Source organism: Melitaea cinxia, chromosome 16 (genome assembly GCF_905220565.1).
Source record: "Melitaea cinxia chromosome 16, ilMelCinx1.1, whole genome shotgun sequence".
Lineage (NCBI taxonomy): Eukaryota > Metazoa > Arthropoda > Insecta > Lepidoptera > Nymphalidae > Melitaea > Melitaea cinxia.
The window spans coordinates 4,031,552-4,097,672 of NC_059409.1; the positions used below are offsets into that span (position 1 = coordinate 4,031,552).

At 32.9% G+C, this 66,121-nt stretch overlaps 3 protein-coding genes and 2 long non-coding RNA genes across 7 annotated transcripts in view; 1 reads left to right on the top strand and 4 right to left on the bottom strand.

Annotated features, from left to right (window-relative positions):
- The window catches only part of LOC123661080 (4-coumarate--CoA ligase 2-like), a 16,345-nt gene extending 10,099 nt beyond the window's left edge, over nucleotides 1-6,246 (bottom strand). The window contains exon 1 of the mRNA XM_045596088.1: nucleotides 6,018-6,246. Coding sequence (XP_045452044.1) covers nucleotides 6,018-6,206 — 189 coding nt within the window. The 5' untranslated portion in view covers nucleotides 6,207-6,246. The remainder of the gene's footprint in view (nucleotides 1-6,017) is intronic.
- A 7,427-nt stretch (nucleotides 6,247-13,673) lies between these two features.
- Nucleotides 13,674-17,090, bottom strand: LOC123661081. 3 transcript variants are annotated; one of them, XR_006744285.1, is made up of 3 exons: nucleotides 16,908-17,090; nucleotides 16,652-16,836; nucleotides 13,674-13,688 (listed from the first exon to the last, which is right to left on the bottom strand). It is a non-coding gene; the product is annotated as an uncharacterized LOC123661081 (long non-coding RNA). The 3 variants fall into 3 exon arrangements; XR_006744283.1 differs by lacking the exon at nucleotides 13,674-13,688 and adding an exon at nucleotides 16,121-16,204; XR_006744284.1 differs by lacking the exon at nucleotides 13,674-13,688 and adding an exon at nucleotides 16,511-16,573.
- Nucleotides 17,091-20,841: 3,751 nt separating this feature from the next.
- LOC123661079 (4-coumarate--CoA ligase 3-like) lies at nucleotides 20,842-44,609 on the bottom strand. The gene is made up of 9 exons (XM_045596087.1): nucleotides 44,303-44,609; nucleotides 43,845-44,063; nucleotides 34,081-34,291; nucleotides 32,976-33,329; nucleotides 31,937-32,122; nucleotides 31,196-31,314; nucleotides 29,884-30,051; nucleotides 21,651-21,821; nucleotides 20,842-21,129 (listed from the first exon to the last, which is right to left on the bottom strand). Exons 2-9 carry the CDS (start codon nucleotides 44,037-44,039, stop codon nucleotides 20,842-20,844), a joined length of 1,692 nt encoding a protein of 563 aa, XP_045452043.1. The 5' UTR covers nucleotides 44,040-44,063; nucleotides 44,303-44,609.
- On the top strand, nucleotides 34,601-42,385 carry LOC123661083. The gene is made up of 2 exons (XR_006744287.1): nucleotides 34,601-34,646; nucleotides 42,233-42,385. It is a non-coding gene; the product is annotated as an uncharacterized LOC123661083 (long non-coding RNA).
- A 2,410-nt stretch (nucleotides 44,610-47,019) lies between the features above and the next one.
- On the bottom strand, nucleotides 47,020-51,549 carry LOC123661021. Its single transcript, XM_045596037.1, has 6 exons — nucleotides 51,432-51,549; nucleotides 51,155-51,268; nucleotides 50,527-50,585; nucleotides 49,274-49,348; nucleotides 48,560-48,643; nucleotides 47,020-47,428 (listed from the first exon to the last, which is right to left on the bottom strand). The coding sequence occupies exons 2-6, from the start codon at nucleotides 51,232-51,234 to the stop codon at nucleotides 47,307-47,309; spliced, it is 420 nt and encodes a 139-aa protein (XP_045451993.1). The 5' UTR covers nucleotides 51,235-51,268; nucleotides 51,432-51,549; the 3' UTR covers nucleotides 47,020-47,306.
- Between the last annotated feature and the right edge of the window lie 14,572 nt (nucleotides 51,550-66,121).

Sequence of the window (66,121 nt, forward strand, 5' to 3'; positions counted from 1 at the left end):
GACTCTCGACACAGGAAAAAAAAGAGTGTGCATGACTGAAGTAAAACTTTTGCACAATAGGCCTGCACTGTGTCTTAGATATACAAAACGTAACTGACTCTGAGAGAAAGAGAGAAAGAAAATGTGTGCTCGCACCTCTCTCTCTTGTTCCGTTCGCCTCGCTCGATAACACTTTTCGTAACGCTCTCGTCACGCATTCACCAGCTTACTCCCCAAGTCAAGCGTCCGTAAAGAACACGGTCAGTCGGAGACGCGGGTTCGAATCCCGCTGGAGCGGTCAATTTTTGATATGATATTCAAAAGTGTTTAGAAGTCCGTAAAGAAGTTTTACTTCAAAAAAATCTACTTTAGGCAGTTTAGTGCGAGACGCTTATATTACTATATTTTATTTATTTATTTTTGTACATAACAGTTCGCAAGATAGAACAACGTCTTCCGGATCAGCTTGTTCAATAATAATAAAACAATACAACACTTACCTAAATGTTTTCTGCTAAAAGTAGGACAGCAAACTAAAGTGTAGGTACTTGTACGAGTAATTCACACATTGTTGAAACGTAATATTGTAATGAGCTACAGGTTCAATTCACTCATGAACTGTGTAACAACAGTTTATTTAATTGCTACTTTTTAATCGTACGCGCGGAATTTATTTTATTTTGTTAAGAATTCACTACAATTTTTATAGAGTAATATCTCAATTTATCTATGGTGTATTAAGATGAAACTTACGCTAGATTTTAAGAAAGACCTCGTGAATCACAACAAATCGCGCCTATTTTCGTGGAGCAGATTTCGCGCGATGGCCGGAATTAACACACAGACAGATAATATTTTGAAAAACCTTTAGTATTCGTTTTTCCTAAATATCTCTTACACATAGCATCGGCTATATACAATTTTATAACATCGATAAAAGGTATGCTTAACTTTTTTTAATTGTATGAAATTATTCAAGGGTCTTTATTATCGAATGTTGAATTCAATGAAATATTATTCTTTATACGATACATAAAGTTATGTTATAGTTTGCTTTGGTAAAGAGCAAGCTGTCCTTTCACTAAAATTCTAGAACAGTCAGTATAGCTAACTTTGTAGTAGACGTGTGGTTAGTTGTGACCAAGTTAATAAATATATCCAACTAATTAAATCGCAACTGTATTGAAATAAGTAATAAGTTAAGTAAAAATTTTGGTAAATTCTCACCCATATAAAATTAAAATGAATTTATATAATTGTTTTTGCTGGCAAACAAAAAAAACCGACTTCAATTACATCGACAAGTAATACAATATAGGTAGACGAAAAATAGTCAAGTAAATACGCATTATCAAAGATTACTCCAAAAGGTGTGATCAGATCTCGATGAAATTTAAATGTGACAACATGATAAACATCGGCTTTCGATTAAATTAAAAATTATCAAAATCGGTACATCCTGTAAAAAGTTATGCGGATTTTCAAGGCATTACTCTCGATTTCTCTTGGATCCCATTATCAGATCCTGAACAAATTTTTTTTATCAAAATCGGTTCATAAATGACGAAATTATCACCGAACATACATTAAAATATATATATACGGTCGAATTGAGTAAACTCCTCCTTTTTTGAAGTCGGTTAAAAATGGAATTAATGAATAATATTATAAAAAAAACTGTACTCACATCAAGTGTTATTTACTAACTTACAATTACTAAACTTACAAATCCATCACGAGCGGGAGTCGAACGTGCATACCGTCGGTGCTTTAGGCGCTTACACGCACCACTACACCAGAGCGGTTGTTACTCTAATAATAATACTATTAAATATTTTTTTTTTTTTGTTGATTTAGTTTCAACGAGTCATGATTATTTTTCTAGGCTAAGCATATATAATTTATTTTCTATTATATTTATTTTATATTTTAATCAGGATATTTACAAAGTATGGTACCATAAATATAATTTCTAATAGAGACGTAATAACGAACGAGTAAAATGACCAAGAAACATGATTAATATCCCGTTTTACTTAATCATATGTTAGTGATAATCTAGACATTACCTACTACTGTCAGAGAAAGTGGTATCGCGCGGTTTATCTATTAAAGAAATATTACAAGATTATAAAACATTAACAGATATGACATCAATACCAAAGTTCTATTTTAATGATTCGTCAATGCCAAATGAATTGAATGTGAACTACGTAGGACAACAATTTGACGTGACATTTTTTAACAAACAATCCATTCAGTAAAAATACTTCACAAGGGTGTCGAATTTAATTGGTACATAAATTAAAAAAAAACTTTTAATTTTTTTATTCTAAGAATTTTTGCGGTACTCTTTATATGTAAAAATGATCTAGAAAAGCAGGATCTAAGGAGGAGACGAAAATTTAGTATAACATAAAGTATATACGTACTTTATTTCTACTATCCTTAATAGAATACATTAAGTCACTATTTCTATAATTAATTATATAAATATTCGTAAATGTAAGGAATGAAACTATTAATTTACTACTGTGTCAAAAATGTGTTTTTTTTTTTTTTAAATATATAACTAGGTCGGTAAGCGATTACCGTACCTTATAGATGTCTTCAATACCATGCAGAAGAATCGCACGCGCATTGTTGACCTTATCCTTAAATCCCTCCAGGAGCTCTGGACACCTTACTCACCAACAGGAACAGAACACTGCTTGAAAACAGTATTATTCAGCTGTAAGCTTCTGTAAGGTCGAGGTACTACCGCAGTAATGCTGTTCCATATTTTGAGCAAGAAATTTGCTGTGCCCTACCTCATTTAGATATGTTCACAAAATTCAGTTTAAATACATCATGATCAAATTGAACATAATCATAGAAAATTCTGGAAAAACGTCTCTCACGATAGAAAACATTAAGTTCAATTCAGATTTCGAAGAGTTCTAAATCGACGAAAAATCCAGATTTCGATTCAATACATAACTTTTATATTTCTATCATTTTAAATAATAAAAACTCTAGCACAATCTGAAGTTTTTATGTAGATTTACTCTTTTTCTTCTTCTTCAGGTTAAATCAGGCATTTAATTCGATTTATTCGTCACCTTCAGAACAGACTTTAGAGTAAATATTCAATTAAAACATATTAAAATGGGTAATTTGTTTGATAATGTTGTTATTTTCTACAAAGATATTCAATATTCTACAAAGTAGAATATCTACATCATATTGGTAAAGTAACAAATATTATATGAATGTGGAGTTAATACTTATCATTTAAAAGTTGTAAACAAAACTGTTGATTAAGTTTTGATGAATATAAGTGGAAACCTTAAAAATCCTTGTAAGGATTTAAGAGGCTCTTGAATTACACTTAAAACTATTATTTTCACAAAAAGATTTGAACGATTACGTGAATGCAATAATTTTATACCTTTAAATGAAATTATAATTCTAGAAACTACTCTTCTTTTCTGCTAATGTTAACTAGGTATCCGAGAGGAGTGTGTATAACAAATAACATGTGCCATATTTGCACATCAGAAATGTTTGTTTACAAAGACAAATGATGATATGTCATAAATCTCAATCATAACCAATATTTTCCAATATTGTTAACATAGTATCATCAACGTTTCTTGCCTTAACCTTGAATTTTGTTAATGTGTATCAAAATTATGCAGTGTTATATGAAACCTGCTAATGTATGCTAATCACGAATCACGATAACGAACATCATGGTCGCGAATACGTTTATTATTATAACATTCACGGTTACTTTTTCGAGTGGACAACCAACTCCGAAAGTATAAGGAACAAGCTACTCGTGGCGGTTTCACCCGTAGCCTATATGTTATTTTGGATCTGCAGCTATTTACGTATTCAGTTTAATACCAATAAGTTAATTCTCGCAAATTTTCGCAAGTATCAAATTAGTAGAATGGGATAGCAAAACGTCAAAGAAGTTTCAGGACAATTTTGTTTTGAAATCTTTATAATTATCACTTATTAAAATCATTAAAGATTTTTTTAAATCATTTAAGATTCTTATAAGCACTAAAACTGCATTTTTCTTTTTGTCAATTCATTGTACTTATCTCGTTTTGAAAGAATAAACATAGACCATTTAATATATGTTGATCAAGCATTGATAATAACAATTTGTAATTACACAAAGGTCACTCAGATTTGTCGTGGCCTAGTGTTTTTGTGCTTGTATTGTGAATATTTCCTGAGCTTCAATACAAGATCTTATTTTATTAAGAGGCATTAAAATCAATCAAAGAATCATTTATTTATTTCTATTATAGCAGTTCCGATTTACACCTGCTTGATCTAAACAATGCAAGTCTACTTATTTCGGTAAAAATAGAACAATAGAACATCTTCTTCCATTCCTCTCTATTATTCATCAAAGCGATTACTCCTTTCTTTTACGAGTCCTTACTCACACAATCCATCCATCGCTTTTTTGGCCTGCCGATCACTCTTTGTCCTTCGACATTCATCCCTAACATTCTTTTACCGATATAGCGTTTATCCTTCCTCATTACATACCACGCTAACCTACTACTCCTCATTTTCTCCGTCACAGGTGCTACTTTCAAACTTCCCCCTATATACTCATTTCTAATCCGATCTTTCCTCGTCACTCCATACATCCATCTCAGTATTCTCATCTCAATGCGTGAATGCGTGCACTCTTCTCTCATCAGTCACTTTCGTTGCCCAAAATTCTGATCTATCCATCCATTATTACAGGTCTTATGATCGTTTTGTGGATTTTCCCCTTTAGTTTAAGAGGCATTCGTGAATTACAAGCTAATCCCGAGACCTGTCTTGTCGCCGGTGACCGCTATTTTTTTTCAGTACAAATAGAAGAGATTAAATATATCCAAATGTATTTTTTTAACATACGTTATAAATAATTAAAATTTGTTGTTTGCTTTTTTGAGTAATCTAAGAAAATGTGAGAAATGATCTTCATCATAACGTGGGATATTAACAATTTCTTCACTTTAATATCGTTACTAAATTGTTTGATACTGTTTTTATCTATGCCATCCTACGGCTAATATAATTGTCGAGTCCAAAGTGCGTGCACTGGACGAAAAAGTAACAGCGATGTCGTATTTATTTCTGACGCTACGTACTTCAGTACAATAGTACTGAACAATGCAAATGGCATTTCTTCTTTTATTTGTGTATCGTATGTCAACGTAACTTCTATCCTAAATACATTAATTGGTTTTGATTAGTGTTCTTTTGAGAGTCCTAAATACCAAACTAATTTAACATAACAAGTATCAAAGCAATCTTTTTTTTTACTTAATTTTTAATGCGCGCAACGGTGCAAAGCTCTGTAAACTTGTACGTATGGATTAATTAATAAATAAATATAGTTTTAAGTCATTTTTTTTAAATAGATACAAAATTTGAAGCTATAACCATTTTTGTATTATTTACGAGTCATGACTAGTAACAACAAAGATATTAATAGATAATTAATATGATAATAAGGTCGTTATGATAAGGAATACTTACTGGAGTTATTTGTAGTGGAGTTAGTTTGTAATCACTACTCGCAGATATTATGACGTATATCATATTAATTGATCTCTGTACCCATAATAATCTATATTTTTATGACTTATATTTATTTCCAGTAAACACATTACGTATATGTTTTATAATGATTATGCATAACTATGTTTTGAGTTTTTACCACAGGTGTATAGACAAGTTTGTATTGTGTGTTTGTGTAAAAATTTATACTTTATAATATTTTTAAATATAGATTTATTCATATTTTAGTTCATATTAGTCATATTAGTTCATAGTAGTTAGTTCATATTTTATTTATCATACTTTTCTTACTTTTTATGTCATTTTCGAAGATGAATATAATTTTTTTATTTAGCTATCGTTTTAATATTATCTTTCCGACACTGATCAAAAACAAACAGAACAGATAGAAAATATAGATACAATAGTTATGTTAAATTCATTTCGAATCAGAATAAAAAAAAATATAAACTTACTATAGCAACATGATCCTGAAATGCCGGGAAATTGATCCAGAGTCGGTCTAAAAATCTCATTTTCGGTATTACAATATCGGTTAAAGGCGATTTAATTATATAATCTTTATTTTTCAAAAAAACACTCGTTGAAAATTTTCTTAATGATTTCAATTCTCTTATTTGACGTAATATAATTTTTCGTGCCATCTTTGTATATTCGCGCGTGTCCTATGCCACTACAGAATTGTGACTGATCGGCGATCGCTAACAGCAGTCGATACTGCAAAAACGGTTCGCGTACTGATTAAACTTTATCTTCAAAAAAGATTTTCAATTTCTAATTTTAATCATTTACTTATTTACTTAGGGTATATTTTAATTTACATAAATTTGTAATAGTGCAAACAAAATTAGGTAAGCGTTTGGTACATTTAGGTCATCTTGTAGGTACTCGTGACGTTAAGTCCGAGATTATCCTGTTTATTACGAGCATTAAGCATACAAGAAGATACGCAAACGATAGTAGATACGCAATAATTTTAACGCAATTTTAATTGATACTTGTTTAGACCCGTTTAGAGAGAGAGAGAGAGAAACATGAGAGTGAAATTAGAAGCTGAAGAAAGTTTTCCTCCTATAATATCGGAATTAGAAACATCTATCTATACATATAATAAAATGGTAGGAAAGTCAAAACTGTACATTGAATATTTTTTTAAAAGAATACTTGGGGTGTGATCTACAATCGATACCGAAGCCAAAAAAGTTTTTAGAATTTTTGTCTGTTTGTCTGTATGTATGTCCGGGATAAACTCAAAAAGTACTGCATGAATTTACTTCAAATTTGGCACGAATATTATTAAGAAGTCGGGTCAACATATAAGCTACAAATTATCACGCTATCACCTACGGGGAACGAGCAGTTAACCTTTATTTCTTCAACGCATTCTGTAACAACGTGTAATCTAACGACGCATATTTGAATGTTGTTATCATGCTAATAACCATGCTATAAGCTAGCTTCATACTATAAATAAAGACACTCTGTAGTATATTTAGTATCAACATTGCACCCGTGCGAAGCCGGGGCGGGTCGCTAGTTAGGATTAAATATTGAAGACTGTCGGGGACAGTCATACAATAATGTGTCCAAGCAACTTTTGCTATTATGGTGCCTTACTCCGTTAGTGAATTTAGTGGCAATTGCAAATGTATAGAAGCTTGTCGATTTGTCATGGTGTTACAGGAAATTTTTGTTTTTTTTTTTGTGAACTCAACGCAACGCTGACAAAAATTAATGAGAATGAATTCGTGAAATGAAAAACATTGAAGACAGTGAATCTGACACGTTTATCAGCTAAAGAGAACGCGTGTAAGAGTTTGAGAAATTCTTGATTCGAAGTCCATAAGGCCGTTCCAAAGAACCGATCAAGACTGATTTGACTGATAAGCTACGAGAAGCGTCTAGGGAATACGTCTGACATGACGACACAATTAAAATCTATTTATTAAAATAAATGTTACCTTTTTTTACGTGGGGAAAATCTATCGTGTATAGCCTCAGGCGTGGGGTGCCAGAGGATTATGTCAAACTCCTACTGACTAAAAAACCACCACGTGTGAGCAGTCGTCCGCCTGGGTGGGGCGAGATGGAGTCGCGCTAGCATTCGACACCTAAAAAAAATGTTACCTTAAGTCAGCCCTGCGGTCACCAGCGCGGTGCCCAGCGTGGTGACTATGGGCAAACCACATGAGGTCATGCCATTTTTGGCACGAACTTGTGGAGGCCTATGTCCAGCAGTGGACTGTATTGGGCTTAAGTGATGATGATGATGATGATGATGATGATTAAACTTTTGATATATATTCATTTTAATGAAAATATATCAAAAGATACGAGAAATGACAGGATTTATTTGCTATAACTTTTGATAAGCCGCCTATACCGTATAATTTTCAAACAAATCGATTATTTTTTCACATCCCCATCATGGCTCTTTTGACCCTAGGATAAATACGGTTTTGTGTACCCTCAGAAAACATTTATTGGTATATATGTAACAACTTAATACTCATTTCAAAATGATATCGTGAAATGATACCCTTTGTATACCAGTTAATTATTTTAAATATACATATGGATTATAGAACATACGGCCAGCTTCGTACAAAAACTAGCTGTACCCGCGACGTCGTCCGCGTGGAATTTAACAAAATGATTATTGTTCAGTTCGTAGTTATAAAAAAAAAATCTAAAATGAAAGTAGCCTAAATTACTCAATACAACAGCTATCTGCCAGTGAAAGTCTCGTCAAAATCGGTCCAATCGTTTTAGAGCCGAATTAGCCGAAACAAACAGACATACAGACAAAAATGTTATATAATGTTATTTTGGTATATGACTATTATTATTTTATATGTAATATGTAACAAGATAAAACACATATGCAAAAAATTGGCCAATGTTTTCCAGAGTTCGTTAACACTTGAAAGTAAAATTAGATAAAATCATTTTAGATCAAGAGCCCGCGAGAGTCAGACTCGTCATTTCATAAAAGCTGAAAAATTCTCAGTGCACGCTCCCAACTCCCAATGGTCAAATATGAAGTTAGTTAGTAGTTAGCCATTAAATCAAATGAAAATAACTTTATTCGAAGAGGCTTCAAAGGCACTTTCAAATCATTATTTTACAAATCAAAATTTTAAAGTGATTATATTGTTTTTAAAATTGATGCTACCACCAATTCGGAATGTAGATTCTTTCGTAGACTCTTTTAAAAATAATGAATTAAACTTTATATTTGGCCATCGCTTTTACCGGTGTTGGAAGCATGCGCTGAAAACTTTCAACTTTTATAAAATGACGAAGCTCTCACGCTCGCGGGCTCTGAGGCTATATTTATAAATAGCGCCGGTCCTCAGTTACCAATTGTTTAAATATCACGCCTCGTTGCCTAGCGTTAATACGGACTTCAGACATAGGTACAATATAATACTAATATTTTTTTCTATATTTATTAAATTTTACAATTATTTAACTGTACAGCCATTATTTTTATCACGTCATATGAATAATAGTATTTAAAAAAAAGCGAAAAAAGAAGTGGAAAAGTAAGATTCTTTAGCCAGCTGAAGAAAATTCTCAATAGCTTTCTATAAGGCAATAAAATGGTACTACTTAGTCTTAGAGAGTTGGGTTTGTCTGTACTTTCGGTATTTTGAGATGGATTCCAACTGAATTAAACTAGCTCCCTTGATCGCCAAGTACGTAAACTATTTACGGCATCATCTGCGGACATCTCTGATGTAATTAAAAATCCCACGAAAGTTTGGAGGTTGTAACTTTTTAAACGCAAAGAACCTCCACAATCCTATGCCGTAAGATCTTTCCGAGTATCGTAAGTTATATGCATAAGAATGCGGTATCAGTTGATAAGGGCTTAACTCAGACGCGTGGCCTTAGGTGAGCAGAGCTACTTGGTCGTTTTTAAGCTTTATCAGATACCGGTAAATTAGTACTGCTCCGAATCCTGGTTAAAATGCGGGAATCTCTATGGGGAAACCGAAAATTTTATCTATACATTTATCGACGTAGATAGTAAAACGGATAACTATCGGAAACATATCTTGGAAGTCGGACCTTCAGATATATTATGCCGAGTGTGTCGTCTGTCAGGAAGGTCCATCAGATATTTTTTTGATTGCAGTCGTCTTGCTAAACGATTATCCATCAACTTGCTCTTCGATTTAGATGTGGACTCGTTAAAATGAGTTCCCTTACTACAGCTACAACCAGGTATAGGGGTAGGAGAACTAACAGACAGTAGGCCGATAAGAGCACATGTAATAACTGTTAAAACTCTAATGTACTTCATATGATGACAACCTCGTAAAGGCAGAAAAAGAAATATTAGGTAGATATTTACCCACGATACCTTACCTACGAGACCTTACCTACGAGATTATCACTATATGGAATGTGGACTTGACAATTTATAGTATATTTTTAAATATTTCTATTTTTTTTCTATTTCATTAACTATTTAAAAATATATCAGATAGGTAAGTATAGAAATAAAAGAATACATAATATCTAACAATTTATTTTTGTGTCAGTACAAAATGGGAAAACGATACAGTAAATTTTCTGAAGACATTCAAATTTAAGGGAATCTTCATTAATTATTCGTTTAAATGTAATTGTTAAAAAATTTAAAAGGACTTATTATTATTTAATAAGCATTCAAAAGCCTTAAAGAAAGTTTCTGGCGGACAAAATTTTAAGATGTATTAGGCGTAATAAAAAGCTCATCCACCTATAATAATAACAAGCTAGACCTACTTGTAATGCAGCAAGATAAGTATATACTTGAGCTTGTTATCAAACAAAAAAAAAACTACTTTTTCACAATTCACATCTACGAATAAATTGAGAAAAAAAAAAATAGTCAAATACGCATTGTTAGGCTTAACTCAATAACTACTTGTTAGATCTCAGTTTAAATAGGACTGCGTGACTTCAAATATAAAAAAAAAGAATCTTCAAAATAGAGCAATAAAGTAACATACATTAAAAAACATAGTCGAATTGAGAACCTCCCCCTTCCTTTGAAGTCGGTAAAAAAAATAAATGTTTTCGATCATATAAAGCTAAAAGAGACGAATATCAAGTTATAGTACTATCGTCTGATATCACGTTTTTAATGCTTTCGATAAATTCATAAAAATACAGTCGATAAGCATTTAATTGTTTTACAGATAGTGATTAGGACAGGATTACTTGATATATAATTATGATATTTTAATATGCTTTTTTACTGACTTCAAAAATGAGATATTTTTTGGATGTTGTTATGTCACTAGGTTTGCAAACAGGTGTACGGTCCGCCTAATTGTAAGAGGTTATTGTCTTTGAAGTAACTTACATTAATTACCATCAGGTGATATCAGATTTTGAGCATGGTATTTCATGGAATTAATTTAATTTAAAATAATTATAATATTTGATAAATTGAACAATATGGTCGTTTAGTAATCGATTACATTCTAATTTTATTATTATTCGATATAAATTAAGGCAGACAAGCGGTTATTAACAGATAAGCGGCTATTTTTTTACGCTACAGTATGGATGAAGTTTATATTTATAAAACACCTGTAGTTCGATCAAAATTCATTGAATCATAATTTAATCCACTAATCAACTCATAGAGATTAGATTAATTGCATTGCGTTTTCCTTTACCGCCACTATCAGTGAATGCAAATTATATGACAAAACGCTGATATACTGCTGAGTTTAAAATTTGCACATTCTATTAGCTTCATCTTGAGGTTTAATTTTAAATATACTATATTTATTTATTAAAAATAATTAATATATTATTTTTATTATAATATTACAATGCAATTAACAAATTTATGTAAAAAAAGTGTGTGTGTACTTATTTACGCACGTAAGAAGTTATACTTCATTGGCTAGCTAACTTCACGTTGCTAACTTCTTCCTAGTAGCTAACTTCAGGGTGTCGGTTTTTTGTTATCACAACATCAATATATATAGCAACTAGCTGTGCCCGCGGCTTCGCCCACGTTGAAATTAGTGTGTCACAAAGTTTTCCCGGCAAACTTCCAGTGAAACTCTCATCAAATTTGGCTTAGCCGTACCGTAAACCTTCCTCTTGCCAATGGTGGAGCCCTCTCTCCAATGGTGAAACCGCATGAAAATTCGTTCAGTAGATTTTGAGCGAATCGATCACATACACTTGGGGACTTTGTTTTATAATACACTAACTGTTGGCCGCGACTATGTTCGCATGGTTATGAAGATATGCATTACTATTAAGATGTTTAACGCAAATTATTTTTTTATTTCAGTCACTTGAAATGCTTATCAAACTGAGTAACTTTTTAAAAGGCACAGTTTAGTATAATTCATTAGTTATTTTTATAAAATCTCTCTATACACCAATTTTTAGTTTTATTTTCAGGCTGTATATGTTTCATACAAACTATCAACCCCAATTATACCCCCTTAACGGTGGAATATCGTAAAATCCGTTCTTAACGGACGTTTGCTAACTATAATCTACCACGCTGCCAAATTTTATCTTTGTCCAACCTGGATGGATAGACCATCCAGCGGTTTTTGAGTTCTCGTGATGAGTGAGTTAGAGACCTTTCTCTTTTATATATATAGATTACGATGCATTATTTGCACACTACCTCACCATCTATAGAGCATATATTTTTAATTTCAAGTCTCTTACTTCAAAAACAAGACTTTCATACAACCTGTCGACTCCCGTTTTATCCTTTTAGTGATTGATTTTCGTAAAATCAGCTCGTAGCGGATGTTTACGCCCTATAAGGAACCTACCTGCCAAATTTCAAGTTTGTAGCTGTTATAGTTTCGGAGGTTTCGTGATGAGTGAGTCAACCTTGACATTTGAGACGTCAAACGGTACAGTTCACATCTGTGATTTCTCGCAATTTAAAATAAAAATACGTACTTTTACCCTCTTTGAAACGCGTGGTTGTGAGTGTTGTGTGCCTGTGACGCTGTGGCATTGTGGGTGACACTCTGGGTGAGTTCTTTCCCAAAGAAAACTCGCGATATAATAACTCGAATAATATTATATAGAGGGTACTCTGTGAATTGAGTGTCTGCGCATTTATTGCTATAAATAGTGGAACTAATTAGTACCAGTGCAAATATGGTTAATTGTGGGGGATGCGGTAAATTTCTCTCGCCGACAGGTGCCGTCACCTGCTCCCTGTGCCCGAACAAATTCCACAGGGCGTGTGTCGGTATTTCGGACAGGGGTCAGGCTTGCAGAGACTGGTCCTGCCCCGCTTGCAAGCGGAACTTTCGGAAAGGCGACAATAGCCAGACGCCAGTGAAGGGGATCGAGGAGGCGAGCAGGAGCCCCTCTAGCTCTCCCGGCGCGACGTCCGAGGACGTCGTCGTGGAGACTGCGGCCGTCGTCGTCGACCTTCGACGCGAGGTCGCAGAAAGCATCGCCGCTATGAGGGAGTTTCGGGAGGAGCTGGTACAGCTGCGGATGTCTCTCTCGAATCTCAACGAGCGCATGAGTAGCGTCGAAGAGAGGCTGGACGCTCTCGAGAAGCGCCAGGACGCCGGCAGCGCGGAGGAAGTCGTCGCACTCGAGCGCAAGGTCGAAGAGCTCAAACTCGAGCTCAACGAGCGGGACCAGGAGGCGCTGCTGTCCGACCTCGACATCGGGCACCTGCCCGAGGACAAGGGCGTGAGCGCGACGCGCGAGGTGACCGTGCTGGCGGCGCAGCTGGGCGTGGCGCTGGAGGCGCGCGACGTGGTGTTCGCGGAGCGCGTGGGCGCTGCGCCGGCGCCGGGCCAGGCGCCGGGCCGCCCGCGCCGCCTCGTGGTGCGCCTGGCGCGCCGCGGCCTGCGGGACGAGCTGCTGCAGGCGGCGCGCGTGCGGCGCGGCCTGGCGGCGGACGGGGGCGCGCGCGTCTTCGTCAACGAGCGCCTGACGCGCCGCAACCGCGTGCTCTTTCACAGAGTGCGCGAGGAGTGCGGCCGGCTCAAGTGGCGCTACTGCTGGACGAAGCGAGGACGAATCTTCGCACGTCGGATGGATGGAGGCCCCGTTCATCAGTTTCGCTCGGAAGATGACCTGTCACGGGTGTTTGGCGACAACTGTTCGACCTAAAATTGAAAGATTAGTTAGAATAGGAAATGAAACACAGTATCTACTTATAAACATTGTATTTAAGTTCATTTACAGAATTTTTCAAACTGATTCAGCTGATGCTCACTCATATAATGTCTCTATTACACTATATACTCATAGCAGTTCCCACTATTATACTCACTACCTAACATTTGCTTGCACACAAACAGTATTTAACTCATACATTCACTACTTTAACTATACATACATGCTACATACAATATTCAAGTCCACACCTACGGTATCTAATAACAACTGGTTTATAATTCTCATTGTTACCTATATATCTATGTTCATTGCAGTAAACTATCTTTTATTGTTTAATGTCTCTAATTATTATAAACAATGACTAACAAAAAAAACCTAGCTGTTGGATTTCTGAATGCGGGGTCGCTATCGACCAATCAGGATGAATTTATAGCTGCCATAACAGATTTTAGACCGGATATAGTGGCTATTAACGAGACCTGGCTCAGGTCTGGTGAAGAGAGTAGGGCTCCAAGGTTGGTGGGCTACACTCTGAGACACATCCCTAGATCAATCAATATTAAGGGAGGACGAGGTGGGGGTGTCGGGTTCTACATACGCAAAGGAATCTATGCCCGTTGTTGTAAATATCCTACGTCTGACAAGGTGGAACAAATGTGGATCACGACCCGTATACAAAACCAAACCATCACTATAGGTACAGCGTACAGACCTCCCTGGCAGGATCCTGGCATCTTTTTAGATGCCTTATCAGATTCCGTAGCGGCTCTGCATCGAAATGACGGAATAATTCTAATGGGTGACTTCAACATTAACCTTCTCGAGACAAATACCAGTAGGTTCAGATTATTTCGTGATTTTTTGAATTGTTTCTCACTACAACAGATAATCACTCAGCCAACTCATTTTACCTCCCGTAGCAGTAGTCTGATAGATTTGATATGCTCTGACATGCCTGTGGGCTTGGTTGATGTAGAACATATTCCAGAGCTGGGTGCGCATGCCCTTCTAATAGCAGAATTCAAAATTAAAAAGCCAAAGTATCAGCCAACTTACAGAACATTAAGACCACTAAAAGATATCATTCTTGATCGGTTTTGTTGTGACCTAAGCTCAACTGATTGGGAATCGCTTGAGCAGTGTGGTAGTGTCAGCGAGATGGTAGAGTCTTTTACCAACTGTTTAATCAAGATATTTGACATGCATGTCCCCATTATAAACTTGAAATTAAAATATCCCCCCCATCCATGGATTACCGAAACTATTAGGTCAATGATGCGCATTAGGAACAAATATCATAAAAAGTATAAAATAAAAAAGACAGAGAACACTAAGGAATCCTATAAACTAATGAAGAGCATAGTAACCAAGGCAATAGAAGAGGAGAAAAAGAGTTACTTTAATAAATTTATCAATAACAACATAGGTAACTCCAAAAAGCTGTGGAAAAACCTCAAGCATACAGTTTTACCTAATAAAAACAAAACTGCTGACTTACCTTCACACCTTGCTGATCCTGATGCAATAAATAACCATTTTCTCACAGTACCGGGTGATAATCAAACTAACTTTTCTGATCTTACTTATTTTGTGCATCATCGTCACTCCTCATCCACTTTCTCTCTTAGTCCGGTAAGTGAGGAGGTGGTTCTGAAGGCTATAATGAGGATCAATTCCAATGCTCAGGGCCATGATGGTATATCATTAGACATGCTCCAGCTGACACTGCCACAAACATTGCGCACCATAGTTGCGATCGTTAATCGCTCAATAACAGAAGGAGAATTCCCAAGTGGTTGGAAAACTGCTATGGTCAAACCCATACCGAAAGTTAATGACCCTACTTCTGTGCAGGATTTGCGGCCCATCAGTCTAGTACCTTGCTTGTCAAAAGTATTAGAGCGTATTGTCTGTGACCAATTAACCAACTATATTGAGAGCAATAGTCTACTTCCATCGTTACAATCCGGTTTTCGTAAGGGACACAGCACGGCAACTGCCTTGTCGGACATCGTCGATAATTTGCTTACCGCCCAGGATCAGGGGATGGTCAGCCTTCTCATATTGCTTGATTTTTCACGTGCATTCGACTCAATAAACACTGCGCTGCTGCTGTCTAAGCTAACATACTATGGTATTGATCTCCACGCTGTAAGATGGTTTCACAGTTATCTGCAGAACAGGCAGCAGTATGTAGAATTGGTTAGAGCTGATGGGTCGCGGTATCGGTCGGGAGTTCAGTCTGTAGGTCGTGGGGTCCCTCAGGGTTCTATACTGGGGCCGATCCTATATGCGTTGTACAGTGCCGACATAGTAGAATGCATCACCTTTTGCAAATACCATCTCTATGCTGACGACCTGCAGCTGTGCTATTCGTTTTTGCCAGTTGATTATGACTCTGCTATTGATAAGGTAAATATTGACCTAAAGACAATCTCAAGGTGGTGCAAAACAAACTGTCTTGTCCTGAACCCCAAGAAATCCAAGCTCCTCGTAACTGGTTCTAGAAAAAAGATTGCTCTGTATGATAACATACCCATAAACATAATGATAGGTGGGGAAAGGGTGGAGTGTGTGGTCAACGTTAAGAGCCTGGGCCTGGTGCTCGATGGCGACCTCCGCTTTGAGAAACATATTATGGAGTGCGCCCGTAACTGCTTTTATAGATTGAAGCTTCTATATAACATTAGACCCTATATCAGCGAGAGACTAAGACTAACCTTGTGTGAGTCACTCATACTATCTAAGTTAAACTATTGTGATACCGTCTATGGTCCATGCTTGCTTGTTAGAACTTCAAAACTCATACAGCGAGTGCAAAATGCTTGTGCACGGTATTGCTTTGGTTTGTCCTCGCGAGCTCACGTCACACCTGTATTAAATAATAGGAACATACTGAACATGGAGTCTCGCCGGAGGATGCACTTGTCTACAATGATGTTCGACTTACTGAGCACTGGCACACCGCAATATCTATTTGGCAAATTGGCGTGGACTAAGGTGCATGGAGGGTACCCCAGGCGTGCTTGTACTAATGTTTTCGAGACGCCGGCGCACAGAACTGCTGCCTTTCGTGGATCGTTCAGGTTTGCGGCCTCCCGGTGCTGGAACGATTTACCGCCCCCAATGCGCGATCTAAAATCCAGAGTCACATTTAAACGTCTTATAAAGATACAGTTATTAACTTGGCAAAAAACCTAACTTACCTACGGGTCTACGCGACTTGCCGGGGCGGACTTTGTCTCGGTTTCCGGGGGGTTTGCACTCCTTGACTGGTCCCTACTACGCTCTATAACCACTGCCACGTCATGACATATAATTCTATTGTCCACGTCACGACCACGTTGCAAAAATACAACAATTTTTTGTACAAAATATGTCGTCGTAACTCTTATTTGATGACAGTGACGTGACATTTTCTCGCGTTAGCGGGTTGTCGCTCTGGACGTGTGCGTTTTTGGTGACAGCCTTGACAGAAGCTTGCACTCCGTATACGTTTTCTTATTTATGTATTTATTTATTTATTTATTTTATTGATTTAATGTTATTATTTATTTTATGTATTACATATATATCTCTTTAATTATTTACTATAAGTATATTATTGACATTGACTTTGACTGTTAAATATGAGTGAGCATCTTTTGTGTGAGTCTAGTCAGGCTGTATGACTGTTATATTATTATATATTTCTTTTCTTTTTTTCTGGAATATTTTTATTGTTACTTCTGTTATTTTTTTTCTCATTATTAAGTTTTTTTTTTTTTTTTTTTACGTGTCTATCTTTCGTTGATTTTTATTTTATATTCTCTTTTTATTAAGCACATTATGTTCTTGTGGCGTTTGGCGTCTGAAGTCGCCGATGCAGGCTCTGACGGAAGAGCAGCGCCTTAGCAGTAACAATTTGCTGCTAAGCAATGCTGAGGCAGAGACCTGGTTGGCCTTCTAACTTAATTGTAATATTAATATTTTAAATGATAATGGCCAATAAAGAACTTTTCTTTCTTTCTTTCTTTCTTTCTAACCTACCATCCCCCGTTTTAACCCCAAAAGGGAGTTGATTTCTAAAGATACATTATTTGGACACCTTTTCATCGTCTAAAGAGCATACGTTTTAAATTTCAAGTCTCTTACTTCAAAAATATAGGATTTTCATACAAACTTCCAACCCCCGTTTTATCCCCTTAGGGCTCGAATTTCCTAAAATTCGTTCTTAGCCGATGTTTACGACCTATAAGGAGCCTATCTGCCTAATTTCAAGTTTTAATTGTTATATTTTCGGAAATTTCGTGATGAGCGAGTCAACCTACCATCCCCCGTTGTAACTCCAAAAGGAGTTGATTTCTAAAGATACATTATTTGGACATCTTTTCATCGTCTATAGAGCATACATTTTAAATTTCAAGTTTCTTACGTCAAAAACATGGGACTCTCATACAAACTTCCAACCCCCATTTTACCCCCTTAGGGGTTGAGTTTCGTAAAATCCGTTCTTAGCGGATGTCTACTTCCTATAAGGAGCCTACCTGCCAAATTTCAAGTTTGTAGGTGTTATAGTTTCGGAGATTTCGTGATGAATGACCTTTCGCGTTTATATATATTATAGATTATAGATATATAGATTATAGATATTATAGATATCACACTATCGTGTGCGCGCGCATCGTAAAACTTTACTGTCATCATTTTTCCCTAACGCGCCAAAGAAATATAACTTCAAAAATAGTTTACAAATCGCACATTGCACTTACCTATAACAAAGTTAATATTAATTATTAGAGTTATTGCATTACATTAATTAAACAATAAAGTAATTCACTTAAGTTAAAGAATAAATTTTAACAAATGGTTCTCATAAACAACAAGGTTTCAATAGATCCTATATAATTTCCTTACAAAATAAAATAAAAAATGTTTTGTTAAAAAAATCTATATATGACAATGTAAGATACATAAATGTGCTAAAAAATAACAACATTTCCATCAATACCATTAAATATTTTAATTTTATGGAATGAATACTAATCAAATTTGTTCATTGTTATACTTCAGTCTACTTTTTATTAAATATATATTTATAAAAATCAAATACCGAAATATTTGAGTTTTGTTTTAAATAACAATAGTATAAAAAGTGTTTTTTTTTTTTATTCCGTTCAGAAATATTTATAACTTTACTTCACCAGCACTGGCTATATTCAAAAGATGAAATATTTGACGAAAATAGTCCTGTAAATACTGATAATTTCATTTTTTAACAAACCAAAAACACCAATCTACAAATCTAAGAAATACTATGTCAACTCGATTTATCATTAGTAGGTTATACAAAAAAATCTTAATAATAAATGTCGATAATTGAAAAATATATAAAATGACGAGATTAGTAAGACCAAAGTTTTCCCTTTAAAGACAAAAAATTCCTAATAACCACATAACCTAAATACGTATTGAGATTTTAATATGTTTATTCATATGTCAATAATATGTTGCATATATTCATACTTGTCATGTCAACAGATGTCGCTAATTGACGATTAACAATACATTACGATTTGACATTGATTCAAAATTATATTTTTTACTGCATGTTTTTATATTTCACATCATTTATTTTAGTATGTAATTTTTTTTAATGCTTCGAATAAAAAAAATATAGCACTTTTTCTTTAAATTTTTTTTACTCACGATATCATTATAGGTTTTCATTAACGATTGAAAAACTAAAATATCATGTAATGATGTACGTGTGATACCTACCAAGTGCGTTTTTCTTGTGTATTTGTTATTTATTAATATACACAAAAAGAAATATTCAATGTCTAAGAAACTAATTTCTAATATTTTTTAGTTAATTTTAATACAAAATAATACAGAGATTTTAGTAAAAGCGTAAAAAAATTATAAACAATTTACAATTTTTATGCAACATTATTGTTCCTTCAATCTTCACTAAGTACTTAAAAATACATTTTTATATATACTTTGGAAATATTAAAATTTAACGCTATAATAATGAATTATTACATAGAAATCATACATAACATATTTTATTACAAATATTTAATTTTATAATTATAATTAATTTTGATTAATACGAATATAAGGTAACGTTTAAGGCACTTTTAAGGCAGTCTTTAACTTGTATAAAATATGGTAAATATTTTTCCCATGATCAACACCTACATTATGTAATATCTTTTTTTTATATCTTCATTGGAAATCAAGCGTTTATTTTCTTGCATATTTATTGCACTTTTTCCTTTTTTAAGTATTGTTGTGTCAAACTATGATTCTAGGATTCATTATCATACATTTTGGTACATTTATATAAAAATTTAAATAATTTAAATTACAAAATAGTAATGATTATTTTTTTTAAATGTTGTATATAAAATACTTAATATAAAAAATACAGATCTTAAAATACAAATATAAAATATTTTATAAACTTTTCAGATACCAACTTATAGATAAAAAGAAAAAAATCCTCAACAAAATGGCTAAAAATATTTTGACAATATCGACTTATTGGATACGTATTTTATGGTATTTAATGTATTTGTATTCTACAGCATCATCTTATGCTTTGTTTCTTATAGTTCTAGTACAATCATAAATTTTTGTAAATGACAAGTTACTGATTTACTACAATTTGTGCTCCACGTTTTTGACTTTTTGAATACAGAACTCGTGTAAATTTAGTATGTAACTACCCACATACTGAATTTCATCTCAAATAATTCAACATTAAATTGGTTCAAATTAACGGGAATGAATCACACACATACTAATCCTTTATCATTCAACTTTATCCTTCAACCTCCATAACTCTTTTTCATAATGTTCCCAATATTTACGTATATAAAATAATACGACGTTACAAAAGTCACATACACTTAACTTAGTTTATATTTAAAGTAAATAGTATACGGAGTAAGTAATATTACGTATGTAAAAATATACAGAAGCAGTAATTTAAAAACAAGATAAATTTACAACTGAGCTTAAACTACCGCTTCTATTCAACTGATCATAGTATATTACTCAGAAATAGTATATATACTATATGTGATATAATTTAATGTCTCTTGCCTGTATCCACTCAGTATAAATGTATATAAAAATATTTACAATCATCTAGCAATACATAGCTTTTAACTCCTTCCTCAAGATCTTACCCGAAGTGGTTTTTGGTATAGAATCAACAAACTGTACATCTTTTACCTTCTTAAATGCCACAACTTTACTATTTATGAAGTTCAAAACCTCTTCCTTCTTCAGATCTTGACCAGCTTGAACTACGAGAGCCTTCGGAACTTCTCCAGATATTGGATCAGGTATACCTATCACAGCGCAATCTTGGATTTTGGGATGTGATCGAAGCAACGCTTCTAATTCAGCTGGTGGTACTTGGAATCCTTTTACCTATGGATAAAAATAAATATTACTTTATAAAATACAGGCATAAAAGCAAAAATTTGGTGCATTTAACACTTGTTCGTATTGAGTTAGTAGTATTTATCGACTCAATTCGACGGCTTTTTTAAGTGTCTTACCTCGACATTTCGTTCTAGGTATACCGATTTTGATGATCATTATTTTATTCGAAACTGACAAGTGGTTTTTAAGCCATCCCTAATAATGCGTATTTAATTGTTTTTTTTTTTTTTTTTTTCGTTATTTTACGTTGTACCTATTTATTTATTTTATTTTATTTTATTTTATACTTTATTGTACACCACAAATATATTACAAACAAAGCATAAAGATAGTTACAGACAGTGAAGTACAATGGGCGGACTTATGGCTAATTAGCCATTTCTTCCAGACAACCCATTTTCATGTTGGTGTACAATGAAATCGTTTTTTTTTTTTTCCGAGCCATAAAAAGTGTATGATACTAAAACTATGAGTCTCATTTACATAATAATTAATTATAAGCTTACTTTAATCAATTCCTTTAGTCTATCAGTGGGATATAGGAATTTCTCCTCGTCGTACTTCCCAATGTCTCCAGTTTTGAGCCAGCCGTCTTCGGTTATCGTTTCTTTAGTCGCTTTCTCGTTTTTATAATATCCCTTCATGACGTTTTTACCGCGGAACCATATTTCACCTTCCTAGAAAGAAATAATGAAAGAAAATAAAAATACTTAGAAATTAAATAATATAAAAATACTTTAGAATATATTGCTTTTTTACTTAAAATATAAGTATTTAAGTAAAATGTCTCCAATATATCTAAAGCATAGATATTTTTAAAGGGTTATTTAGATGGTTCATAAAATTATTATACTGAAAAAATATAACAGATTCTATCGTGTACTGGCTGGTGTCATAGAGATGGTAAGTCCAATTTCCAAAAATTACAAATATTTGAAACGTGTTTACAGATGTTTGACTTGTCTGAGTGTATGTGCCTGTGTGGTTTGTGTTTCCAGACCCACAATGGATGATTCAACCCTAAAACTGGCCGTCGAGTAAGAGGCGTCTATATATTTCATTTAAAAATAGTATTATATAAAATAATTTTATTTAAAAACATTGTACTTATTGTTACAAATTTTATTTTCTAACAATATATTTCTTAAATTTAAATGCATTTTTAACTAATTGTACTGTCAAATTATTATTTCAAATTGCTTTTATAACTTAATCAAAGTATTATTTTCATCACATATTAAGGAACTCTAAGACTATATTAACCAAGGCAAACTATGTTTTCGAATTCCGGTAGTAGGACTTTGGTCTTGTTTGTACCATATCATACCAACGTATTTCAATACGTATATCAAATGTTTGCAGCATAAATTATCCTGTTTTCATGTCCAATGGGCCGCAAAAAAAGGGTCGGTTAGAAAATATTCAATATATTCAAAAGTATATGTATAATAAAATATATAACATTTTTATTAATTTTTAATAATTGTATAAAAAACTGAAAATGTAAAATAATGACTTTTTTTTAATTTAGTAACAAAAAATTCAAATCAAATGTTTCGCGTTTGTTTTAGTTTTGGAATAAAAATTTATAAATATGGTATTTCGGCATTATAAATTTTATTATTCTGAAGTCATCATGTCCTTTACCCCTGAAGTATGTACCAGGGTCCTGGTAATGCCTGAAGATGGGCACAATCAGCGAAATACAGCGAGGACTGGTGTGACTCTTTTTACGATTCAGCGAGTTTTCAAGCGTTTCCATGAAACTGGATCCAATCTCCGAATACCAGAAACAGGCCGAACAAGGTACACGATGGCGCGGGAGGGTCGCTCTATATGGTATCAATAATTTTGAGAAATCGCTTTCTCACGGCCGTTGAAATAAATCATCATTTACTAGCTGAAAGAAGCCATCTGAGTACGGAGAGAGTAAGGGCCGGTTTTTTGATCCGTAGTAAAAGTAGAGTTAACTATTTGTCAAATTGACTATAGTTAAGATACTAACTAATGGTTAAGCCGAAGTTTCGTTTTTTGATCGCTATTTTAACTTTAGTTACTATTAACGAATAGTTAAAGTATTGCCATTGCAATGAACCTAGGGTAAGGTCATTTTTCGTAGGGAGTCGTTATTTTCATATGGTAACATTTGTAGATCCGAATGCATTTTGACATTAGTCGTGACGTGACATGTCAAATTCATGTAAATTCATTGAATTTTCAAAAGATTGTGATAGTTGTATTTTTAACCGAATTCCAAAAAAGGAGGAGGTTCTCAATTCGATTGTATTTCTTTTTTTTATGTATATTACTTCAGAACTTTTGACTGGGTGGAGCGATTTCGACAAATTTTCTTTTGATCGAAAGGTGATGTGTGTCATTTGGTCCCATTTAAAATTATTTGAGATCTAACAACTACTTTTCGAGTTATATCTAATAATGCGTTTTTACTTGACGCTTTTTTCGTCGACCTACGTTGTATTATACCGCATAACTTTCTACTGGATGTACCGATTTTAATAATTATTTTTTTTTGTTGGAAAGGGGATATCCCTAGTTTGGTACCATGATAAGGAAACCAGGATCTGATGATGGGATCCCAGAGAAATCGAGGGAAACTCTCAAAAATCCGCAATAACTTTTTACTGGGTGTACCGATTTTAATAATTTTTAGTTTAATCGAAAGCTGATATTTATCATATGGTTACATTTAAATTTTATCGAGATCCGATTACAACTTTTGGAGTATCTTTGATAATTCGTAGTTACTTGACTATTTTTTCGTCGATCTACGTTGTATTACTCATCGATGTAATTGAAGTTGGTTCTTTTTTTGTTTGCGAGCAAACACAATTATTAATTAAAGATTAAAGACCAGCTTAAAAAAAACTTAAATAATGACGTCAAGCAAGTAAGTGCAAGAGTTGTTTTTAACCTTTTATCATAATGTAAAGCGGTTCTTGAAGATCATAATATGTTTAATATTCTCCATTTTTTTATCTAAATTAACGTTGCTTCTTAAGGATTACCCCATATTGACCAGTAAAAAAACTGATCATGCCAGTAATCAGCAAAAAGATGCAGCCTGGCGATCACTAGCCGAAAAGTTTAACTCTGACGCAGACCGCTTCCGCACTATGAAACAAATTGCAAAATTCGACATCATCCCAATGCTCCAGCGGCGAATTACGTAGTCTTAACACCTTAGGTCTTCTCATTATAACGTACTCCGTAACTATTTCACCATCAGATGAACTCTCCGATATGTCAAAGCATCTGGTTATATTTAAATTCATTAGGTACCCACAAAATCGGCGTAAATACTGAACACGATACTCAATATCAACGAGTTGATATTGAGTATCGTAACGAAATGATATAGGAACCCAATACCTTGCTTTGAAGACAGAATTATCAATGGACACGGTATACAACAAAAGAACAGATGTTGATTTTGTGAGAACAAAAGATAACTATTAGTCATATGGCTAAACCCTCGACGTTGCTGTGGTTAAATATTTTAACTATTTGTTACTTTTTCAACCATTAGTTAAGCTAACTATGGGTCAAAAAACGTATTTTATAGAAATTTAACTATTTGTTGCAATTTTTAACTAATGGTCGCCTTAACTAGGGATCAAAAAACCGGCCCTTAGACGGCATCTGGCTGAAGCAAATTTGTTAAAAAGGTGAGGTTGAGGATCTTATCAGAGTGCTTGTATTTCAATAGATTCTAAGTGGCCTTTCTTTATGAGGCGATACACGCGGTTATATGTCTGTAAGCAGTGTGTGTGTCTCAAATTTTAATTTCATTTCATAATGAGACTCGATTAAAACGACCACTTCCGCGCTTCGTCCCTTGCTGTCACTAGTAATGCAAGGCCGCCTACTCTAAGTTACCCATTTACCTTTTTTTTTTTTTGTTTTTTTTTTTTCATATCACTAAGTCGACAAACAAGCGTACGGCTCACCTGATGGTAAGATATTACCGTATACCGCTTATAGACGCCTGCAACACCAGAAGCATCGCAAGCGCGTTGCCGACCCAATCCCCAATAGCTCTGGTCACCTTACTCACCAACAGGAACATAATACTACTTGAAAACAGTATTATTTAGCTGTGATCTTCTGTAAGGTCGAGACTACCCCAGTCGGGCTGCTCCATATTTTGAGCAGGAAATTCCTGCTGTGTCCTACCTCAGTTAAAACTTATATCAAAATACAGGACTTATACATTTTTGTTTTCATTTGTTACAGTGATGATTTGTATTTTTGTGTACAAGTGAAAGATATTATCTATCAATCAAATGCAGGGCTTGGCTATAAATGAAAGTACCTAAAGTGGGAACTCCAGATGTCTAAACATTTAGATTTTTTTTTTTTTTTTGAATGGCAAATGAGGATCCAATTACTTGCTGTGGGAATGCGATGGTCATAGATCCGATTCCTCGTGTGGAGATTATTTTTTATTTCTATTTCTTTCTCAATTTTACAATTTTCATGTTGCAATTAAACGAAGTAAAACGAGTTTATTTAATAAAATAGTCATTATAAGAATAATGAGTTCTTTTTTGAGATTTTTAATTATTATTTTACAACATCGTTAACTTACTTTTAATAGCGATATTAATATGTATTAAACATTAACATTGTTTAAATTATAGAGGAAAAAAACGTGAACAAAATATCGTTTCAAAATACCGCCTACTTTGTTGCTACTTCGTACCTATTATACGATATTGCTTGTCATTGTTTGCAAAACATGGGAGTACTAGTTATACAACAATATAAAATAATATAATAATATATGCACTTCTAGCACGTTATTACAAAATAGCATTATATTCAATACTAGCTGTTTTCGACTTCGCGTGGAATATAGTGAATTTACATATTCAACGTGATTCTTTAAATTGGCATAACTTTTTTATTTATGAACCGATCGACATGAAACAAACACTAAATGTTAAGCTAAGCTTGCCACAATATATTAGTAAAAACCACATCTAAATAGGATGTCGTTTTTGAGATTAGCGTGCACAAGCACACAGCCAAACAGACAAAAATTCTGAATATCTACATTTTGGGTGCTATTTCCGTTGATAAAGGTCTCAATAAGGCTTTTTCTTATATATCTCAAATGTACAGACAGCTACCCGTTACATTTTTATTATATTATTCAATATAGATTATTACTTGACGTGAATAAAACGTCAATGCTAATTTTGATACTAAATTATAATAATTCCATCACTATGCGCGTCTATTGACTCTAAAAACAAAAAATCTATCAAGGTCAGAATTATAATTGTGTTTGCTCGCAAACGAAGAAAAAACCGACTTCAATTACATCGACGAGTAATACAACGTAGATCGACGAAAAAATAGTCAAGTAACTACGCGTTATCAAAGATTACTCAAAAAGTAGTTATCAGATCTCAATAAAATTTATATGTGACCACATGACAAACATCAGCTTTCGATTAAATTAAAAATTATTAAAATCGGTACACCCAGTAAAAAGTTATTGCGGATTTTCGAGAGTTTCCCTCGATTTCTCTGGGATCCCATCATCAGATCCTGGTTTCCTTATCATGGTAGTAAACTAGGGATATCTTCTTTCCAACAAAAAAATAATTATCAAAATCGGTACACCCAGTAAAAAGTTATTGCAGATTTTCAAGAGTTTCCCTCGATTTCTCTGGGATTACATCATCAGATCCTGGTTTCCTTATTATGATACTAAGCTTGGGATATCTCCTTTCCAACAAAAAAAGAATTATCAAAATCGGTACATCCAGTAGAAAGTTATGCGGTATAATACAACGTAGGTCGACGAAAAAAGCGTCAAGTAAAAACGCATTATTAGATATAACTCGAAAAGTAGTTGTTAGATCTCAAATAAATTTAAATGGAACCAATTGACACACACCACTTTCGATTAAAAAAAAATTGTCGAAATCGGTCCACACGTTCAAAAGTTCTGATGTAACATACATAAAATAAAATAAAAAAACAAAAAAAAAATACAGTCGAATTGAGAACGTCCTCCTTTTTTGGAAGTCGGTTAAAAATAACTTAATTCGAACTCCGTAACCTTTAAACCGTACTTGGTATATTAAAGGCCTATTTCACCGGTAGTTGAGAAGGTTTATCCTGCACATAATTAATAGGCTTTAACTGCAGGAGGTAAAAGATGCCTGTTTTACCTCAATTCTTAAACTACAATTAACCGCCTACACATTCTAAATTTAATATATGGCCCTCTGCAAAATTGAGGTTGACACTCCGGCTGTAATCATTAACTATCCTTTAGATTTATTTCATTTTTATTACTTTGTTTACACGTATCGATGAAGTTATTATTAAATGTTGTGTACGAGATATAATCAAGCCAATACGAGTAGCGGTCAATAACTTGTTGTATCAAAGGCGCGTACTTAGTGATGTGAACCAGTTTCGTAAAAAACCTAAAATAATCGGTTTTTGTAAGAACCGATAATCACTGGCTATTTTTCTGGCAGGAAAATCCTTGAATATCCTGTTTTAATACTTAACTAACTTCGCGATACAAAAATGTTTCAGTTAGGCTTATTAATTATTTAGAACTGTTCAGATTAATTACCTTTTTTGCGTAAAAATGCCAAAATTAAAAGGTAAATCAATTACTACGAACTTTGAAACCGTTTTTTAAATAATCGGTATTTTTCGGTGTTCTAAATCGTAATCGGTTTACATCACTAGCGCGTACATAGTGAGAGTGAAACTACTTTGTTATTGTATATTTTACCTTGAACCAATACTAATAAAGGTTGTTTTTTTTTTTTTTTTTTTTTTTTTTATTTAAACTCATTTTACATTAAATAAAATTACAGTAATACACTCCAAAAATCGCAGAGATTTGTCCGGAGTGTTAAGTTTGAATACAGTTCATTTAGGCAATTAAAAATAAGGTGGGTAGTTCTGCAAATTAAAGTAGGTATCTTTTAATTAGGTGTAAATGCGTACGCGGGGAAGGCGATCGAGACGCAATACCGGTTTGTTACAAACAGTTACAGGATGTTCAGATAATACGACTTCAATTCATTTCTTAAATTTTTTGTAGTGATTCTTTTCTTAAATGCCATATCTAATCCATTCAACAAGCGAGGAGTCAAATATTCAGTGGTCCTTTCACCATATACGTTATTTGTTGCAGTTGTTGTTATAAGTTTTTGTTTTGTTATTTGTCGTGTATTAATTTTATGGTGAATTTTGTGCTGTATGTCCATATTAAAAAAGTTTTCTTTTAATACGTTGTATTGAAATTTATATTCAACCGGTAATACGTTGCAGTGCTTAAAAAGTTTATCGTCATCATTTTTATATTGTTCTTTTATTTTAGGAGTTACGATTTGTTTTAGGATTCTTGCTTGTAAACTTTGTATAGTATTAAGATAAGATTTGATATTAGACTTTAAAAAGTGTCAGTTTGACAAGTTTAATACAGTTTGCAAATCTGTGAATTAACATGTTACAGCGAACAGACAGCGTTTTACTCTCTCTTTCAATATCCACTGTGTCTGACAAGCTCTTAGTGACCCAGTGAACCCGATATTTGAATCGGTTGAAATTTAGAATCGTTTGGCACGAATTTAAAGGCGAAAAGGGGGTGAGGGTAGAGGGTGAGTTCCCCTCAACCCATTGCGTTCGTTGCAAGCGTGAGTGTCTCGCTTCAGTCTGTAATATCCCACTACTAGGCATATGCCTCTTTCCCATGTAGGAGAAAGATCAGAGCTTAATCCACCACGCTGCTCCAGTGTGGTTGGCGGATATATTCCCTACTATGAGTAACGATCGCTATCAGGTGTACATGATAACAACCGCGCGAGTGTCTACGTTTGTCTTTTAACGCAAGATCGAAGTGCTTCCGCAGCGCCGGAGATGTCCCAGAAAGAAATTGGCTTGAAATGGTCTAATTTTGAGCTTAGGTGTATGAGATTTTTTTTTCAAGAATGGTTGATTACCTTGTTTTGCGAGTGGTATGGGGAAGTAAAGGAGACCCCCCTCCCCCTACCAGACCCTCTCGTCGAAATTCGTGCCAAACGATTCTAAATCCAACCCTTTTAATTGGTAAACTCTTTTCAACTGAGAACCCCCTACAGCAACACAAGTAACTCTCTAGTTGTCTTCTTTCTTCTAAACATTAAATACGCTGGATGGATTAAAAATTATCTCATTCATAGTAACAGAGATAGCAAAAAAATTACAAACACGAAAAAACATCTTTATACAAAAATACATAAAACAATGGATGTGCATAATCATAGGAATCACATAATTTGATTTAAATTCAATTCTAATAATTTAATTTATGCTCACATTATTAAGACGAGGAAGAGCCAAAATATACAAATGTGTGTGTGAAAGTCCAAAGATCATACAATATCTATTTTACAGAACTATTATCAAATGTACACCGTTGTTTATACACACATTAGCTAACAACAAAGAAAAGAAGCCAGAGAAAAGAGAGAAAGTAAGATAAAAAATATATCCCATCTGGACTTTTAACCCCCTTGTCATATCAGTTTCAGCTCCACATTAGTCTTCTATGCACTACATACTATTTGTATGTACTATGTACTATTTGTATGTACTATGTATAGTACTTATCTATGGATTTAATCCGATGAAGTTAGCCGAATCTGATCTGTAACTGTTAATTGTTATGTGGTGTGGCTTGTGTGAACTTTAACTTACTTTTCCAGGTCCCAAAGCCTCCTGAGTCTCCAGATCAGCTATCTTGACCTCCCCTCCCGCAAATATATGACCTACTGAGTCGTGATGATCTCTATCTGTGTTGTTCGCTACTGATATACCGCCACTTGTTTCTGTCAGTCCATAACCTTGTCTGAAAATTATGTTTTTCTAAAAAAAAAAAGATTTAATTATTCACTATATTATATTGCCTTCAACTATCGTATTTTATAGTAATAATTTTATAGGTACAATTTAGTGCATTATTTTTTTTTTTATTGCTCTTTTGGATAGTGAAATGAATGTTTCCGTATTTTAACTATAAATCACGAAATACTGAAAGGTTTTGAATAAAACTTTACTGGATATGAATCCATACTACGAGTCGTGTTTGTTAGATGTGTTTATAAATGTGAAACAAATTTATATTATTTTACAACAAAAATTTCTTTATCGATAAATAGCAATATAATTTGGATGATAAAGAACACATTTAGATAAACGATCTCCAAATGAGATCCTATTATCAAATCTTGGTATCAATAACATGATTAGATAGTATTGATTGAATAACAATAATAAAAATTTTGTTTTTTTTTTTAATACCCATTAAGACGATAGAACAGCATTCATGGTCTGATCAACTAATGTTAAAACTAAAAAAATCACATAGTGGTCTAAAATCGATAGTAATCGAGTACATATGCAAGATAACACATGTATCATTACATACCTGCTAGGATGGTCAAATGAAATCTGGTCCAAACAACGTTAATTAATAAAATGATCATTGGAATAAATTCAGTTTATTTCATCCATTTGCTCAACATAAAAATATAGCTGAGAGAGTACCTATACGCTAATGAAGTAAAAAAATTAGGGTTACCTATTTTCCCCCCATTGCAACTATGAGGTTGCCAGGTGCAAACAGGTATATTCACATAGATAACATACCCTTGCCTATTATTTAGTTAATCTACATGTTAAATGAAAAGTTATTTTATTTCCAATTTAATTGTATAGGGTTGCCTCATTAAAAACGTAATTTAATATATGATTGCCTACATTTAAGGTTTAGTACAAGAGCACGGTGGAAGAAATGTTACACCCTCATGTGTTAATTAATAATAATCCTTAATATACCTACGCTACATAAAGAGGGTAAGTTAATATTAGTATCATCTTATCAGTTATATACATTTATTTACTATCAATAAATATGTACTATCAATAAATAGTACACAATTACAAAATACTAAGTATTTTATTGCAGTGTTAGTTAATAGTTTTGAATTAAAAATATATATATACTTACGTTTTTAGTGAGTAGAATCTCAGCATCCGTACCGGATACGGGAGCCGCACCGCAGATAATACTTCGAACGGATTCCAGATGTTCTGGCGTCACTGAAGGATGTTTACCCAAAAACGTCACTGTAATTATAAAAATGATATTTTAAATGTTCATAAACCAGACTATAATTTTTATACGAGTATAATTATGTTCAGTTCTTTTTAGCAAAAGTATAGTTTCACTTCTTAACACTTAATATTGGCTAGCCTGTTGAATAGTGACCCTGCTATCTGCTCCGAGGGGTTATGGGTTCGATTCCCGGCTCAAGCCTTGGTGTTATATATGTATTTATTTATATATAAATACGTTTATGTATATTTATCGGAAATAAGTGTAGCTGTATCAATCGGTAACAGCCGGTTCCAGATGATTTCCTTAGGAACAGATGACCATGTGCGTATGTTTTAGATATAAAAAAATTAAAAAAAAAACAATTGCTTTGAAAACCAAGTTAGTATAAAATAACATACTTAGAAGACACTTATTAGGGATAACAAAACTACTAACAGCTAATAAACAGCTATTAAACCAGCAAACAAAAAAAAAGACTATATGAATTATACATTCATATAGTCAGATATAAAATATTTGAGGTCACACCCATTAAAAAAAAAATTAAAGAATTGCGACACTTCTTTTGTGAAGTTGGTTAATTTTAGTATAATATATAATTATATACTTCTTGATATTATGAAATCTTACCCATTGGCGGAACCACATACATATGATTAGCTTTGTGTTTTGCAATGATTTCAACAAAAATGTCTGGCTTAAATGTGGCCAGGGTCACCAGCTTCGCACCTCTGCCCATGAGATTTATCAATATTACGTTAAAACCGAAAATATGGAAAAATGGTAATACTGCTGGTATTACTGCTTGGGATGAATCTGCAAAAAAAAAAAATTAGCTTGCAGATTTTTTACATTTTTTTTTCATGACCTGAAGAAGTGTGCCCTAAATAAAGTTAATTTTATTCAATTTTAACTTGCAAGTATTAACCTTTTTGATATATGTATATATACTCAAAATTCATTTAAAAGATATCATTTTGTATGACAAATGTCAATTGTATTAAGTCTGAAATTAATTACTACTGACTTTGACCTGTATTGTTTAAAAAGATAAATGTCAGCATATGTGTTATTTAACTATCTACTTTCTAATCATATTATAGAAACTATTTAAATAGTATTAACCACATTTTTTTTCTTTAGATAAGAGGTGTATTAGTATTCAAGTTTTAAAGAAATCATTAGTTTTGAGTTTGTTAATCTGTGATATATATGTTGTTAATCTGTGATATCATTAATAAAGATTCATCAGGTACTAATCCCGAAGATTAGACTATTAGTAAATTAGATATTAACATTGATATTAATAACTGCTCTGGTCTCACTACATCGTACCGTAGTACGCCGTGCGTGTAGTCGCCTGAAACATCGACAGTTTGCGGGTTCCATTCCCACTCGGGTTGGATATTTCTTTCCGGTTTGGTTGACTGCCTTTTTTGGTCTCCCCACCGTGCCTCAGAGAGCATATTAAGCCATCGGTCCCAGCTGTCATCATAAATACCTGATAGAGATTGTTACTCTTAGTAGGGAACACATCTGCCAACCTGCAGTGGAGCAGCATAGTGGAATAAGCCCCGACACTTCTCCTACACGGAGAAAGCGGTCTTTGTCTGGCAGTGGGATGTTACAAACTGAATCGTCGTTGTCGTAAATTCGATTTTAAACTTACCAGTGGCCTCCTCAACACCAATAACTTTTGGAACAAATATCATTTCATTCATAGTAACCAAATTTTCATGAGTCAGTTCCACTGCCTTAGGGAAACCAGTTGTACCACTTGAAAACGGTAGAATGGCTGTATCTTTTGCACTTCTCTTTACTCTTTTTAAGCAATCAGTGTCTATATTCATGTCTTCAGCAAACTCTGCAAACTTTATTGTATTCTCTGGTACATCATTATCTAATAATATGATCGGTACATTTAATTTAATTTCTTTGAGAGCTTGCACAATGTTCGGATAGAACAACTTGGAAGTAACAACTGCTTTACATTCAATTAATCCCAATTGATGTTTTAATTCATCTAAAATAGAGAGAGAAATAGAGGAGATGATTACAATATTGTGAAGAATTTACTGAATATACGCTTTTTATTTTAACTTAACCAATACATATAATAATAATTGTGTTTGCTAGTATGTAAACGAAAAAAAAAAAACGACTTCTATTACATAGACAAGTAGTAACAACGTAAGTAGACGAAAAAAATTAACAAACGCACTAGTCGTCACTACGATTTTCGAGGGTTCCCCTCGATTTCTCTGGGATTCCATCATCAGATCCTGGTTTGCTTATCATGGTACCACCCTTGGGATATCTCTTTTCCAACAAAGAATGAATTATTGAAATTGGTTCATAAACGACGAAGTCATCCCTGAACTTGCATAAAAAAAAATATTGTCGAATTAAGTAACCTCCTCCTTTTTTGAAGTCGGTTAAAAATGTAACAGATTGCTGTCTGGACATAGATGATATATGAGAAAAATATTATTGGGACCTTTATCAACGCAAATAGCACCCAAAACAATGATTGTTAAAGAAATTTGTCTGTCTGTCCATTTGTCACTGTTTCACGCGAACGAAGTCGCGGGCACAACCATTTAAGAAATATACAACATTTTGACTAACAAAGATGAGAATTTTACAATTTTATTACACTAATTATTATACAAAATAAACATTCAAATTATTTTAATCATAATAAGAAAAAATGAGCATAAAGTTTTTGCTCGAAATTTAAAAGTTAATATTTTTAAACTAAGAGTAGTACTTACTAGGTGTGTATGCAGGATTCATTAAACTTGCAATACATCCAGCCTCAAGAATACCTAATACTACACATGGATATTCAGGAACATTAGGCAATACAACGGCCACTTTATCATCAGTCTGCAACTTTAATTTAGACCTAAGTGATGCACCAAAGGAAATAGACATCCTGTATGTTTGAGCATAGGTATAGCCATGGCCAGTTACAGCACATACCTACGCAAAAAAAAGAAAACATTTTATTTTAATTTAAATCACTATGACAGCCAGTTTACTTATTGACACTAAAAATTTACATATCTAGTTAGTGGACTACCAAGTTTATTAACTTAACAAAAGAATTTGTCGTTTGTAGGCTATAAGCTACCTGCACAAACAAAATATAAACATAAAATTATGTTTAGTTTATAACCAATACATAGATATACGCGTTGGTTGGCTCTGCGCTGGTAAGTGTCAGTTACAAGCGTTTTCGAGTGTTTAGTGATTTTGTTTTTTGTTTTTTGGCAATTTCCACCTGAATTGAATTATTTATATATTTGTTTGTGTTGTTTACTGTTAAGTGTACGTTGTAAGTAGTTTTTTTTGTTTTTTGTTTTTAAAAAATGGATACCGACCCGCCGGACCCCGGTGGAGGTAACAAAACCAACAGAAAAAGACCTTTAAACGATCCTTCTGACTCTGACCAGACTAAAAAGTTAGTTGTTAACCCATCTTCATCGACTCCTTCAATTCAATTAACATACACCAGCCCCGAATTTCAAAACGACAAGAGGTTATACTCTTCGGATGATGCTGCTCCATTTGTCGTTCATGTCACCAAACCTGAGTCTGAATCCAATAGCGGTACGGTTCTTCGCCCTATTCAATTTGGACATTTCTTATTCAAAAACAACATCAAAAACATTGTAATGGATGGTATCAAGAGAATTGGTAGGAACCGAATTTCTATTGAATTTAGATCAGCCGAACATGCTAATCAATTCCTAGACCATCCCGCCCTTGGAGCTGCTGGATTTACCGCAATAATTCCATCTTATAGTGTATCTCGCATGGGAATTGTTCGAGATGTCCCAGTAGATTGGTCTATGGAGGAATTTGTAGCTAATTTAGAGGTTCCCCTTGGATACGGTAAGGTTATGAAAGCTAGGAGATTGAGTCGGAAAGCTGTTAATGATGGTTCCCCTACCTGGATCCCCACCCAGTCAGTTGTCCTTACTTTTAATTCTCAAAAGCTCCCACCTCGTGTTTATTGTTTTTTCTCCTCTCTACCAGTTGAGACATATCTTTTACCAACAATACAGTGTAACAAGTGCTGTAGATTTGGACATATTAAAGCACAATGTAGGTCCAAACCCAGATGCTATAAATGCTCCCAGATGCATGAAGGGGAAACATGTAATGTATCATCTCCTACATGTCTTTACTGCTCTGGTCCACACTCAGCAAATGATACTTCTTGCCCAGAATGCTCTAGGCAGAAGTCCATTAAATTGATCATGTCTCAAGAAAGCATATCTTACCTCGAAGCTTCTGCCAGATTCCCTCATGTAAGACGTTCATTTGCTGACTCTACAAGAATCTCTTCCTCTTCTCCTGTTTCCTCTATAAATAGAAAGAATACTCCTCCAACGACAATCTCCTATAAAAAAACAGTATTTACTCCTCAACGCCCTCCTCCCCCTATCACACCCGGCTATGACAGTCATGCTCATAGGGAGATTGTAGAGACACCTGTTTCTGAATCTCCAAATGGATGTGCAGTCCCAAATGATTCTCTCTCTCCTAACGATAACGTTATTGAACTTCTTACTTCTCTCCTGATCAACTTGCTTTCCCGGTTCAGTGATTCCGAGCTACCGAACAATATTCACAAAAACTTAACTCAGCTTGCAAACCTCATTCCCAACAATGGAGCACATCATCCTACAGTGGAACTGTCGTAGCGTTAAAAACAAAATCCATGAATTATTATATTTAATTAAAAAGCACAATCCATTAATTCTTGCCATTCAGGAGACGTGGTTAAGACCTGGTTCTCATTTCAGAGTCCCGGGCTATACATGCCTCCGGGACGACAGGACTGATGGCAAAGCTGGAGTAGCCATACTGGTCTCCAGGAACTGTATATATTCTTCCGTTTCCATCCCCTCGCACAGTGACTTAATCAATATTGTGGCTGTCCGCATTTTAAACATTACTTTCTTCTCTGTGTATATACCTGAACCCAATATTAACGTCCTGTGTGAATTCTCATCTGTCCTCTCGTCTATTTCTCCCCCTATAGTAGTGTTAGGTGATTTTAACATTCATCACACATCTTGGGGTTCCCATTATTGTGATTATTTGTCCCCATATTTTTTAGATATCTTAGATGATTATAACCTTGTTATGTTAAATGACGGGTCCCCCACTCGCAGAGTCTCCCCTCTACAAAACCCAAATAGTGCTGTAGACTTATCATTCTGCTCTGCATCCATTTCTTCCCTATCCTCGTGGACCATTCTCCTTCATTCTTTTGGCAGCGATCATTTTCCAATTGTTATATCACTATCATTCTCTTCTAGACCTACTGTTATCCCTATTCCCCCTAGATTGAAATTTAATGTGGCCAAAGCAGATTGGTCACAGTTTGCAGTAGTTATGGATAATGAAGTCAGTCATATCCCTCCTGTCCAATCAAATAACGTCCACCTAGTGTATAATTATTTTAAAAATGCACTCTTGCAAAGTGCTGAAAAGGTAATTCCTTTAAAAGGCTCTGGCACTTTTAAAAGGACATCCCCTCCTTGGTGGGATGCTGATTGCTCAAATGCATGTAAGCGTCGCAAAGATGCAGAGCGACAATACTCTCTTTCTATGAGTCTAGATAATTATTTAAATTATAAAAGAGTGGCAGCTGAAGTGAATAGACTGCTCTCTGAAAAGAAAAAGAGGGGCTGGTACCACTTTTGCGAAAGTTTATCCCCTGCCTCTCACCCTTCTATTGTTTGGAAAAACATTAGGAGATATAGAGGAACACTTTCTGCTAGTGATAACCATCAGTCCAATGACACATCTACTTGGATCAATGCCTTCTCGCAAAAGTTGGCACCTCTATCGGTCCCTTCATTGGAAGAGTGTACAACATACATAACCTCAAATCATATGCCATCAAATCAATTCGATGCCCCCTATTCTATGGAGGAATTTCAACTGGTTTTGCAGTCCTTAACAGACTCCTCTCCTGGTGAGGATGGTATTCCTTATTCTTTTATTGTCAAGAGTGGTCCAGCTACTCAAAAGCTTTGCCTAGATATTTTAAATTATATATATCAATCGGAAGTCCCTCCAAATGAATGGCGAAGACAAATAGTTTTGCCTATCTTGAAACCGGGAAAACTTAGTACAGACCCGTATGGCTATAGACCAATAGCATTATCGTCCACTATCGCTAAGATCCTTGAACACCTTATTAAAAACCGATTGGAATGGATTATGGAAAGTGGAGGAGTCCTTTCCAAAACTCAATTCGGTTTTCGAAAAGGCTTTAGTACTATGGACAGCCTTGGGATCTTCATGACAGACTTACGCATTGCATTCTCTAAAAAAGAAACAGTTGTGGGAGTATTTCTTGATGTGGTATCTGCATATGATAACGTTCTTCTTCCGGTGCTCAGGCAGAAAATGCTAAATCTGAGTATCCCTGTGAGGATGACAAATTTTATCTACAACTATTTTTCTTCCCGCTCTATTATTATATCTACAAGACATTCTTCTTTCCCTCCAAGAATGGTGTGGAAAGGACTCCCTCAAGGCTCTGTTTTGAGTCCTCTCCTTTATAGTATATATACTCACGACTTAGACCTCTCAGTTAATTGTTTTTGCAATGTCCTTCAATATGCAGATGACCTATCACTATATATTTCCTCCAAAGACATAAATGAATGCACTACTCGACTTAACTCTGCCATTGCCTATTTGAATGATTGGTTAGGTAATCATGGGCTGTCTATATCTATTGACAAAAGTACTGTAGTGGTTTTCTCTCGTTCCAGACTTGTTCCTGACATTAATATAACTAGTAAACAACAAGTTTTCCCGGTTAAAGATAGTGTAAGATTCTTGGGTGTTTATCTGGACTCAAAGATGACCGGTATACATCACATTAATCACATAAATCAGAAATGTGAAAAGAACATTAATATGTTACGGTCCCTCTCAGGAGTATGGTGGGGCTCCCATCCTTATTCCCAGAAGCTACTTTATAATTCCCTTGTCCGTAGTCATTTAGACTATGGATCTTTTCTCTTAGAACCCTGTAATAAATTATCTTTAAAGTCATTAGACAAGATCCAGTCCAAATCACTAAGAATCATTATAGGCGCCATGCGATCCTCCCCAGTTAATGCTCTCCAAGTCGAATGTGTTGACCCTCCTCTTCATCTTCGAAGACAATACCTATCTGATAGATTCCTTTTTAAAGTCTTTCAATCCCACTATCACCCACTTATTAGTAAACTCCATACTCTTTCCCAACTCTTCTCCTCCTCTAATTATTGGTTGCACAAAGATCCCCCATGCCTCTTAATCAGTTACCAAAAACTGACTAGTCTCCCTTGCCCTATCTATCAATGCCGACTTAATCCCCTTTTTGATACTCCTTCTGAATCTCTTATATTCCCACCTCACATTATCCTTAACTTTTCTATTGAGAAAGGCTCACCTATTGCTAACATTCAATTTAATCAAATAATAAACGAACAGTTTAAGGACTGGATACTTATTTTTACGGATGCATCAAAATTTTCTGTTCATAGCTGCGTTGGTGTGTCCGTCTGGATCCCTAAAGTAAATGTGATTTTAAACTTTAAATTACCTGCCATGTCTTCAGTTTTTACAGGGGAATCAATAGCTATCTTAGAAGCACTTTCTTTTATAGAATCACATCATTTAGATAAGTCCATTATACTGTCAGACTCCAGAAGTGTTCTTAAAGCTATTGTGTCAAACCCATTTCGGTCAAAAAACAAATTTTCTTACATCCTGAAAATAAGACAGTTACTTTTTAAATGCCACTCACAGAACATTCGGGTTGTGCTTGCATGGATTCCTGGACATAGTGGGATTTTAGGTAATGAAAGTGCAGATGCTTTTGCTAAAGAAGCCACAATATCTGGTATCCTTAGTCAATTTAGAGTACATTGCCAGGATCTCATCCCACTTGCAAAGACTCACATGATGACTAAATGGAATAACCTTTGGTCTCAGTCAAGCAGATCCTGTGGCAGATATTATGCTGAAATACAAGACTCCATCCCTCCAAGACCTTGGTTTTTCCAATACCATCAAGCTTGCAAATTTGTCTGTTCAACAATATGTCGCCTTAGACTTGGACACTCATGTACTCCTGTATTTCTTGCAAAGATCAGGATCAGGGACAACTCCCTTTGTGAATGTGGGATCGACGAAGGTACCCCAGAGCATATCTTTTTCTGTTGCCCAAAGAATTATCCTTCTCTCTATGACTTACTTCCTCCATCTATTCCCCGTCCTTGTAATTTCAAATCTATTTTATCGTATGTACATACCCCTTTTATTGATATTTTATGTTCGTATATATCAACTAACAACATTAAATTGTAATGTGATGTCCATCTAATAAATTAACCCTTTGTAGACTCGTGTGACATTTCTGTAACAAACCTAAATAATCTTGCTAAAATATATAATAAACATTTTAGTTCATTCAAATCAATGTCTCTGTATTGTAACATACCACACCGAACTCTTTAGTATCAAATACAAATCATAGATGGCGTAATTTGTTGATTTTAGTTAGTTTGAATTTCGTGCGTTGATTAAAGTGACAAGTTTAAACTCGATGAAAGTTTAAATTTTATGTAAAAATACTAAAAGTGTATAAAATTGTATTGTTTTCATCGAAACCTGTAGGTAAGTGATTGATTTGGTTCATATATTGTTACAAAAGTATATTTTTGCTTTTTTATGTGAAAAAAGTAACTTTTATGTTTGTAACATTTCTGTTACATTGAGTGACGATGGAAATATTAATTGTAACTAAAGTATGTGGATACTGATGTAAAATTATCTCGTATTATTTCAGAATGGGGTCGCACTCACTACGGGATAGTGAAATATGTGACTTATTGCACCAGTATGACAGCGAAGACGGGTTAGAGGGCGATGATGACAGCGTAATTGATCCAGATTTCCAGCCGTTATCAGAAGATTTAGAACTTTTTTCTGATTGTGAAGAAAATACTGGAGTTGATATAGATGCAATTATTGAAGAATCTGAACGTAGTGAGACTATTGCTGGCTCCTCGTCTGCAGATCCTGGACAGCAAGATAGCCAATCAAATAAAGCTTCGACTAATCAAAAGCGACAAAAGCGGCAATTACAATGGAAAAAAAAGAACCTAGTTCTAAACGACCAACAGTTGCAATTTACGGGTAATACTACTTTACCGCCTAATTTACTTGAGCTTGATACACCAATTCAATTCTTTTTCTATTTATTTCCCAAAGAATTGATAAGTTTTATTACTGAACAAACTAATCTCTACATTATACAAAAAAATCCTAATCAATCCTTTCAAATAACTGATACCGATATCCAGCAGTTCATTGGTGCAACTTATATGATGTCATTGATACAGTTGCCAAGGGTAACCAGTCACTGGAACACATCTATTGGTACACCCATGATTCAAGAAATAATGCCAAAGCAAAAGTTTGAAAAAATTAGACAGTATATTCATTTCAATGACAATTCTAATTTACCCTCACGTAATGCAACTAATGGTGACAGGCTTTTCAAAATTAGACCTATCATAGAAAATTTGAATAGGACTTTTAGTGGAGTTCCATTGGAGAGGTACCTTTGTGTGGACGAACAGATTTGCTCCACTAAGGCAAGAAGCAATTTGAAAAGATATAATCCCAAAAAACCACACAAATGGGGTTATAAGATTTTTGTACTAAGTGGGGTCTCAGGTTTCGCCTATAAAATTGAACTTGAAACAGGAGCTGAAAATATTGTGCTCCCCGCAGAACCAGATTTAGGACCATCTTCAAACGTTGTAGTCAGAATGGCGCGGGTCATACCAAGACATCAGAATTATCAACTTTATTTTGATAATTACTTTACTTCCTTGGCATTACTGGAGTACTTAGCTAAAGAGGGTATACTGAGTCTTGGGACAGTAAGACGCAATCGCATTCCAGATTGCAAACTACCCGCTGACAAGGAAGTAATGAAAAAGGAACGCGGATTTTCCGTTGAATATGTGACGAATATGGACGGCATTGATGTGTCGAACGTTATATGGAAAGACAACAAAGTTGTAACGCTCGTATCATCTTTTGCCGGTGAATTGCCGAAGGCCCAAGTCAGACGTTACGATAAGGCCAATAAGAAGTACATCAATATTGATCGCCCTCATATCGTCGGAGAATATAATCGCCATATGGGAGGTGTAGATTTGATTGACAGTATTATGGGAAGGTATAAAATTTTGACACGAAGTAAAAGATGGCAGGTTCGGATGTTCTACCACTTATTAGACCTGACTATGGCTAATTCTTGGCTTTTATATCGAAGAGTAAGGCAGGCAAAAAACTGCAGTGACAAACAAATGTCTTCAGCAGATTTTCGACTTGACATCGGTGAGACTTTATGCAAGCTTGGCTTGAAACCTAATGTCAGACATCGAAGATCAATTGAATGTGAAATTCAAGCCAAAAAACACAAGGGGCCGGCGCAACATGTCCCCCCAATGGCAGTAAGGCAGGATCAAATTGGCCACTGGCCGATTTGGGTAGAATAAAGGGTTCGGTGCAAGTTTCCCAAGTGTACTGGTGTATCACAAACAATTTGCGAAAAATGCGGAGTAGCGTTATGTTACAACAAACAAAATAATTGTTTTAGATCCTTCCATACTAAATAAGTACATTTTCCTTTAGTTTAACTCAATGTTACAGTAATGTTACACTCCCTAAAATGACAAATAAATAAGTAATAATAAATATTTTTTAATTTCTGAGAAATACGTGTTTTTTTATTTGTTTAAAGCTGTCATATTTCAAAGTCTTTTTAAATTTTTTGATCTTGGGCTACAAAGGGTTAACAATTTGTGTTTGTGTTTGTTTTAGGTAATTCAACAGTGAAAGTCTGCCACTTTAATACCGTATAAATATTTAACACTTGTACTCTCATGACACCAATATTCTTAGCAGAGCATTTACCCTAAACATAAAATCATAGACTCACTCTGACATTGGCAAATCCTCACGGAAGCCATTATACAAGAAGAAGAAGAAGAACCAATACATATAAAAATGAACGTTTGTCTGTATGTGCTTTATACAATCATAAACTAAGCATTTGGTCACGTCATGATCTTCAGCAAAGTGTTGTGCATGAGCCCATAAAGGTTTTTAAGTTAGTATGACCAAAAAAATAATTAAAAAAAACAAACAGGGTGAGCTAAATAAAACTGTTTAAAAAGTGTAGCAACACACGCAAGGTACAGCTAGGGCTATGATGTACAATATAGATAGATTTTTTTTATCGCAGGTTAAATTTTTGTTATTTCTGACTCTACCTTAATTCCGGTGCTGCAGTAAGTGTACTCATGCTCCGTACTGAGACCATTAAAAACAAAACAATCTTTACTGCAAGATCAAAATACAATACAAACTGACCTTTAACGACTGACAAATATACACTTTTAAACAAAATAACGCGTCAGACATAATATTCTAATAAAATTAGTAACATTGTGTGCTAGAATATAGGTTTAGAAATTCTAAAAATACCCAAAACCGAATCGGAGCACCCCACTGTCTACGTGGTCTTGGTCTGCCCTACCCCTAGAGTGTTTTTTTTTAAGCTGCAGAGGCTTGCTTAAAATATACTTGCTTCACGGCATTAATATATTGTGGAGTGTTGTGTACCCCGTAATGGGATACATATTAGATAATAATGTAATAGTGAATCATATATAATGTTCCATATGTATTCTGTGGATGTACCTATAAAATAAAATAAATAAATAATTATGTAGTGAAATTTAAGTAAATAACAGAAATAGATAACTTATACATAGATAAACAAATAATAACTATATAAAAAATAATATATATATAAGAAAAAAAAAATCCTTACTAACAGTAACATAGGTTAAGTGTACATTGTAAGTAGAACATAAGTATACATATATGGTAACTAGGAAATAAGTGTACATATATGATAACTAGGCAAATAAATGTAAATATAGACATAGATAAGAAAAATAATAATGTTAGAAATTAGAAAGCAATTATGTGTATACTTCTGCATAAACAGTATTTAGTAAGGAAAAAAAAAAAAAAAAAAAAACCGTCGGCGTCGGACTACGTCCTAGTTTTACTAGGCAGTCACAGGACTGTTGATCTGTAGTATAATAAGTAGAAAAATCGCCTGTAGTATTATAATGCATGCATGATAAACAAAGGCACGGGCATTTTAAGCCCGTGGATCAAAATTTATAAATAAAATTAAAAAAAAAAAAGCCACAGAGGCGTCGAGGGAGGGCAGCCCTCGCCCGCAAGCAAGGGCGGAAGGGCTGCACTTCCCGCAGCGCCGGAGCCAAGCGTTACTCTAACGTTAAAGGTGGTAAGTTAATTTTAACAGTAACAAGGGGTTTAACAAAAATTTAACCTCCGATAAAAAAAATCTACCTATATTGTACATATTAACCAAAATGTATATTGCTGTACTTACTGTTAAAGTTTTGTCTGGCCATCTATCCAGGTTGTGCCATGCAAAATCCCTGATAGTTTGATGTTGTGTTTCAAAATCTTTATGAACAGATTTAAGTATATTTGCTTCATTACTTTTTTGACGAGATGATTGAGGCAGTAATAATTTTTTTCTCGATATTATTTGATAAGTCGTACGGCGAAGAGCACTTGCCATTATTATTTTTTATAATAATAGGTACTAAAAATACAATATAAAACAGGTAAATGTTGCTAAATTCCGAAGCTTACTGTTTTATTCAAAAATTCTTTAATTGTGCCCATAAATGCGAATGTTAAACACAACAACACTAAGATAAAACAAAAACAACACTGACATAATATGAGCTGGTATCGAAACACTTAAATAATTTTATCAATGCAAAGTTAAATTAATAACATAACGGTTTAATGATTCCTTTTGCAAGTAGTGTCACTCACCTTTACAAAATAAACCACTCTTTTCACGAGTTCCTTTAACAATGATCAGTATGTCACTCTACTCTAGAAATATTACTAGAAAAACTTGTTTTGCAACGATTATCAAGGAGAATATGATGACGATTATGTTTGAAAACAAACTGAACTGACACGTATACTAATGTTATGTGTACGTAATTAGGGTAATTAGTTAATTACATATAATTATAAAGTTATTTAATTTTTTTTCATGTTTAAGAACCGGTTACGGTAGACTAAAAAAAGACAAACTTGAACATAAATATAAACAAATCAAAATAAAATCATGCGTAGTGATAACCCATAGATTATACACTTATATACCAAAGAGTATATAAGTAAAGAGGTGTCACTCCATAGACACGGTCGAGCTCCGGGTTCAAGGTTTTGCTATACTTCAAGTACCAACTTTGTGGTTGAGCTCTATTTTTTTCGTTAAATTGGTAATAATGAAGCATAGTGTTGTTACTGTTATCCTACCGGAAATCGATAATAGTGTGGAAAAAGGTCGATAAATTAGTCGATAAAATTATCGATACTTTTTGAGCACAGGGTTCTTAATTTTATAAATTTTATTTAAAATAAAAGGTTTTTGTAAATATATAATGTATATTTAAAACTTCTTGGTATATACTACACTACTACTAAATTTCTTGGTACTACTACACTTAACCAGCGAAAAAAATCTACATTTTAAACAAAAATGAAGGTAATTGTTACAAATAAACATTACAAACATTATTTTGCCCTGATCACTAGTGTCTCGGTAGACATCACCTATCTATTATGTCATCGGCTTTATAAAATAAATATTACAACAAATTATTTAACCTAATGTTCCTAGTGTAGGCCGAGAGGAAAAAAAGCCGGACAAAACTCTTGGTAGTCTTTTCAAATTTAAAGTTGTTATACAAAAAAGTTACATTATTGAAGGCATGTCGATCACAACAGCTAACAAACAAATTTTATATTTTCGTAAACATACTGCGATACATCCCATAGCTCTCAGCACACTCTAGGCCTCTTTCTTCAAGTAGAAGAAGGATCGGAGCTTAATCCACCATTACAAAACAAATTAAATAATAACAACTATTAATTATCAAACAATAACAAACAAAATGATTTAAAACATAAAAAACATGTTAACAAAACAAATTCTTAATTATTAAGATATTAATTAATATTTAATTATAACATAGATAATTTACAAGCATAACATAAACTTATTTATAAAACAAATTAAAATCAATAAATATGAATAAATATAATATAAATCTTACAACATAGATGATTTACAAACATAACATAAACTTCTTTATAAAACAAATTAAAATAAATAAATATAAATAAATAAATATCTTATAACATACACACAGTCATATATTCCTATGTTAAGCAACTTAATGCTTGTGTTACAGGTAACAACTGACTGTACATTTTTTGAAATAAATAAACAGAAATAATATATATATATATATATATATATAAATACACGTAGTACATTCAATCTCAGGCGGGAATCGAACCTGCAACCCGTGGAACAGTAAGTAACAATAACAAAAAAGGTGATTTAAAAGCATAACAAACATTTACAAAACAAATTAAATAGTTTCTAATAGTAATTGTCAGCCAATAACAAAAAAGATGATTTTAAAGCATAAAAAAAATATTAACAAAACAACTTAAATAGTAACAAATAGTAATTATCAAAAATTAACAAACAACATGATTTAACACTTAACGTAGCATAGTCACAAAAAAATCAACTCTTAAAAAGTGATACAAATGAAATGATCTCGCAAAACAGTAATTATCAATCAATAACAACCAAGACGATGAATTTGACCCATAACATATTCACAAAAATCTAAAATTTTTAAACGTTACATGTAACGATCCGACATACAGTAAATAACAAACAAACATAACATAAACATATTTACAGATATTATCTAAGTAAAAACAATTCTGAAAAGCGTTATATAATGATCCTAGGCATACAGATAAAAAACATAATGATTTACAAACATAATAAGAACATATTTAGAGAAATCTTCTAAATTCTTATTTTTGTATTATTAAATGTTTATAGTAGGTAATTCCATAAAGTACTACCGATTTTAAAAATTCTTTCACGGGATGCTACAATTCCATGTACGCCATTTAATGGTATGTGGATAAAGGAACAGCGGATTATGGGAGAAAACGAAATAGCGAAAATCGCGTAATCTATGTGGGCGAAGCCACAGCGGATTTTTTTTTTTGTTTCTAAGCTAAAATATACACATTTAAAAACTTGGAAAACAAAAAACATTGCAAAGACATTAGATGTCAAGAAAAACTGCCAATATGTATGTTTTCTACAAACATTGTTTTATAGTACTGACAATATAAATATAAATAATATTCAACAAGAATCTTAAAAGTTGTTATCTAAGCTTTGTCTTGATCACATTATTCTAATTGTATATTTTTGTCTTTACATGATTTTCTAATGAATAATAAACAAAGATTATGAATTAATTTATTTGTTTTTTTCTATAAAATGCTCATTACTTAATTGCAAACTAGTCTTACTACTTTATATTTTTAATTTGTAAGTCCTGAGATATAATAGCTTTAAAATGAATTTGGCTCTTGTTTACAAAATGACATAAAGGTTTAGAAGGAAAGCACAATGAGCTCGAATCTTTCCACCATTCTTTAAAACTAATATAATTGTTTAAGTTGTCTACTGGTTTATCAACTTTTAACGAATCTTTACATTACTGACATTTCGTTCTATCTAATAATTTTGCAGCTAAATAACCACTAACATATACTACTGGCTGCTCCAAAAAGTTACATAAATCATTTTCATATACAAAGAAATCGATTTCATTGGGCAAAGACAAAACAGGATAAACTATCTCATCAACAACTTGAATGTCATCATTATTATTTCTATTAGGCATGTCAGTGCGGACCCCGCTAATATCGTTATAAGCTACAAACAATTTATTAGCGTCTTCCTCACAGTTCGCATTTCGACTGCCAAACGCTTTAAGCTTAATTTAGTTTGAGTCAAATGACTCAGCAGGATCTTCTCACGTTCAGTTAATGTAGAATCTGAAATTTAAAAAAAATCCTGTTACTATATATACATTTTTTTGTGTTGAAAGTATACAATATTATGTATAATGTGATTTATTCCTTTAATTTCATAAATTTTTACTTAAATATAATATTATAAAATAATTTATTGCTTTTATTATATTAAGATACATTTATTATTTTTATTTCAATATTAAACAACGCTAATATTGTTATATTTTATTAGTGATCGTTACAGTTTAATATGTATTTAATTTTGCTTTAAATAATAACACAAGTATACGACAAAGGAATGCCCATTGCATGATACAATTGGAATCACTGAATGTAATTATTTTTTTCCCTTTTTCTTCAATTTACTTGAAATATTATAACAATAAAATATACATATTTGATTACTAAGGAAAGAGCTATATCTAAATAAATTATTTTGTCATTCTATTTTGTAAACTATACTATTCTTTAATAGTATAATATCGAAATATATACATATATATAAATGTATAAAATATAGATAAATGAAACTGTTAAACATTAATGTTAATGCATATTTAACAAAACTAAGCAAACTTTTGATTTATAAAATGTAAATTATTGAAGCAGTATAATTAAAAATTGATTTGACTCTCATATACTTGATATTAGTCAAATGTGTACCGGGCTATTCATAGGTATAATGAAATAAATAATTTTCCCATAGAAAGAGTGTGTGCTTCTATTAATAACTGGCCTCAACTTTTAAGTGTATTGCAGCCAATGGAGACCACTTCGGATTAGCTTTATTTTCATAGAATTATATTAATGTATTAAACTAACACACTGTAATAGTAATAAATGTTATGTGCAACAAATAAATGTTTTTTTTTTCTTTATAACAATATTCAGGGCATATATACATATATATTGGCATTATATATTGGCCTGCAGTGTATTTATATATATTATGGATAGATATTAACTACTACTATTTACATAGTCTACCACATAACTACATTAATAACTACCACAACTTAATCCCTTGTAGTTGAAGTTGTAAATTATGATTTGAAAATAATTTCAATAAAAATAATTTAAAAAGGAGTAGGCTACAAAGAACTATACTGAATTACGTTCTTTGCTACATTAAAAGATTGTTGAAAATTATACCTCTATTTCTATTAGGTTTTCCCACAATTCTTTCATAGTTGCGAACAGGAACTTTAACATTTTCTACTGATTCATTCTGGGAAACTGTAATTACATTGATAAAAGTGAACAATAATAAATAAATATCTTTAACACATACATACACACGGTTGTCTTTTCCTAAGGTAAGCAACTTAACACTTGTTTTATAGACAACAACCAACATGCATATATATATATATATATATATATATATATATATATATATATATATATATATATATATATATATATATATATATATATATATATATATATATATATATATATATATATATATATATATATATATATTTATAATATAATTTATAATATATATAAATTATAACATAAATATGTATAGTTATACACCCAGACTCAGGCAGGAATCGAACCTACAACCCCCGGAGCAGAAAATAGAACCAGCACAACTGGAATAACAGGCTACTCATCTAAATGTATAAAATTCAATTTTGAGACAAATAAACATTTAAAAAAAAAATTAATACATAAAAATGTTTTAGTTGCTTATAATTATCTATGTAGTAACATATACAGTTAGAGAAATATTTTATATAATAAAGTGAACTTGTGTCATAAAATTAAATGCTAATTAGCTATATGCTTATAGTAGACATGTTACTTGTTAATGTTTTATGTAATCAAAAATGTGAAATTTTCATTTGTTATTCTTACCTAGTGTTTTTTCAAAAGTAAGTCCTTGTGGTGCCTGCGAAGTAGAGGGCAAAGGGAGAAAGCTGTATTCAGCATCTGAAAAATAGTAGTACAATATCTAAATAATTCTAGTATCTATTACTTGTTAATTTTTTTTTTTTACATTTTCCATTATTTACTAACTACACTTAAATTATTTGAATTTTATTTTCTACTAGCTTCTACCCGCAACTTTGTCCGCGTGGAATAGTTACTTTGGGCTAGCTGGGGAAGGTCTCAGAAGGAAAAAATCCGATTTTGAAACATTCTTCATTGGTGCTTCACTCTTATTGGTCTTTGCGTGATAATATATAGCCTATAGCCTTAGCCTTCCTTGATAAATGGGCTATCAAATACTGAAAAAAAATTCAAATTGGTCCAGTAAGTCCAGAGATTAGCACATTCAAGAAAACAAACTCTTCAGCTTTATACTAATAGTATAGATTTGATATGAAATTATTTTTATTTTAAAATTAAAGTTAATGATTACTTATCTTGTTATATAGAAGATGAAAATGATTATTTTCCAAAGGTGTTATTCATAATCATTTTATAGAAAAATAAAACTAAAAATCTTATACTGCATTGGATCATTTGTATCATATGTTGTGAATCGTTGCATATATGTGTTAAAAGATATTAAAGATTCTCAGAAAGTGTTTTACATATATCTCTCATTTTATCAGCGATATGTATATCAATCAGCTTTAGATATCTGATATCTAAGGGCCAACATTATCTAGGTAAATGTATAAATAATAAATTAAATATATGTCAAATGATTTTTTAGAACATTGACTAACAATAATCTATTATATGATATTTATTACAACTAAGATTGTACTGCCATTATCAGTACAAAATATATTTAAAAATTATCTTTTTCTATACAGTACAATTGTGAACATTTGTATGACTTTTATATAATCTCATCTTTATTTTTTTTTTAAATATCCAGTACATACTTAGTAAGACAGAGTTTTTGAAACAACAAGACATTGTTTTCAAGAAAACTTTTTGTCACTTATTAAAAATGTATAAGACTTGCAACAGCAAGTTATTAAAATTATAAGTAAGTTCATTTAATTAACAATAAAAATCTTAATTTTATCCATCATTAAAAATATATTACATAACCAAACATGAACTAACAAGATGCTGTACCTCTTAAAAACACTTGTTACTTCTAACAACATAACATAAATAAATATAATATAATAAAGTAGTTTACTCACTTTTAGATAAAATATTTTCATTCCATTGCACATTCTCTGAATTTGTTATATCTTGAAAACTAGAAAATAAAAAAGAATTTATCATAAACATCAATTAGCATATTATGAACCAGAAATAAGGCTAGACAAATAGCTAAACAAGATCATCGAGAAAAAATAATTGTAATGTAATTTATAATTATCACAAACATAAAAAAAAAAATTTGCACCTTTCAAGACTTGAGATTTTTTTTTTCTTCACCATATAAAGGAAAATCTACCAAAAGACTGTCATCCAATGGTTGTGGCAAATTTAATGTTGGAATAGCATTTTTAATTAATCTATTGCCCTTTGTATTAAAATACTTTTTTTCAAAGTGATATCCACACAAATATTTAATTTCATGCAATTTTTTAACGGGTATGTAAGCAGTCTTCATTCCCAACTGCTTTGACCCAAGAATGACACCTGAGAGTAGAATTTTAATCGTCAATTTAAATTAAAAGTTTAAATTTTACATAGTCTACAACTAGTTTTCTAGTATACATAAGTATGTATAATACTTTAATGTTACTTTATTACTACAGTTAGCTATTTACTGTTATAAAGATTTTAAGTAGAATTTATTTAAATATTGTTTACACTTACCGATCTGGATCAAGTGGAAACTTCTTCAAAAATACATTGGCTCCAGTCCAGGGGTCCTCTTTAGACCACAAATAGTACATTTTTGATATCTCACATTACGTTTCACTGTATTTTCTAAAGGAATGAAAACAGAAAAATATAGTATAAGTAATAAAAATATAGGTATAACTATAAAATACTATTATTTTCTGTTGATATAGATATTAAAAACTTATTTTCAAAAGCAAAATTACTTCGTTCGACAAAAAAGACGAATGATTCAGGTTCAAATACAAACCCATAGTAAATCCCTAGAAGCGACGAATAATATTTCACAATAAAGTATTAGGGCTCAGAAAATATATATGCAGAAAAATCTAAAAATCCAAAATTCCGGCGTGGTTACTCAGTGGTTGCAATATCAAAGTGCAATATAATATGGCGGTTAGGAAATAATTGTTTGAGTCAAAATTTGACAATTACGACGTTTCCGACGTTTAAATTTTTTCATTTTGACGTACAATTTTGCCAATTTATATAAAAATTCAAGTTTGGTATACAAAGTATAGCAAAAAAAGTGTCGCCCTACTGTTATATACTGGTATAAAATAGATCAGGCTTGCCAGAAACCTACCCCACCCCAGCCTGCAAAATAATGATATTTGTATTAAAAAAAATACTAATTGATAGATTTTGAATTGCTCAATTCAACTACGTTGTCCTTTTAAATTGCTCACCTCAAATTATATAATTAAAAATCAAAATTTAAAAAAAAAAACAAATATTTTCAAACTCCTATATCTTTCGATGTATACAATATTTTAAATTGCTCAAAGTGTTAAAAAACTGCTCAAGTTGCATTTATAATTGCTCAAGTATAGTTTGGAACAGATCCACTTCCCTTAATTTTTAAATAAATATAAATAGTTTGAACAAATAAAATATTGATATTTGTAAAAAAAAAATACTAATCGATACATTTTCAATAGCTCAATTCGACTACGTTGTCCTTTTAAATTGCTCACCTCAAATTATTTAATTACAAATCAAAAAAGTCGTTGAAAAATATTCTTTTATCAATATTTTCAAATTTCTATATCTTTTGATGTATACAATATTTTAAATTGCTCAACGTGTTAAAACCCTGCTGAAGTTGCATTTATAATTGCTCAAGTACAGATTTGAACAGCTCCACTTTCGTTAATTTTTAAATAAATATATAAAGTTGGAACAAATTTAACGTTTATATCGACAAAGTGAGCGCTGCAGATGCGCATAGACAATGATGGGAAGCCAAAAAAATTGCGGATATTCGTAATAAAAAGATGCTAATCGTTCGATTTTCAATAGCTCAATTCAACTACGTTGACCTTTTAAATTGCTCACTTCAAATTATTTAATTAAAAATCAAAAAAGTCGTTGAAAAAAATTCATTTATTAATATTTTCAAACTCCTATATCTTTTGATGTATACAATATTTTAAATTGCTCAACGTGTTAAAACCCTGCTGAAGTTGCATTTATAATTGCTCAAGTACAGATTTGAACAGCTCCACTTTCCTTAATTTTTAAATATATATAAATTGTTTGAACAAATAAAATAATGATATTTGTAAAAAAAAAAATACTAATCGATACATTTTCAATAGCTCAATTCAACTACGTTATCCTTTTAAATTGCTCACCTCAAATTATTTAATTATTAATCAAAAAAGTCGTTGAAAAAATTCATTTATGAATATTTTCAAACTCCTATATCTTTTGATGTATACAATATTTTAAATTGCTCAACGTGTTAAAACCCTGCTGAAGTTGCATTTATAATTGCTCAAGTACAGATTTGAACAGCTCCACTTTCCTTAATTTTTAAATATATATAAATTGTTTGAACAAATAAAATAATGATATTTGTAAAAAAAAAAATACTAATCGATACATTTTCAATAGCTCAATTCAACTACGTTATCATTTTAAATTGCTCACCTCAAATTATTTAATTATAAATCAAAAAAGTCGTTGAAAAAATTCATTTATCAATATTTTCAAACTCCTATATCTTTTGATGTATACAATATTTTAAAATGCTCAACGTGTTAAAGAACTGCTCAAGTTACATTTATAATTGCTCAAGTTCAGTTTGGAACAGCTCCACTTTCCTTAATTTTTAAATAAATATATAAAGTTCGAACAAATTTAACGTTTATATCATAAGATAAGGTGAGCGCTGCGGATGCGCATAGACAATGATGAGAAGCCAAAAAAATTGCGGATATTCGTAATAAAAAGATGCTAATCGTTCGATTTTCAATAGTTCAATTCAACTAAGTTGGCCTTTTAAATTGCTCACCTCAAATTATTTAATTAAAAATCAAAAAAGTCGTTGAAAAATATTCTTTTATCAATATTTTCAAACTCCTATATCTTTTGATGTATACAATATTTTAAATTGCTCAACGTGTTAAAGAATTGCTCAAGTTGCATTTATAATTGCTCAAGTACAGTTTTGAACGGATCCACTTCCCTTAATTTTTAAATAAATATAAATAGTTTGAACAAATAAAATAATGATATTTGTAAAAAAAAATGCAACTTGATATAAATGCAACTTGAGCAGGGTTTTAACACGTTGAGCAATTTAAAATATTGTATACATCAAAAGATATAGAAATTTGAAAATATTGATAAAAGAATATTTTTCAATTACTTTTTTGATTTGTAATTAAATAATTTGAGGTGAGCAATTTAAAAGGACAACGTAGTTGAATTAAGCTATTGAAAATCTATCGATTAGTATCTTTTTTATTACGAATATCCGCAATTTTTTGGCTTCGCATCATTGTCTATGCGCACGCGCAGCGTACACCTGTCTTATGATATAAACGATAAATTTGTTCAAACTATTTATATTTATTTAAAAATTAAGGAAAGCGGAGCTGTTTAAAACTGTATTTGAGCAATTATAAATGCAACTTCAGCAGGGTTTTAACACGTTGAGCAATTTAAAATATTGTATACATCAAAAGATATAGGAGTTTAAAAATATTGATAAATGAATTTTTTCAACGACTTTTTTGATTTATAATTAAATAATTTGAGGTGAGCAATTTAAAATGATAACGTAGTTGAATTGAGCTATTGAAAATGTATCGATTAGTATTTTTTTTTTACAAATATCATTATTTTATTTGTTCAAACAATTTATATATATTTAAAAATTAAGGAAAGTGGAGCTGTTCAAATCTGTACTTGAGCAATTATAAATGCAACTTCAGCAGGGTTTTAACACGTTGAGCAATTTAAAATATTGTATACATCAAAAGATATAGGAGTTTGAAAATATTGATAAATGAATTTTTTTCAACGACTTTTTTGATTTTTAATTAAATAATTTGAAGTGAGCAATTTAAAAGGCCAACGTAGTTGAATTGAGCTATGAAAATCGAACGATTAGCATCTTTTTATTACGAATATCCGCAATTTTTTTGGCTTCCCATCATTGTCTATGCGCATCTGCAGCGCTCACTTTGTCGATATAAACGTTAAATTTGTTCCAACTTTATATATTTATTTAAAAATTAAGGAAAGTGGAGCTGTTCAAATCTGTACTTGAGCAATTATAAATGCAACTTCAGCAGGGTTTTAATACGTTGAGCAATTTAAAATATTGTATACATCAAAAGATACAGGAGTTTGAAAATATTGATAAAAGAATATTTTTCAACGACTTTTTTGATTTGTAATTAAATAATTTGAGGTGAGCAATTTAAAAGGACAACGTAGTCGAATTGAGCTATTGAAAATGTATCAATTAGTATTTTTTTTTTTACAAATATCAATATTTTATTTGTTCAAACTATTTATATTTTTTTAAAAGTTAAGGGAAGTGGATCTGTTTCAAACTATACTTGAGCAATTATAAATGCAACTTGAGCAGTTTTTTAACACTTTGAGCAATTTAAAATATTGTATACATCGAAAGATATAGGAGTTTGAAAATATTTGTTTTTTTTTTTTTAAATTTTGATTTTTAATTATATAATTTGAGGTGAGCAATTTAAAAGGACAACGTAGTTGAATTGAGCCATTCAAAATCTATCAATTAGTATTTTTTTTATTACAAATATCATTATTTTGCAGGCTGGGGTGGGGTAGGTTCAAAGTTTGGAGCAAAATGCTCTCTTTTCATTGTTTGTTTTAAAGTTGTTTTAAAGTTTGTTTTAAAGTTTAAAGAGATAACTTCAATCCCATTTTCACTACAAAAATCTGATAAATGCAGGGTCATGTGTGGCCTATGACCGTCTAAGAATAATATGATTGGTTTAGGTATATTATTTTTTTCTATCCACGGATTGAACACATTAGTTATGTATGCATAAAAAGTTCTTGCACACATTCAGCCTGAATCTGACCTACCTATGCGCCAAACTTTTGGTACGCTATTAGCAATTACAACAGGTAAACGCTCATAAGGGTATACTATCATCGGTGGCGCTAAAACTCTAGTAGCATTACCAGTAACCAACACTGTTAAACTTTCTCATCTCCTGATGCTATATATACATTTTGTTCACCTTTGCGCACTATGACTCGTCCATCTTTTGGTTGTAAGTAGAATGCTCTTTCATCAACATTAAAAATTCTTTCAGGGTCATTCATTATTACTTCAAGCAAAGTGTTTATTTTCAAGGTAATCTTTAATTACTACAAACCAACGGAGTATGTTATCTTATGAGACTTCATCTCTTGCTTTATTTAAATTGTGTTCGGTACGTTCTGAAATATTTGGATGCCTTTATAAAAACGAAGAGTACCACTTTTTTCCTGCCCGATTGTTTGAGAATGGACAGGAATCTAATTTTTTATCGGATATTATTTTTTGGACACTATCAGGCAATTGTTCTTTGGTTACAGGGAAGTGTTTTTCAGCCATAAAGGCCATCCATCTCACGATTATCGTTTCTTCCTCAAATGAAAGTACAGTAACTGGACCTAGATTACACAATAGGACTTTTCCCGGTGATTTTATTGTGCAAGGTTATCCTTGTGACTCCGTATCTTTTAGCAGCAACAGATATTTTTTCTCTTTTTCTTACTTCTTCGATAGCCCTGGCCATTTCTTTTTTGGTATAATCTTTTCTTCGTGCCATTTCTAGGATTAAAATAAATTTGTATGTATTAGAAATACGTTGAACCTATTATGGACACCTAGTTATGGACAAAATGTCCATAATTGGATAGAGTTATCATTTATTGGAAATTTCTAGAGAAACATGAAGATATACTAGAAAAGACGTATGATATATGAAAAAAAATTAAAATAAGCAAGTTCACTTTATGGACACTATGTCCATGACTGGGTTTACGTGCTTGAATAATATCCAATTATGGACATGGTACATTTTAGGATTAGAAAGCCATTGACATTTTGGGTTATGATATTAAACTATTGTATTCTTATTAGTAAATCATTGAATACTATGACTTTCGACGACGACGATACACCTGACACAAAATAATATGTTAAATGTACTTACTTGCATCGCGATTCTTATAACAAATTACGATTCCCGACACTAAATGACACCGCGTAACTAACAACCGTTGTGGCTGCAATCAAAATGTCCGTTGGCTGTCAAAAACAGTTGGTATGATAGCTAAAATATTAGTACAACTGATCGGTGTTGATATTTGAAGAAAAAAAAAATCGCGTTTGCTTAATTTTGGAGGTCAATTCAAAAAATGTCCATGACTGGTCCGCGTCCAACATAGGCGCCATTACCTTAATAAATGAAAATCATTCTTTTCGTCTTCTGTGAATATTCTATGAACGTCTTTTACAATACATATTCTAGGTGTATTCTTTTCTTTATTTTTAGCAATATATTTAGCTACTCATTCAATAAATGCTTTATTTTTACGCGTTTTCATTAATACTATTTATTTTATTTCTAAGTCTTTGCACAAAATTGCCAGTTCTTTCAATAAATCGTCTCGAGAGTTTATTGATAAAGAAGATTGGCTTGCAAATATAGTAAGTATTCTTACTCTTATAATAACATAAATTTCTTTTAGTTGAAATAAACATGCTTTCATCTCGATTTTTTAATATACTACGCAGTTTCTGGTCAGGTAAAATAATAAACTCTACATATGAATCGCATTTCTTAAGTACTTCCGCAATTTTAGGTTGGTCAGTCCTATAATCACTGGAAGTAGAAGAATTACTAATCTTGCTCTCATTATTTCTCGCTTGTGCTCGAATTAACACACACACACTATCTTACTATTCATTTCTTTTAACTCATCTGATGTTATAATTATCCTAGATAAGGCGTCTGCCACCACATTATCTCTACCACTAACATACTCTACTTTAAAGTCATACTCCTCTAATAAAAGTTTAAACTTAGTCAAACGACTAGATGGATTAGTCATATTAAATAAGTATAACAACGGTTTGTGATCGGTTCGAATTACAAAACTTTTGCCACACAAATTTTTTAATTTTATACCTTATTAATTTATTAGATTATTAATTTAATTAGATTAAATATTTTATACCTTATGGTATAAAATATTTAATCGACCATACAATGGCTAATAGCTCCTTTTCAATTGTCGCATAATTCAATTCATCTTTATTCAAACCCCGACTCGCGAATGCAGTTACAATTGCATAGTACGCCCTATAGCAAAACCTGAACTATCAGTTTGTAAAATAAATTCGTTTTTTTTTTTTTTTTGATGAAAAAATCTGGATAATTCAATACAGGTGGATTCGAAAGTAATTTTTTAAGGCGCTCAAATGCGTCGTTACATTCCGTGTGTCCATTCGAATTTAACATTTTTTCGACATAATTTATTTAATGGTAAAACTATTTCACCAAAGTTACGAATAAATTTACGGTAATAATTACTAAATGCAATAAAGCGCTTGACGTCATCCGCACATTCCGGTAAACATTCGGGTAACGTTCAATTACGCGAATCTTTTCAGGATCCGGTAACATGCCTTATGCATTATTTTAAATTTACTTTTCGTAGTCTGGAAAATACATAAATAGTCATTAGGTTTTTTATTATGTTCGATTAGGTTTCTGCCGAATATTATGAAATCGTCCATATAAACAATACATTTTTCATAGTTTAGGCCTGACATTGCTATAGTCATTAATCTACTAAAAGCTGAAGGGCTGATTTGTAATCCCATAGGTATATGACACTTTCTTTTGGGTATATGACACAATCATAATTAACGTGTGTAAATAAATATTATATTACTTCACATCGCGGTCCGATTGTTAAATTATGATGATAGTAATGCATTGGTAAAGATACCTCATTTTGACCTACTCTTAAAGATAGTACATCTGTATTATAATCTATGACACCTTTATTTATTTTAAAAATTTTTTGACCTAATATACCCTATCCCTTTACATGGACCTATTACATGGTAGATTCCTAAATACGTAGAACTTATGATTAAAATTAAATCCTTCCCACTTTAATGTCAAATAGACAAAACCTTCAGATTTTAAACTACCATCTATGCCATTTATACTTATGTAAAGCTACGTTAGTTAAGGCTCCATCCGATACTCGAGGAGCAAAATATTATACCAGAACACCAGTTTGGATTTCGCGCGCATCATGGGACCATAGAACAGATACACCGAGTGGCTTCTACGGTCCGCTAAGCATTGGAACGAAAAGAATACTGTTCTGCTGTATTCCTCGACGTGCAACAAGCTTTTGACCATGTGTAGCATAAGGGTCTTGAATGCAAAGCAAAATTTTGCTTTCCCAACACTGCTTATATGCTCTTAAGATCCTACTTACAGGACCGCATGTTCCAAGTAAAAACAGAAGGTTCAATGTCACCTATTTGTGACATTAAAGCTGGGGTTCCCCAGGGATCTGTACTCTATCCAGTATTGTATACAGTTTTTACTGCCGACTTACCCACTTCCAATAACGTCTTAATTGCTACCTACGCAGATGACACGGCAGTACTATCTTGCCATAGGGATCCCTGTATAGCATCGGAAAACCTCCAAAGGCACCTAGAAAAGGTTGGATCATGGTTGAGGAAATGGAGAATTAAAGCAAGTGCTGCAAAATCTACCCACGTTACTTTTACATTAAAAAGAGGTGACTGTCCACCAGTGACACTTGATCGAACTGTCCTACCTTAGAATACTACAGTCAAATACCTAGAGATGCACCTTGAAAAGAGGCTTACCTGGAAGGACCACATAAAGGCCAAAAGAGATCAGGCAAACTTTAAGCTACAAAACCTGTACTGGCTAATTGGAAGACAGTCCTCATTCAGTTTAGAAAATAAACTGTTGATCTATAAATGTATTATAAAACCAGTATGGATGTATGGAATTGAACTATGGGGATCGGCCAGTAACTCCAATATTGAGATTCTTCAACGGTTTCAAAATAAAGCCTTAAAAACTTTAAGCAATTCTTCCTGGTTTACACAAAATAAAGAAATACACAGATACTTGGAAATACCCACAATCAAGGAGGAGATTGATATTTTCTGTAAAGCGTACAAATATAAATTAGACCGGCACGAAAACTAACTGGCTAGAACTCTAATGGATACTGATAATAGTATATTCCGACTTAAGAGATCAAGACTAGCTTTCTTTTGAAGTTAAATTAATGAGGGATAACACATCGTAGGATGTGCTGATTCCGAAAAGTCCAAGAAAAAGTTCAACAGAATTAATTAAAGCTAAGGGGCTGATTGTAAATAGATGAAAGGTCAAAAAAAATCTGTGCTCTTAAAAAATTATGTAATAAAAATGGCGTCGCAAGTGACATGGACACATGGACACGGCATTTCATAAATAAATTACTAACAGAAAACGAAAGACATGCGTGCTTGTGGGATCCATACAGTGAAACTTATAAAAACAAAATCCTTAGAGATAATGCATATGTAGACATCACAGATTAAGTATTAGTTACTACGTAAGTAGACATTGAAAATGATAAATGTAATTTAATTTTCCACTCCTGTTAAAAAGCACGGAATTTATAGCAAATATAAGCCAGCCTTATCATCGCAAATCGCGGATCGCAATCGCAGTCGGTTCGAAGTTCCATTGAGTGTCGTGCGGGGTTTGAACAAAAATTTTACCCTCTTGTTTCGCATTTGTTATTATTATTTGTATTTTTGAAGGTGGGAAGGACGTTTTGAATAATGATAGCGCCTGGGGCCGTGAAAATAATGATAGAGCCTGGGGCCGTGAAAATAATATACTATAAAGAATAACTATTTATAACGATGCGCTATTTATAACGATAGCGCTATTTATAACGATGCGCTATTTACAACGATGCGCTATTTACAACGATGCGCTATTTACAACGATGCGCTATTTACAACGATGCGCTATTTATAACGATGCGCTATTTATAACGATGCGCTATTTATAAAGATAGCGCTATTTATAACGATGCGCTATTTATAACGATAGCGCTATTTATAACGATGCGCTATTTATAACGATAGCGCTATGTATAACGATAGCGCTATTTATAACGATGCGCTATTTATAACGATAGCGCTATTTATAACGATGCGCTATTTATAACGATAGCGCTATGTATAACGATAGCGCTATTTATAACGATGCGCTATTTATAACGATAGCGCTATTTATAACGATAGCGCTATTTATGACGATAGCGCTATTTATGACGATGCGCTATTTATAACGATGCGCTATTTATAACGATGCGCTATCTATAACGATGCGCTATTTATAACGATGCGCTATTTATAACTATGCGCTATTTACAACGATGCGCTATTTACAACGATGCGCTATTTACAACGATGCGCTATTTATAACGATAGCGCTACTTATAACGATGCGCTATTTATAACGATGCGCTATTTATAACGATGCGCTATTTACAACGATGCGCTATTTACAACGATGCGCTATTTATAACGATAGCGCTATTTATAACGATAGCGCTATTTATAACGATGCGCTGTTTATAACGATGCGCTATTTATAACGATGCGCTATTTATAACGATAGCGCTATTTATGACGATGCGCTATTTATAACGATGCGCTATTTATAACGATGCGCTATCTATAACGATGCGCTATTTATAACGATGCGCTATTTATAACGATGCGCTATTTATAACGATGCGCTATTTACAACGATGCGCTATTTACAACGATGCGCTATTTATAACGATAGCGCTACTTATAACGATGCGCTATTTATAACGATGCGCTATTTATAACGATGCGCTATTTACAACGATGCGCTATTTACAACGATGCGCTATTTATAACGATAGCGCTATTTATAACGATGCGCTATTTATAACGATAGCGCTATTTATAACGATAGCGCTATTTATAACGATAGCGCTATTTATAACGATCCGCTATTTATAACGATGCGCTATTTATAACCATAGCGCTATTTATAACCATAGCGCTATTTATAACGATAGCGCTATTTATAACGATGCGATATTTATAACGATGCGCTATTTATAACGATGCGCTATTTACAACGATAGCGCTATTTATAACGATAGCGCTATTTATAACGATGCGCTATTTATAACAAAAGGATGTAAAGGTCCTGATAATTTTTAATATTCTTAAAATATTGCTTTGTACATGAAAGTGATACTAAAGACACATAATAATGAATTCTAAATGCAATGAAAGGAATAAAGAGTTAATTATTACGTCTATTTTATTAAGGGTGTGATTTAAACAGTTTGCAAGGTATTTGCTTGAGCTAATGTTTGTTGTATTATTTGCTCGGCGTGAGCAAATTCTTCAGGATTAACAGTAGCTTGCAAAGGTCGTAATTCAGTTTGCCATCTCAAAAAGCAAGACTCTGCAGTTTCATTATCCAGTAAGAGGCTAGATTCCTCTCGGTAGATGGCATACAAGTAAGCTATAGTAATAACTTTCTTTTTCACTATTTAAAGTATAATATGTACTGTGTGGCTCCGGTACTAAAGAATATAGCCACCCCCTCTCTTCCCGTGGGTGTCGATAACACAGTTCCGCTACCACCTTGGAACTTAAAAAGCCGACCGGTGGCGGGATAAACATCCAACTGCTGGCTTTGAAATACAAAGGCCGAAGACGGGCAGCAGCGTCTTCGGTGCGACAAAGCCAGTACTGCGGTCACCATCCCGCCTGCCCAGTGTGGTGACTATGGGCAAAACACATGAGTTCACGCTATTTTTGGCGTAAACTTGTGGAGGCCTATGTCCAGCAGTGGACTATATAGGCTGTAATGATGAAAGTGTAATATCTAGTGCGAAGAACTGCGTTCTTATTCCGTATACGCATTCGAGTGTTGTCTCTTAATTTAATAAAACGTAGGGGCTTGTTATGCGTTTGTCTCAAGTCCTCATCGCCATCTTCCTCATTCCACCCTGGATGTGAAACTGTTTCAAAACGTACAGCAAATTCAGCCAGGCTCAGGTTTTCGAGATTGTTGGGTCTCTGTACGTAGCGGTCAAAAATGTTGTTATAAATTGATGACTCATTGCCTTCAACTCGTAAAAGCCTACATCTTTCATTTGGTTTGCAAATGTTAACAAACACAGTCTTCCGTGAACTCATCTCAAGAGGTAAATGGCATAACCTATAAGCACATTCAGGGGCACTTACCAGGCGTTGTGACAAAATTGCCATAGCCACTGTGAATAATTGATGCCATACTGCCAGACAAACGCTTGCCACTGATAATGAAGGGCTACTATGTGCAGATGAAGAAGTTATTATTAACGTTAATGACAATTGCGATGATGATGGTGAAAGACTAATGATGCCTAATGATTTGTTCATCAATACTATACGTGGACTTAATATCAACAACAAAATTTGTTCTAAAGCCGAAGCCGATTTAAGTGGCTCCAAAGATCAATTGCTGCTTTTTATAACGGGAAGTGCTGGCAGCGGCAAGTCATACTTGTTAAAATTACTTGTAGAACACATCGCACGTTGTTACGGCCCAACTGTTGACGCTCTGCTTAAACCCAAATTTGTGGAAGTAGCATCTTTAACAGGGATCGCTGCCCGACAAATATTTGGTAAAACTCTGCATTCCGTATTTTTACTACCTATTGAGAAAGGCAACACCATCTCCTATAAGCATTTAACTGGAAATAAACTCGAGCAAGAAAGACGTAGATGGCGTCATATCAATTGGCTCATAGTTGATGAAATTTCAATAGTGTCGTATGAAAACTTGCGTATCATACATTTACGTTTACAGGCATACAAAAACAATAATATATTATTTGACGGAGTCAACTTACTATTGTTTGGCGATATAATGCAACTGCCCCCGGTCAAGGGAAACTGGTGTTTTTGCAGCCATCGTGGTTTGCAGCCGAAATTAATTTATGGCATCAGTTTTCGTATTGCGAACTAACAATAAACATGCGCCAACAAAATGATGCCGAAATCATCGACTTGCTAAAGAGCTTGCGAGTCGGTGAATTGACTACCAGTCAACTTGAATTGTTATGTGAACGACGCAGAATACCTTTGACAGGGGACTTTGCTGACGGAGTTGCTGTGCGAATCTTCCCAACCGTTAAACAAGTTGACAACTATGGTTTAATGGCAGAAAAAAATTCAAAAATACATAAAGTTTATACCATAATTGCTTTAGACGAGTCTCGTGAGGTCGCCACTTATGGAAAGAAGCCACCGCATAACGTAATAACGAGCGATGTAAATAACTGTGGAAGTTTATTATCAACGCTAAAGTTAGCTGAAGAATCTCGCGTTATGCTAAGACGAAATATATCGGTTTCAGATGGCCTTGTAAATGGAGCAATGGGTATAGTTAAAAAATTTAAATGGGCTGCTCTTCGGAGAGAACAAATTGAAAAAGGGGAATTATCGGAATGTGTCTTGGTTAAAGGAGAATGATACGATTCCATACATTCTTGGGCCAAAATGTAATGAAATGAAAATGGTATCAATTAATGCATGTAGGCTCATTGATCCCTCGCTGAAAATTATCTATATTTTGGCTATCTGAGAGTGGAGTTATTAGACCTTTTGTAAAAGTGAGGTTATGTTACAATGTCTATAAAAAAACCCGATCACTAAGTTCTTGTAGAACTAATGTTTGTTATATTTAGTGAAGAATGTTTGAAAACTCATTACAAATACTGATAAACTTGAAATCATAAATAAATATCAGGAATGGACTCAGAATGCATCGGAAAACAGTACACACGAAACAAGTGACGGACATAGTATTATTGTTAGCCAGCTGTCAAGGCTGTCATTAAAAATATGATTTATTTTAAATCGATATGAAATCGATAATCATTTTAGTTTATCAGATATTAATTGATATTTTCGATATTAATGTAACTTTATTTGAAATGCACATTATTGTTTACAGCTTTAATTGTGCATCTAAATATCTTGAGTTAATTAACTAGTGCAAACATTTTCTTTTTGAATTCTGTAATCGATTATAGTGGAATCGATACCCAAATAATTTAATGAAAACTATCTTTCTCAATTTTCTCCGCTTCTAGATTCAGAATTGAGCTAATATTTTATATTTTAAAATAAAAAAATATGACCAATTTTTTAATCATGTATTTAATTGGATTTTATTTTTATTGACTAGGTTTAAATTTATTTATTGGTTTTAATTTATTTTATTTTTAATGAAAATTATTGAATTGACGAAATTATTATAGTTTTTATTAATATAGATTATGTAATTTGAATTTATGTGAACTATGTATTGTGAATTTTTAGTAATAACTTTGTTTTGTTTTGTTAAATGAAATAATGGAATTGAATGTGATATCAATTTTTGTATTTTTATCTGCGTATGACATGTATTTAATACGACAACGACACTAACGCATTAGGATAATATCCTGTAATGTTAGATGTATGATGGGATAAATAAATAAATAAACAAAAAAAGAATTATCAAAATCGGTTCATAAACGAAGGAGTTATCTCCGAACATACATTAAATATATATATATATATATATATATATATATATATATATATATATATATATATATACGGTCGAATTGAGTAACCTCCTCCTTTTTTTTTTTTTTTTTTTTTTTTATCTTTATTATTTTTTTTAAGGAGTTTGATCACGAAGTGATCATGTCACCCCTATGTGAGCTACTATACAATTAATTTCTAAAGTAATCTACAAATATCGACGTCTTAAACCTATTAATACTAATCTGTATAGCATCCTTGCCTCTCCAGACGTTGGAAAGGCAAGAATACTATTCCATATGCCAGTATCAAAAGTATTTACATTAATTCTTACAAGAAATTCTGCCCTTTCTGCTTCGTTCCGGACGCATTCAGCCATTATGTGCAGCACATCTTCTATTTTATCGCACTCTAAACAAGTTGGTGATGTAGATTTGCCCATTAATGCAGCAAAGCTGTTTAACGGAATATGTCCGGATCGCAGCCTGAAGGCAGTTACAGTTTCGGATCTGCTCATATTGGCACCAAGAAACCAAGGATGGTTGCATAAAGTTGGCTGTATGGTTCTATACCATATACCTTTACTTTTTGATCTTTTGTCGAAGTATTCCTGCCAAAATTTTATTACAATTGCTTTCAACTTAATTAAAATATCGGAATAGAGAGGTAAACACTGATAAGGTATACCATCAATCCCTGCTTCCCTAGCCAATTTATCAACCTTTTCGTTTCCCGCAATGCCAATATGAGAAGGTATCCACTGCAACGTAACATTTTTATTGTTTGTGTGGAGCTCGGTTATAGTCTCTATAATGTCATAAGCAATTGGAACACCCCGGAAACCAGGATAACCACAGTGAGAAATATGTTGAAGCGCACTCCTCGAATCGGTGAAAACTACAAAATCTCTATAATCAACACTCTTAATATATGACACAGCCTCCGCAATGGCAATTAATTCG

Excerpts from the sequence above, each read along its gene's own strand:
- LOC123661079 (XM_045596087.1), bottom strand. The coding sequence starts at position 44,039 with ATGGCAAGTGCTCTTCGCCGTACGACTTATCAAATAATATCGAGAAAA. Across the intron at positions 33,330-34,080 it reads GAATCCTGCATACACACCTA|ATGAATTAAAACATCAATTG; the intron begins GTAAGTACTACT and ends TCTCTATTTTAG. Across the intron at positions 31,315-31,936 it reads GTATGTGGTTCCGCCAATGG|TGACGTTTTTGGGTAAACAT; the intron begins GTAAGATTTCAT and ends TTATAATTACAG.
- LOC123661021 (XM_045596037.1), bottom strand. The coding sequence starts at position 51,234 with ATGTACTATTTGTGGTCTAAAGAGGACCCCTGGACTGGAGCCAATGTA. Across the intron at positions 50,586-51,154 it reads TTTCCACTTGATCCAGATCG|TTTTCAAGATATAACAAATT; the intron begins GTAAGTGTAAAC and ends TTTATTTTCTAG. Across the intron at positions 47,429-48,559 it reads AAAACCTAATAGAAATAGAG|ATTCTACATTAACTGAACGT; the intron begins GTATAATTTTCA and ends TTTAAATTTCAG.